Source organism: Coptis chinensis, chromosome 6 (genome assembly GCF_015680905.1).
Source record: "Coptis chinensis isolate HL-2020 chromosome 6, ASM1568090v1, whole genome shotgun sequence".
In the NCBI taxonomy this organism is placed as follows: Eukaryota; Viridiplantae; Streptophyta; class Magnoliopsida; order Ranunculales; family Ranunculaceae; genus Coptis; species Coptis chinensis.
Window position 1 is genome coordinate 72274214 of NC_141461.1, and position 72089 is coordinate 72346302.

At 35.5% G+C, this 72089-nt stretch overlaps 5 protein-coding genes and 2 pseudogenes across 14 annotated transcripts; 1 reads left to right on the top strand and 6 right to left on the bottom strand.

Moving 5' to 3' along the window:
* Nucleotides 1-4267: 4267 nt before the first annotated feature.
* Nucleotides 4268-9304, bottom strand: LOC147494324 (amine oxidase [copper-containing] gamma 2-like). The gene is made up of 5 exons (XM_086567645.1): nt 7946-9304; nt 5957-6070; nt 5382-5831; nt 5013-5110; nt 4268-4866 (listed from the first exon to the last, which is right to left on the bottom strand). Exons 1-5 carry the CDS (start codon nt 9254-9256, stop codon nt 4656-4658), a joined length of 2184 nt encoding a protein of 727 aa, XP_086423771.1. The 5' UTR covers nt 9257-9304; the 3' UTR covers nt 4268-4655.
* Nucleotides 9305-19634: 10330 nt separating this feature from the next.
* Nucleotides 19635-20393, bottom strand: LOC147494325 (uncharacterized). Its single transcript, XM_086568101.1, has one exon. It carries the CDS (start codon nt 20391-20393, stop codon nt 19635-19637), a length of 759 nt encoding a protein of 252 aa, XP_086424227.1.
* A 3958-nt stretch (nt 20394-24351) lies between these two features.
* Nucleotides 24352-25802, top strand: LOC147494326 (hevamine-A-like; annotated as a pseudogene).
* A 1066-nt stretch (nt 25803-26868) lies between these two features.
* On the bottom strand, nt 26869-28156 carry LOC147494327 (ribonuclease 3-like protein 2; annotated as a pseudogene). Its single transcript, XR_015199184.1, has 3 exons — nt 27582-28156; nt 27328-27489; nt 26869-27249 (listed from the first exon to the last, which is right to left on the bottom strand). The product of XR_015199184.1 is annotated as a ribonuclease 3-like protein 2 (transcript).
* Nucleotides 28157-29503: 1347 nt separating this feature from the next.
* LOC147494328 (uncharacterized) lies at nt 29504-39077 on the bottom strand. The gene is made up of 6 exons (XM_086569008.1): nt 38807-39077; nt 38550-38662; nt 37888-38395; nt 36824-37742; nt 30251-30401; nt 29504-29604 (listed from the first exon to the last, which is right to left on the bottom strand). Exons 1-4 carry the CDS (start codon nt 38817-38819, stop codon nt 37555-37557), a joined length of 822 nt encoding a protein of 273 aa, XP_086425134.1. The 5' UTR covers nt 38820-39077; the 3' UTR covers nt 29504-29604; nt 30251-30401; nt 36824-37554.
* A 3863-nt stretch (nt 39078-42940) lies between these two features.
* On the bottom strand, nt 42941-44229 carry LOC147494329 (uncharacterized). The gene is made up of 2 exons (XM_086568102.1): nt 43113-44229; nt 42941-43017 (listed from the first exon to the last, which is right to left on the bottom strand). The coding sequence occupies exons 1-2, from the start codon at nt 44227-44229 to the stop codon at nt 42941-42943; spliced, it is 1194 nt and encodes a 397-aa protein (XP_086424228.1).
* Nucleotides 44230-49634: 5405 nt separating this feature from the next.
* Nucleotides 49635-54743, bottom strand: LOC147494330 (uncharacterized). 9 transcript variants are annotated; one of them, XM_086567906.1, is made up of 8 exons: nt 54012-54730; nt 53657-53906; nt 53502-53566; nt 52648-52794; nt 51945-51988; nt 51618-51813; nt 51258-51455; nt 49635-50456 (listed from the first exon to the last, which is right to left on the bottom strand). In XM_086567906.1, the coding sequence occupies exons 6-8, from the start codon at nt 51726-51728 to the stop codon at nt 50349-50351; spliced, it is 417 nt and encodes a 138-aa protein (XP_086424032.1). In that variant the 5' UTR covers nt 51729-51813; nt 51945-51988; nt 52648-52794; nt 53502-53566; nt 53657-53906; nt 54012-54730; the 3' UTR covers nt 49635-50348. The 9 variants fall into 9 exon arrangements, with proteins under 9 accessions (XP_086424032.1, XP_086424035.1, XP_086424033.1 ...); XM_086567909.1 differs by adding an exon at nt 53039-53148 and having other exon boundaries at nt 53657-54730; XM_086567907.1 differs by having other exon boundaries at nt 51618-51988; nt 54012-54743.
* Between the last annotated feature and the right edge of the window lie 17346 nt (nt 54744-72089).

Sequence of the window (72089 nt, forward strand, 5' to 3'; positions counted from 1 at the left end):
AGCAACAGGTTTATGACGACTAACAAATCAGAGTGAAAAATGGAAAGACAAAAAAAATATATAAACAACAAAGAAAAAATACAAAAAGAACTGGAGATTGTTGTAATTTTATCAGCTCAAATGTCAAGAAGTTGGGTGGTGCGATATGGATGAGACAAGAATGTTACTGTTTGAGAATGATATTTTTCATAGATCATACAGTTGATACTTGATAGCCTCAACCAGAAGATGATTTTGCAGCAAGATGAACGAGTGCCTGCTTGTGATACGATCATATTTCGAAGCTTCTTGTGCTTTTGTAGAAACACATTCAGTCAATCTCCTTCTCAAGAAGCCGCTTTGGAAGAGTCTCCGGATTCCTCTTTGATTTTTCAAGAGAAATCATCGCAAATTAGGAATCTCAAGGAAGAATCTAAAAGCAATTGTACAAAAGAGCTATCTGAAGTGATCAACCAAGTGATAAGGGAGCAAAAAAAAAAAAAATATGTTGAAATAAACAAAAAGGATGTGTTAGATGTCATGTGATGGGTGTTGTACTTGATGTACATATTTGACTTGTTTATTTGGTATGTGAAAAAAACAACAGTACCAAAAAAGCTAATAGAAAACCCAATAGTATTTGTGCTCCTATTTATCTCGTTTTTATCAACCCATATATAAACCCAAACAGAAATCATCTTGTATCTATTTAAAAAAAAACAACTAAAAAAAAAAAACCCTAACATACTCTACTTCTCCTCTCCTCCACTCTCTATTACTCTATATTAAAATTTAAGTCTTCTACTCTTCTACCAAAACAACAACAATCGGATGGTGGATGAATGGTTGAATGATTGTTTAATAATATACATTGAAAAAGAAGTTTTTGATAGCATTGATACCGAGTTGATCTTGCAACGCTTCCAAAAGATGAAGAAAGATGACAAAAAAGAAGGCCGCCGAGAACAACTATGAATAAGTATTTGTTTAGATTAAATTATTTTTTTCTTTTCTAATTTTTTTTTTTATATTATACTTATTGCAATTGTTTTATATGATTTTTTTTATGTTCGAAATATACTTGTTTTGTGATCGGGTTTGAATTTTAGTTAAAAAAAAATTAGTGTATTGTTTTTTTTATACTTGGCTCACCCTCACTTACATTCCTAGCTCCGCCACTGGCCTTATATACTTGCATTTCACATGCTGATCTTAAACCTTAAATATGTTTCTCACAAGTGTCTAGAAACTCTTTGGTGTAAACGTCACTTTCAAACTTTCAGTAACTTACACCCCTTTCACTTTGAGAATATATTCATTGTATCACTGTTTGGAAAGAGTACCTAACTAATGCCACTTGTCACTTGGTTGGGATATGATTAACACGAAATTTAACCACTTTTACCAAACAATAACCCGACCAGCACATTTAGTCTTTTTGTGAAGACCACATGGCATAACCAACTGCACATATCAAGGTTATTACCAAACTGTTTGTGTAGGCCAGATGTTATACTTAGCTTATCTTCAACGAAAACTCGAACAAGATCCGCTTTGAGAATATTAATATCCAAATTAACAATAAGTATAACCAAGGTATAAAGGAAAAAAATATGTCTTAAGTTTGTAGGAAACTTATTCCAAAAATATATTTATTGTTAAGTAAACAAGAAATCAAATTGATATAACAAATATATCATGAACAAACCTTTAATTTCAATAACAACAAACCTTTTCGTTCAAAGAATGAACTTAATTTACCAATGATTAAATCTGAGCCAAGTGATGATCACTCTGTCCTTAAGACAGATTTTTCCCCTCACAGTGCTTAAAGGTTGATGGAAAACTATCTCCTAAAATAGAACGGATTTCCTTCTATAGAAAGCTAGCACTTCAATTCTATAGAATCAACGAACACAACATAGTATTTGACTAAGAACAGAGAGAGAAGAGAAAGATCATAACTTTGTGTGATCTGGTGTGTCTTTCTCTCTAAATTCGTTCACTATTTATAGGTGAGTGGTGCCTCTTCGAAACAACACAGTGACTCTTGGGAAAAAGTAAGCAACTCTTTGAAAAATCACATGTTTCGAAAGGACACACCATTTCGGCATAAAACATTGTTTCGAACAAGTGCCTATTTCGAAAGGTCGCACCTTTTCGGCATAATGTACTGTTTCGAACCAGTGCACATTTCGAAAGGTCACTCCTTTTCGGCATAATGCACTGTTTCGAACCAGTGCACCCTTTCGAAAAGGTTTTTCTCACTTTACTTACTGTTTCAAGATAAACCCATTTCATCTCAAGTGGGGTAACTTGGGAGACAAATTACTCATTCATATCTAAATGGATTTGTGCAAATCCATTTTTTTAACAAAGTTTTCATATGTATTCATTTACAGGAGTTTGTGGGGACATGTATCATTGTTTAAGTTATCCATATAATGCGAATATGCCTGCATCGATCACCAATTCCTACAATTAACATGATGGACAATTAATTATATGGACCGCAACAATACCAATATCCATATTTCCCATCACGAACCCCTCCTAACAAGCCATACAATGCTAATTAAGCCCCATCTAGGCAAAGCGAGCTATCCACTTCCATCATCACTGGTAATCCAACTTGGTCAGTTGAAGTGCTTAATGGAATTATTCAATTGTCAAAGGGTTAAGATCATGGTTGCAATCAGTAATGGGTTAAAGCCGCTGAAACACCAAAGTAGTCCTCTCTGAACTGGAATGGGTCGTATGGGCAAGGTGTTTTGAAATGTGGAGGCATCCCTGCTTCCGGTTACTAGGACCGTACCCCATATTCAATTTTATTTTATTGGGAAACATAAAATTGCCTCCTAAGTCGCGCATATGCCTCAGTTGGATGACCTAGCTTATATTGATGGGAAACATAAAAATATAGACCTGCAACAAGTAGCACCCCCTATTTTCTATCACATGCCTACATCATTTAGGCAAGAAAAAAAGGGTAATCTTCCCACAACTAAATCTTATGGTAAGCATTGCTCATCCATAATTTATTTTCTAACTTTAATATGAATTAACTAGCTATGGAACGGCTCATCAAACTGCTATATTGTTTGAGGTATTGAATAAAATTGGTATGGTATTGTCGTGTTGAGTGTTTCCAATCGATAGGATGTACGAACACTACAGAAGTAGTTATAGGACAAGTAGTGTTTTTCTGTCCAATGGTTATGATTCATGTAGGAAATTAGCAATGGCTGTCAGTGGTTGTCAGTTGATAGTAAGTACAAATTCTAAAGGCCGAGAAAATGGTTTCCTTGGGTATGACAATGAGAGCTTGGAAACCCAACTCCTTAAACTATGCCTTTTTTTTTCTGAAAAATCATGGAACATGCATATGCACTAAGTTGCTAGCGATAAGACCTAAAAAATGAACAACTTTGTAAGAATAATCATATTGAGTTTGCATGAACATTTGTGTTTTAGTGAAATGTACCCACTTTATGATAAATAGCAAAAGTTGTGTATACGTTTTTAAGTGAAATCCACTAAATTTGGGTTTTATATGTATCTGTGATGATCTTTTTTGTTACTTTGTTGTATTTGTGTGATCACGTGTATGACACAAGTTATGAATGTAACTGGAACGTTTAAAGATATCCATTGGTTTCAAGCCAGGTTAAATGACTGCATATGACATATTGGTCTATTTTGAGTTTTTGACATGTTCGGCAACTGTGGTGTATGCCTTCTGGATGATATGCCTTTCCCACCTATATACTATGAAGGCATCAATGTCACCCCGTTCTAAATGTTAGCAAGGTCTGATAACAATTGCATAAAGTAACTGGACATCTATATATTTTCACTGGCTTTCATGTCAGACAAAGAAGACATGGATAGTAGATTACTCTTTTCCATGTTTGCCTAGTGTGGTTAGACCAGATTTTATACTCGGATTTGGTTTGACCAGATTTTGTACTCACTTCTTGAGCATGATATGTAATGGAACTTCGTTAGGTTATGAAACTTTCAAGAAGAAAATAACACAGTAATATTTGGAACCTAAAACCTCGAAAGAACCTTATTATCTAACTCAGAGCTTAAACAATTGTGTTACAGAGACGATGGGTTACTAGATTGTGTCATGAGTTAAGAAAAGAAGGATTATTGGGTGGTTTGGTTGTGTCTATTTTAAATTTGTATGTAACAGTTTTTATTAATTGAACCTCGAGTTTGGTATGTGTGTACTATTTTGGTATCCCATCAGTTCCACATTGTATCAACATTCCAATTTCAAAGGCTTGAAGTATAAGCATGCTCATAATTTCACTGCAACCAGTTTTAAATGTATACACGTGTAGAGCATGCATGTGCATTTTGCTAGTTACATTAATTATTTCCAACCAACTGATTAAACATACAAGAGAGCTTAAAAATAAATTCTGAGAGCACCTACCTGCTCCATTTCTTTTCAGCATCAACATGAGTTCTTTGCAATCTCCCAAAATCAATGTCTTTTTCCAGCTTTAATCTTTCCATCAAAATACCAGCTAGCTTAAATGTTGTTTCCTAAAATGCATTTTTATTAACTTGAAGTTTTGTGTGAAATACAACTCTTATGTTGTACACAAAACTACATAATATTTTAAGGGGTGATATGCACATTAAGATAGTGAATATGTTAATCAAGCAGAAGCCATTGCCTTACAAATAGGTAAATCCCCTTTGATTGTGGGTGGTGCCCTAAGAATTGGATTACTTTCAAAGAAATTGACAGGCTTCAAATCGAAACTTGATGACACTGTAGGCATGATAGGGAAATCTTCTTGGCATGGTATGTGGTGGAATCCAAGAGTGTACCATAAAACAATATCTTTGTTCTCGATCGGCCGGTCCCTGTACATTATCAAATAATATTGTTACAACAATTTGACGTTATATGCATAGACAATATATTTATTTAAGACATATCAAGGGTCAGAATTTGCTAGATTTAGGCCTTCAGCACATTTAAGATGATGATGTATATTGTTGAGTCATACCTCTCAGACCATACAGCAAGTGTGTCCTCCCCTTTACCCTGGTACACTAGGAGCCCACCAGCCCATTCCTCACTTCTGTTGTATGGAGTCACCCAAATCTAACCAAAGAAAGTTCAAACTTATTGGGAACTTATTTTGGTGAAGCAAAAAAAAAAAAAAAAACAAAACAAAACAAAAAACAAAAAACAAAAACAACAAACAAAATAGATGACACTATAGTATATGCCCCTAAATATAATAATAATAATTTTTCTAACTCCTATTGTCATGATTTCAACCCATAAATATGCATAACAACCTAAATTTTAGGAGTGATATGCACAATTTCTATAGTTGTATTTTGCATGACTAAAATTCAAGATTAATTACCTGGTTGTTTGTGAAAGCTGCTCTTACTTGAGGAGGATCATGGACATCAAGTAAGCTAGCTGCAGTTCCTCTAGGTACAATTTTATACCCAATCGGGTTCCCCACCCTAGATTTCTTATTCGGATTTACGACGTGAAACTCTGATGGATCATAAAGTTTCAGCTTAATCTGTGCATCATTTTCGGATTTGGCTACATGTCTTTTAGCTTTCAGGTAACTCTTCCTGGGTGATTCACCTGGAGATGTTTCCACCTTCTCGAGATTCATTTTAACAAAGGAATTATCTGAGCCGTCAATGTCCATGTCTAGGTGGAATGTGATGAAGTGATCGTGTACAACACCAATTAGGTTCTCTGATACCAATGTACCAGACATATATGCATCACTGGGCACATGATCAACGTTCTGATAAGATGTTCCTTTCACCATCAACATCCCACTAAGGCCCACCTGTTATTTCACTATTGTTCAATTAGGCTTTTAGGAGGTTAGGGATGTTTTCTACAAATTTTTGACCCAAAGTTGGCCCAATAATAGGGTAACTGCAAGAAAAAAAAAATGGAACAAATGCTAACCTTGATGCGTATCAAACCATCCATTTGAAACTCCCAATCTATAATGTAATCATAATTTCCGACTGATGCTACCATTCTAGCCACGAGTGTCATCTTGGATCGTGCTTCTCTAATCTGTATCATAGGGCCCATTGTAGAAGAAAAACATTGAATGAGGTATGGAGCAAGTTAATACAAAATAATCAAGCAATCGTGTTTAATTAATATTTTACTGTTGGAATCTCTCATGGTTAAGAATTGAACTTTTCTCTAAAATAATATAAATCTCAATCTTAAATAATGACACGAAAAAACATATTGGTTGGACTTTTGCAAGTGGTTCAATAATTATTATTTTTAATTATTTACTATACTTTTGTGTTTTTTTTTTATTATTTCATCAAAACTAAGTAATTGTGATTTGTGACTAATTTGGTGTTCATGTGATCGACAAAGGATGGGTTAACATGTGGATTAAATCCGATTCAGCTGCAGCAATCACAACTTTTAGGAATGGCTCTATGCCCTGGAAATTCAAAAGGAAGATGGGATCAAGTATACTACATTTGGTGAGAGACCAATATTATATCAGACCTAGTAGCTAATTAAGAGAGCATCAAGTATGTTGTATGCCTATAGTTGGATATTTAGAGCTGAAACCTCCATGCATATATAAGTGGGTGTTACATACCATGTATACCACATGCTTACAACTTGATGTAGGAGTGCATTATTCTTACACTAACATACTAAGAGTGTCGATGGCCAGAACTAGAACCGTAGAAAAAATTATGGTTTCGTTTAAAAATGGATACTAAAAAAACCGGACCGTACCATAAAGAACCGGAATCGAATGGTTTTTTAAACAAAAAAGCTGGACCAGAATCGAAACCGGATGTTATCGTACTTTTAATATAAAAAATATCAAAATAAATAATATAAAAACTCAAAACGTTCATTTATATATTACTAAATTTGATTTATTAGTGTATAATATGTAATTTTCATAGTATTTAATGTTATAAATAATATAAAAATATAGTTTACAACCTTAAATATATGGTTTAATGTAACTTATTATTAAATGACACAATAACTTATATCAATATTTTTTTAAAAAAAAAGACTCGTTTGTGTGGTATTTTTGTGTTTTTTAGTACACATTTTTTAATAAGACTAATTAAAAATATGTGTAAATAGTGAATATCTTAATAACCGAAATGAATAACCGGATCCGGAAATACCCACTAAAAACCGATGGTTATGGGTATGGTTCTATAATTTTAAGAACCACAAAGAACCACAACTAGAACCGAAATCATAAAATTAAATGGGTCTTGGTTTTTACAACACTAATCACCGAACAAGAACCAGACCGTTGTCACCCCTAACCATATTTGTAATTTTTTCTATTTCTTTAATATAATTTTTGAACTTACCAAGCAAAAAAATAGTGAATATTTTGGTGTCATGCATGGACAGTACCTTTACGAAACGTACCAAAAAAAGTCGGAAACTTATTAGAAATATCATTCGAGTCTCTGTATTTAAACGTGGTGTTAACTACGCATCAAGTACAGTTGGGACCAGAATTTCGCTACGGGTCACTTGCGTGTGGCTCACTGGAGGTACCTGCTGCCTGTCGGTCAATTTACATGGCAAACATTCAAGTCAAAAACGTCACACAATAGAGTTCACTGAGAGGACGTGGAGTTAATTTGTCCACAAACTACTCATAAGTCACAACCAGTAACGAACGATAGACTGACCCACCTATTTGATCTACTGATATGTCAAAAATCATAATTATTGATTTATGTGTGTATTGCAATGCAAACCAACGTTATCAAAATAGTAAATCGCAATAATAGATCTAAAAAATAGGTCCGTATAGCACTGCTCAGTCACAACTACGACATTAGAGTTCACCACCAAAAATTATAATCAATTTTGGATCATTAAGTATACACATTTTTGTAAACTGGTACAATTAGGTCGATAAAAATTTACCTGCATGCCAGAATATGGGCTCTCCTCAGAATGTCTCCAGCCAATCTCACCAGCATAACGCTCGAATATGCAAACCATATTTGATCGAACATAAGGTTTCCCATCCGAGGCGCCAAATACTCCATCCATGTAATATGCATTTCGTGGACAATCGTTAAGTGGTACAAGTGACAATGCGGTTAATCCCATCCCATACTCACCAGCATCCATATATGTTTTAAAATACCAACCTTCACTAGGGTCCATATACGGAACAAATAGTTCTGAAGAAAATCCTTTGTACATAACTCTCCTGAGTTTACCAGACTCTGAATCCCTAACCATGGCTTGCGAGATTATGACACCCGCTCGTGGATCAGGCTTCAAATGGAATTCCCAGTTTGCCCATTTCACCAAGTGTCCGTCAACCTTAAAACTCGGTCCTCTGGGCTGCTCCATGGAAATTGGATTTACTGGATCCATGTTTAGTGGCTTGTTTTGTGCTGAGTATCGATAATCAGTGTTAGTTGATTTTGGAACAGGGATACCATGTCCGGTGTTTGTTATATGTACAATTTCTCTTTTGTCGATATCTACTTTGACCGTGAGTCCTTCAATAGGCCGCATGTAGAAATTCGACGTGCCTTCACTTGAAAAGCATTGAACGTTAATGACCCTCCTCCCTTCTTCATTAGGCCCATACCATCCTGTCGCCAGGGGCACACATTTCAAGTCACTAATTTTAACTCCACGGTCAATGATTGATTTGTTGAATTCAGCATTAGCAAGTGGTAAATTTATCGCGATAGCCATGTCTTCGGCAGTTAGGATTGGATATCCAGAATCAGGATTCACAACATGGCTCAACACCTGGCTAGACCCCAAGTCGACCACTAGCACATTGGACTTGGCCTCAAAATAAACAATCACAAATGCTTGTCTTGGAAGAAGAGGATCTCCTCTCTTCCAATTCAGTACTCGTGATTTTTCAGGTTCATAGAGTGAGATTGAATGAATAGGAGGGAAAGTTGAAATGAATGGTGGATAGGATGAGAGAATGGTTCGGACCTTAGTGATTTCTTGCAAAGTAAGTGGGTCTAATGGATGTTTTGGGCTCTCAGTTAAATGGTTTATATGTTTCTGACTTGGAGATTCTAAGGCTACATTTGATTTGGCTAGAATTCTGTTTTTAGAGGTGCACCATGATGAGTACTGGGAGCAGCTAAGAAGAAATTCAGATTTATTTAAGGGGTACCATGTACTAGTAAGGAGCATGAGATGGAGGCCAAGAAAGAGAAGGATTAATAAATGAAGAATTGAAGCAGCTTCCATTGCTACTTCAACTGAGGGAGAGGTAGTACAAAACCAAATAAACTTAGTTGACACACTCTGAAATAAATAGGCACATGGCTAAGGTAGATGTGGGCATGTGGTATACTAGTACATGAGAGCGATTTGTATTTTGTTGGTGTGTGATTGCAGTATTGCAATGGGTTGCGATATTAAAGATACAACCATTACTGATTACAAGCAAATATCAGTCCAAGCAAATATCAGTCCTATGCGTGAATGTGTCAAATACCCAGGAATATTTACAAATTTTATGACAACGAAAACTGAATATCTAAAATTCGTGGAAGTCTACGAGCAAAAAATGTTAGATGTCCATATCAGCCAAAAGCCAAAAATGGTGACCCGGATAACTCGGCATGCATATTTTGTCAGGCATGCAAAAATCGAGATATGGAGATTGAAAATATTTTGGCATGCATGTCACATCATCGACTGAAAATATTGTTAAATTTTTTGCTCCAAGCCAGAATCCCACCCTTACACGTTAACCCGAATCTCAAATACGGATCTCAAACATACGCTAAATCTTCACTTACAGATTTGCTCTTAAGTCTTAACTAGCTAGAGGAAAAAAGAAACCTATAATGGTGTTTTTCCTTCTGCCAACATGAAGTCTAACGAAGGTGGAGCCACAACCATGGAAAAAGCAAGTTTATGAGACTAATTTTCTCAAATTTAAACTTAATCTGCTTGGTTCCATAAGAATCCAAAAGTACTAGTTACTTGGCTCGAGCAGAAACATCATGAAATTTAAGTGAAAATCATTATTGAAACAATATTACAAAAAATCAAAGTCATTTTTGAAGAAATTCCTTGTGATCTAGTTTGCAAAGTTAATGCATATTAGTCGGTACCGGTATTAATCTTAATGAGTATTCTTGTGGATAGGTGAGATTGTGATTGGGGCAGATCAAGAAATTTCATGCCCTAGTTTATCACAGAGTTTTTTTTTTTCACTCTGAGTTTTCTTTCCTTTTATTTTCCTTCCTTCGGGGTAAAATGGTACATGAGGAATTAAACATTTTGTCAGTTCCTATTTTGTTGGGATTGGATTGAAACGTGTGTGGCTGAGAGATTTGGCTTGGAGCACTTGGAGGAAAACCGCTCCAAAAACACAATAGAAAAGAAAATAGAATGAGGTGAAGAATTTTATCTCTCAGTTACTATCGAAAAAAAAAAAGGAATCTTATCTCTCTGTGATTCCGCTGGAGAATCTGTGATTCTGTGGGTATATACATGTCCTGTTTTCGAGGAGACTCCCAATCATGCTGGATGCCCGACGGTAACCCTTAAGTGCCGACTAATAATTAGAGTTGATGTGGGTGAACTTTATAAATGATTATTTATGAGTATGAGTATGAGTATGAGTATGACCGATTTGATTTGACAGTGATAAATAATTCAACGCAATGACGTTTTTATCTCCAAGAATAGTGGATGTGTGCTGTCGTGTCATTTTTGTGTGAACATCCAATTTAATCACTAGTTTTTTGAATTTGTTCTATAAACGGGTGTTCTATAAACGGGTGCCATTATATTAAATTATTATGAAAATTATATTAACTATGTGGAGTTGTGGAGCCATGAGGTATAAATATTATATTGATTTTTACTTAATTTTTTTATGTGGGTGGTTCTTTGTCTTCTCCAGTTCGGTTGTGTAACTATTATCCATATGTTCTATGTAGAGCTATGAGATATGCATATTATATTTGCTTTTACTTAATTTTTGTTGTAGACGGTTCTTTATCTTCTCAAATTCGATTGTGTAACTTTTATCCACATGTTATATGTAGAGCTATGAGATATGAATATTATATTGGCTTTCACTAAATTTTTGATGTGATTACTATGAATATCATTAATTAGTATATCTCTCACGTTGAAGAAATAGATGTTGAAGTAACATTAAGTGTTGAAATAGCTGTCACGTAATATTGCTTCAATCTAGTTATTAGAGAATGATATTGGGCTACACTATGAATAAATTATGATTGAGCATTTAGTAATGGTTTCTTGCTGTTTACAAAAAAGTGTTAATCTTTTCAAGTTTACATCCATTATCAGCTATATTTTGTAGGTTATGTAAATCAATTGGGAAATAAGTGATTATGGACAAGGTAGAGGTGTAAATTGAAAGTGGCCGAAAACTGTAGGATTTGAGGAGAAAGGTTATTCTGGGTTGTATTATCCTACAACTCTTTCGTTGTACATAGAACTTGTTGTTGATTGGACATGATGTTATTTTTCAGTTTTTTAATGTAAATGGTGTAGATTTATAAAATATCTTCTGCTTTGTCACCAAAAGCTACGAAAGCAGTCATTTCAGTTTCATCCTCAACCCATAGTTTTAAAAGGTATCTATAAATTAAAACATTTAGAATATTTGTACTCAATATCCTTTTTATTAGACATTTGTTGGAAGACTTACCTCTTTTTTGGTTTTAAATATTTAGCTCCACAATCTGTGCATGTATGTTATGAACCACTATCAATGTGTTTGACAGTACATTTAACACAAGTTTAGTAGTACCAGTTGGTCCCTAACAACTTAACAAATTTTCCTCTGCATGTGAAAACCTTTCCTTGTAAAAGGTCATAGATTACAAAACTGACTATATAAATCATATGATATTGAAAATATATGAAAAATAATGTAATACTAAATGGCTAACCTGATTGGTTGGTTCCATCCCATATCTTATGAGTTATTCTATTGTTATCCTGTCCTTGCTCATTTTTTCCTCTAATGAAATTGGCTCTTCGTTGTCTGTTTCTTCTATTCCAACTTTTTTATCGGGGTCTTCAAATCTTCAAAATTGAAAAAGACAATCATTATAAAAAATATGAATAATTGAAAATTTTGTAAATAAAACTGATCATAAATTACCTTTTTCTCATTTCATGAACATATTTTAAATCCAAATTTATGTAAAGCTTTGTTGCTGATGAGACACACACTTGAAATTGCACTATTAAATAGGAAACAGTTTAGTATGATAGCAATTATTTTGGAAACTAATACAAAGATGATGTTAAAGCTTAAACTTACTTCCAATCTTTTTCAGAAACAGGGATGTCAGAATGACAAGAACATTTTCTTCCTTATTGCTTATATTAGCAATTGTATCGGACATTTGTCCCCATAAAGCCACGTTCTTCTCATAACCCCTGTAGATTATCCCAAATTGTCAAATATAATTTAATAATAGAAGAAAAAATTGTGTATTTCTGAATTAATGTTTACCTTTCGTCTACCAAAGTAATTTCTCTGTAACCTTGTGGTTTTTTTTTACCAATTTTTTTCAAAATTGTTATTATATCTGTATTACAAATATTGTTAGATCATTCGAATATGCGTCATTAAAATATACAAAAAATAATAAGTTTATAAAATACCTTTCAAGTCACATGCTGAGACATTTTCTGTTGCAAGGAATTTTTCGAATCTTACAAAAGTGAACTTGTAATTTTCAATACTCTTGACATCTTCGTTGGTAGGAGTTACTATAGTTGCTTTTGTAAACAAAATTTTGCAGTTAAATCGTACAGGATGGTAACTCTTGTCTTCTTTGTCCACTTCAAATTTCTCAAAAGTATAAATTTTTCCCTCTTCTAGTTTTTCTCTAAATTTGTCTTTTAGGCTATCCTGTACCTTGGCATGGATTTGATCTCCCTATGATTTCAAAATTAAATTATTAAGTAAAAAAAACGATTATTAATTAAATTTATATTTCTGGCCTTTTCATCAATGAGAAGCATGTCTATTTCAAAAGTTTGTTTTATGTTCAACGGATTAAAAGGGAACCACAATCTTCTGACACGTGCTTTCACTATACACTTGTCTGTTTTTTGGTTGACCTCAGCAAGTTCTGTGTATTTATTTTCCATTGTGTAATGCCTGCGAAACAGTATTATAACATTGTGAATTAGTTCCTTAACAAAAAACTATCAATATATATTGATTAAGCTATTATTAAGTAAATTACCTACCCTTGAAGTTTCATTTCCAACAGTGTGTAATAGGAGTAAGTGTATTATCATGTAATTGAACTAATTGAGAAATTATTGCGTAATAAATCACAAATAGACACTCGGGCACCGCCATCTAGAAATTTGATGACTGGTATAAGATTCACGACAAGTTCAGAAAGGTATTATTATCGTTTAGCGCTTGTGCTAAGGAGTTAAACAGCTTGACCATAGGGAAAGGAGTGAAATTGGATCGAGATGCAGGGGCGCATCACCAGAAGAGATTGAGCTAATTATAGTTGAATCATCATCGATTGGCGAGGTATGAGGAAGGCGGGGAGTAGGAGTTTACCCAGTGGAATTTGGACCGAACGACCGCGGCCTTGCTTGCCGATCTTATGAAAAAAACTCACCGTTTCCGGCTGGAACTGGGGCTGATGTGACTCCTTTTACGCCTGATGTGCATCCGACCGACTGCATCTGATGTGCCACCCGCATATCTGATCGGTTCTAACACGGGAGTATTAAGGGAGGGAAAGATACTCTGCCATATCAGAAATGCCTGTCGACTCTTTGAGTACTGCTCCTCTAGATGCTAATCCTTCTGCTCCCCCTATCATATAATAGGGGTAAGTGTTTGGAGAAATACTGTAAGGGAACACCAAGTTCATGCACGCTTTGCTCCCTTTGAGACCTTGACTTTGAACTACATATCATTTCTTGCAGCTGTTCATTCCTTTCATGAACCCACTATCTGAAAAGGGTGATCGTGAGGCATCCTATATACCTCACTGGCAGCAAGCAATGGCAGAAGAGTGATCAGCATTAGAGCGAACACAAACCTGGGATCTGGTCCCTTTTCCTGAGGGTAAGAAAGCTATAGTGCTTAAGTTGGTCTATAAAGTGAAGACTCACTCTGATGGCACACTTAAGCGGTACAGGAGGTAAGTGGGTACAGGAGGGACTGACCCGCTGGTTTTAACGTTTTGAATGTGGGTACTTGGAACATTATCTTGTGTTCTGCTCTCATTTCTAAACCAAAATTTCTAGTACAGAAAAGAGCCTTTAACAATCACATCTATATCAGCTCAAATTGCCGTGGTACCACTTGGACATTTAATGGCTTCAACAATCACTAAATACGCATTCTTTAAGGGAACTCGATGGGAATTCACTATGAATCCAGGACCATTCAATGTCAAAGAGCATTTTCTGATGACCATATTTGCTAACTTTGGTGTTGGAACTGTTTATGCTACACATATTGTTACTGCTATCTATGTGTTTTATAAAAAGGAGATCACCTTATTTGTTTCTGCCCATATACCCATAGTGTTTGTCTTAGTGGATGCCATCCAAAAGGGATTAGAATTCAAGCTCAAGCGTTTCAAAGTGGAATACCCGCTGCGCACTAATGTGGCATGCTACTAAAGTGCAGTCAGTTAGAGCAAGATGTTCTTCTGCATATGTAAGTGACTACATGGGTATTCTGTCAGTTAAAGTTAGCGTATAGTTATTGTAGTTATACCTAAGACATCCGTTTTCTTCTAAGACCATTATAGTTATTTGTTGTCTTTCTATATTAGGCCATGGAATTGAATGGTCAGGAGTTATATGACCGGGACCTGAGGCTTGATTATTCCAGACCAAGGGGTTCATTTAATATCCCGCAATCTGGGTACTGTTGATATTACATGTGTTTTTAATTTTTTTATTTGGTCTTCTCACTGCTAATTTTCATTATGCCAATGCAGAAAGACAAACTCGTATCAGAAGGAGGCCAAAGTCTTACGGTTTTTGTTTGAGGTTTTGACACATCAGGGAAGCCTTAGGAGGTAGAGTTTTGTTGAACATTGTTACTATCTACTAAATCATATAATTGGATACTATTCTCACCTATCCTTTGGTGGCAGGTTGGGAGCACATTGTAGGAGCACTTTGCGTCCTGTGCGGAGGTCGCAAGGGTGTCTCTCCCAAAGGATTACGAATCCGGTGCTTTCAAGGGGTATGTAAAAATTTTCCTTGTGATTTTCTTGTTATGAGATATTATTTTTACTACAATCTACACTTGCAATGGTGGCTGTCGCGTGTAATTAAATCTAGGAATGATACAAAGCGTTCATATTGTCGTTGGCCTTACCCCTAGGTTCTCTGTTGAGTGGATGTTACTCTCTTGCTTAGCATTATTCTGTTCTAGATAACTTCTTAATCTTCACTTGAGGCATAATAATAATATATTAAAAAATATTCAGATCTATTAGAAATTTAAAATAAGTTACATATCCTATCCCAAATAAAAAAGTTACATAGAAGTTACATAAACAAAAGTTGAAGAAACAAAAGAGGAATATATATTTATTTAACTTGTTTTTATTTTAATCTTGTATGTGATTTATCTTGAATGTAAAATAGTGAAATTAGGACATATCTTGAGTTGATATCTTCATATTGAATTGAAAACTTCTTTATACACGATGTTCTTTGTGCATCCTTCAGGTTCATTTTCGTCTTTTTTTATTAGGAATTTCAATCCCTTTCTTGAGGTGGTTCGCGAGACAGCAACATATAACTGACCATGTGTGAAAATTGGTCTTGGTAAATAAACACCAACCTTATCAAAAGTCTGACCTTGACTTTTGTTTATAGTCATAGCGAAACAAACTTTGACAGGAAACTGTTTCCTCCTGAAAACGAAAGGCCATTTTGTGTCACTTGGAGACATAATCATTCGGGGAATAAAAACTGGTTCTCCTATCTTTGTTCCAGTAATAATTGTTGCTTCTATGACTTTTGGAGCAATATTTGTCACTGTGAGTCTAGTACCATTACACAGTCCTTCACTTTGATTCATGTGTCGCATCAGCATAATAGGGACTCCACGCTTAAGCTTCAGATTGTGGTTGGGTACTCCGAAAAATTCCAAGCTGTTTAAAAATTCTGTTGGATACAGAACATCTTGTTCTGTACACTTTCCTGGGATTGGACATAGAGAGTTTGCACTTAAGTAACTTTTTAAATCACTAGGAATTTTTGAAACAATTGCAGAATTTATTTCGTCTACTGTGTCATTCTTCGGTGCTAGAATACTCCTCTCTTTCAAGTACTTAACTTCTGTATACTTATTCACCAAATCTGGATAAATGGTGCTGATGATATCTTCAACTGAGTTGTCACTTTCTGGAACGAGTAAGTCATAAGGTATTTTGATCCAAGTTGGCTCTATTTCTTCGTTCAACGCCTTTGCAGGAAGGTTCCCATCTCCTTGATCTAGAACCCATTTGCTAAATTCATCTACAGAACTAACATTGTCATAGTCCATCACGTCACTCTTGAGTCTCATGTTTTCACTCAAGTGAAAAACTTGGCAGCTTTTCCAAAGTTTTGATTTGTTAATGGAAGCTTTAATAACATTAATTCTTTTACCTCTTGGTATGACTGGCAAAATCTGTTTGAAATCTCCACCCATGAGAAATGTCTTTCCACCAAAATCTCTAGTATCTGGTTTCAATAAGTCTTTCAGAGTACGGTCAACGGCCTCAAAGTCGTGCCTATGAGTCATTGGAGCTTCGTCCCACACAATAAGGTCAACTTTTGAAATAAGCTTGTGTAGTTTTGAACCATGAGAAATGTTACAACTTGTGGTCTCATCTGTAGGTATCATAATTTTAAACCTTGAATGCGCTGTTCATCCACCTGGTAAAGGAAGTGATGCTATTCCCGAAAAAGCAACTGCAAGAACAATTTTACTTTCAGAACGGAGTTTTGAAATGATAGTCTTGTAGAGGTATGTTTTCCCAGTTCTCCCATTTCCGTAGACAAAAAAAACACCTCCAGATTACGTCTCAACTGCATCAGTTACACAGTTGTAAACATTTTTCTGTTCATTGTTGAGACCGTTAGAGAGTTTGATATGTTCATTGTGCAGCTCTAAGCAGTTGTAATCCAATTCTTCAGCAATCAATTTGTTACCATATGATGCTTGTGAAGAAATATTGAATTTAGAAAAACCTTCAATATCTGTAAGTGTTTTCCCCCTACGAACCATGATATTCTCAATCTCGCAAAGAGTATCATTCTTTATCTGGTCATCACTTAGCTGGAGACTTTGGTTGTGGTTGGTTTTTCTGTAACAAAACAAAATATCTTCACCAAGGCTTTTCTGATGATTTTCAAAAAGTATTTCTGGAGATGTAACCTCACACAACAAGATTAAAGTGACAAAAAGTTCTCTTAAAGAAGCTGGATTTGCCCACTCGCTTGCTTGCTTCATAGCATCATTCCATTCAATGTTGTCTTATAGCAAACCGTATGCCTGTAATCCAAAAATGAAGGATTACATAATATAAACTGAAAAACTTGATAATCACATTTTAATTATCGTCAACATTACATTATCCTTATGTTTAGTGATACAATGTCAATGATCAGATCTTGGCCACTAAAGCAAATAAATTAAGGCCATGCTTCTATTTAGTGTATATTATCCAGTTAATCTTTTAAGGATAAATGTAATAGGACCAAGTTCAAGTTGAGATATCAAAATATTTCTAGCCAGGCCATTAACAGGGCTTAAAGTATACTCTTCAGGAATGGCATATCTCAGGCAGCAGAAAGCAAGTAATATTTCGCATGAAAACTGGGTGCTTTCCCAAAATGTATTTGGGGGTACCTTTGGTGCATGATAGAGTTAAGAGTGCTCATCTCACTGACATGGTTGACAAAATAAGGAAAAGCGCTATAGGGTGAGAATGTAATGTACTTTTTTTTTTCAAGGGAGAGTTGTGCTTGCTAAATCTGTTCTTTTATTTAGAAAGTATGATGAATGAATTTATTATATTCACTGCATATGACTCGAGCAACTTTAGAAACAAAAAGAAACACACATGCACGTGGACATACTATTACAAAGTGAAGATCAAATTCTCTTATTGGAAGATCCACCATATGCATATTACAATTTGATGCAGTGTTTTCTTTTGCTAACTTTAGGAGGAGCCTCCCAAACTTCTGAGATCAGCTAACCATTTCAAGTCTCCGCAGGCCAAACTTATCCACTTGGAGCCTCAGAGACAAAGCGGGATTAACTTCTCTCTCTTTTCTCAAAATGCATCTACGGTTATACTATGCTTACTGACTTCTGAGAGGTGACTCACACTTTTTCCTATATATTTTCTATTTGTTCTAATTCTATAGTTCTTTATAATTTATGTTTTGACTATTGTATTCATTTGAGAGGTCTTGAAATGGCATTAATATGACAGGCCCTGACTTGAGATCTAACCTGCCAAAATTTATTTAAGGATATGGACACATCTTTTGAAGTCAAGTTCAAAGAGTTTATGATACTTTGAGCTGAATGATTTAAATAATAATACACCAATAAACATGACTGAATCAGAAAGATTCAAGTTATGTGTGGCATTATTATAATTAGAAATGAGATTTGTTTAAAATTGATAAAGTATAGCAAGCAGGCTTCAGGATCACCTTTTGTTGATCAAATCTTCATAGTTATTTGTTATTTGTAAAAGCTTTTCTTAAGTTAGTTAACCAATGCTTGATTAGGAGAGTGGAATCCAACCCCAGATCCTTGCTTAATGGTTACACTCTCTTAGATAAAACAGACACTAAGTTGAGGTTACACTAACACCTAATGTCCATCACGCTTTTTGAATGGCCCAACTCCAAATCTATGGTAAATAGATGATGACCTCCTTAATGTTGGTCAATGTGATAAAAACATTAAGGAAATCACTAAAGTTCCAAATCATGTAGGGCTCTTGCTCTCTGTTTAGCTCAACTCTTTTCAGTATGTAAGCTTTAAGTTCTTATGGGGCCTACTGCCTACATTAGTTCAACATGATCATATTAGGTGAGGTTGATGCCTGATGGCAATAATATAAGATGGTATCTACGTGGACATCTTATTCGGCTGCTTGTATTTGATAAAGAAATGTGAAATGATTCTAAGGTATTTGGTCTGCGCTGTTGACAAATAAAGTAGCAGTGAATTGGATCCATGTTCCAAAACTAAGGGGCGGGTATTTTCTGTCCAAAGATGATGCTTGCTCAAGATTTTTGAGGACTAAGTGTTTTATGAGAACAGGAGATATCATTAAGTACGACATAATATATATTTTGTTGTCAAATGACATATAACTTTAATAATAATGTTAGACTTTTATTGGAATATAATAATAGTCGAGAGGGATACTGCTTAATATGTTACTTACTATATCACAAAAAAGCTGTTAGTAGTAGATGGACAATTGAAGTAGTTGAAAGATTACCTGACAAGCTGCTTTAAAAGTTGGATGTGGGGTTCCATTAACTGTACGAATATCTTCATAACTCCTAGGTCCTTTAACAACATTAAGCAACATTCTTAAGTAGAACCTTTCCCCTGATGTAGGATGTGCGTAGTAAACTCGTTCAACTGATTTTCCTCGTTTTCGTAAAGTCCACTTCTTATATTTTTTTTCCAAACAAATTTAGTTGGGAAATCAACATACGTAAGTGTCCTGGCTAATTCATACTCTTCATTTGCCTTGAACCATTCTGTAAACTTTGTTCTGGATGCTTTTTTACGACGCACTACTACTTTTGGATCATCTTTCTCGTTGTAGTATACAATATTCTGACCTTCAAGATGGAATGGCAAACGCTCGACACTTGGATTTCTGTACTGTATATCAAAATTTAGAAGCCTCCAAACTCCTTCAGAAGAAGAAAGAAATCGACAGTCTAAGAAGTTTGATACTTCATCGACATCCCTGACAATTTGTTCCTTACTGTTATTGTCTGTCACTACATTCTCAACAATCATTGCAGATGCTCTATCATTTCCCTTGTTAATATACTTGAATAGGTACTTGATTGACCTTGCTTTTTTGCAGTGTTCAACATTTATGTGGGCTTGGAACTTCACAATCAAGTCCACATTGTGTGGAATGACCCATTTGTTATCAAGAGTTATTCCGTCTTTTTTTGCAGTTCGACCATTGTCTCTCCTCATATAGACTGTGAAGTCATTTTCATCAATCGTTGTCTCGCTACAGAATGGTTTCGGATAGTGCCTAGAACATTTTTGATTCCCATCATCAGTTTTTATCATGCAAGGAGAATCTGGTTTCCACAACTGCATTATACGCAACTTTGTCAGCAGGGTTAGGCAATTCGGCAGATATAACTCTATTGACTTGCAAAGGGGTGGAAGGCTTTGCAAAGTTCTCCAAAAATAGCAAGATATGAGCATGGGGTACACCTCTCTTTTGGAACTCTATTGTGTAGAGAGCTGCAATTAATTGGAAGTTAGTATCAGATTTTCATACTTTAATAATATAATATTTACTAAAACTTAACAGTAAATATAAAAGTTTTCCAACAAATTGTTTACAAATGCTATGTAAAGAAGTTGCAAACTAACAGAAGCAATGGAAATAAACTAAGAAGTGGACCATTTCACCACTCTTTGATTGACTGTTCAAACTGAGTTTAGAAAGGGATAAAATGGAAGGAAACTATTACGGATGAGAATTAGGCTCTTTTTTTATGATAAAAGTAGTAGATACATAATCATATAATTCCGTATATGTTGGCATATGTTTTTTCAGGTGAGTGAAATGAATGGGAAGGTGATTGGATTTAAACCTCTGTATGTGGCTGTGACTGAACGCAAAGAAGAGAGGAAGGCAAGGCTACAGGTGGTGTATTTTACAAAGACTATATGTATTTTGAATTTTAAACAAAATTTCTAAGCTAGCCTGATCATGGGTTCCCATTAGGTAGCTCTGAGAAACTGGCTTTGGTTTTAGACTGTCAGTCTAGTGTAGGTACCGCATGTTCGATTAATGCCTAATGGAGTCCCACTTGGAAGCAATGGCCCCAAATTGGATCTTTTCCAGGCTTTAGCTCATCCATGGACATTAACTGTACATCCATGGACATGTTAATGTTTATGCTCCTAGTACTTAAGTTCATGTATGATGTGTCCTGACACTCCTGTCACAATGTTCACCCGAGAATAGGGTTTATGTTACTACCTTGTCCCCATAAACTTCAACCACCATTAAGGCAAAATCAATTTAAGAAGTTGGTCGCTCAGTTCACATTTCATAACAGTTCTTAGTAAGTTACAGAGACATAGAATAAACTAGTTTATTATGGCAAATTACAGGGAAGAAGGATGCAGGAAAGGGGGTGGCAGCCAAAATGGTTTAGGAAGGACAATGTGGATGATTGCTATCGTTATGTAGGTGGATACTGGGAAGCAAGAGAAACAAAGAAATGGCATGATATTCCGGATATATTTGGGCAGAGTAACGATGTTTCTCCATGTGTAGATGAAAAGTAAGAAACCATTTAGCTTGGCACTCTGAAACTTGATGTGTCTTACTTGCTTCCCCTGAATTTTTGATCTGCATGGTCTGGAGAGTGTTGGTCACTTAGTTGTACATGAGCTCTCCACATGTAAGTTATCTTGAAGAGATTCTATCAGTAGTAATAATTATACTTGATGGTCCATTTCTAGATATTATCTCCTACCACGTGATATTTTGTTACTTTTATGTATTTATTTATTTTACACACACAGTCACAATAAAAATAGTTTTCCTCTCCCCCCTAATCAGTGTTTGATGGATATAGAATTTTGTGTTTTCCTGTCTTTATTTTATGTTATTTTAGTCTTTCGCTAATCGTTGTAGGAGTTGGTTTTTGTTTTGATCCGCAGGAATTTATTCTTCATATTGTGCTAAACAGATGCGATTTTCCTTTTCAAAGTTAGATTCGTCTGTAGTCAATTTTTTGTTGGTTCCCTTTCCAGGAACAATTTGCTCATATTCGAGCACCTTTTAATGTGGCACAAGTATTATATGCCTGATTTTCACCCTGGTAGACCAAGGCTACCCCCTCCACAGCTGTATTTTTGCCCTGTGTGGTCTCGCCTTTTGCCTCCAAATGGCTTATGGCTTCCAAAGAACAACTGCACCTGGATTGCCCCTAACTATATAGCTCCATACCATCATCGAGACCAAAGACGATCAGACAGAGGATAGGTGCAAGGAGAAGTAGAACCTCCGACGGATGCAAAGTCGCGTTAGCTTTTTGTTTTGATTATTTTTTCTTTTTTAGTCTTTGTCGGTTGTCACAAACTTGTGTGGGGGTTATAGTGTTGTACTGTGACATTGATAGTATTATATGAATTACATTAAAAATTACGAAAGAATAAGTTATAAAAACAACTAAATTAGTAAATTACTTACCCGCCCAAGCTTTTCCGAACCTTTTACGTTTTTGCAAATCCGTCATAAGTTCATGCAGCTTGATTTCAAAAACTCTAGCGACAATTTCAGGGAAATCAACGTGTGTATATCCAGGAGCAATCTTGTCAATACATTTTTGAACTTCAGGCCATTTAGGATTGCAAGTAAAATTTATGAATAGATTAGGAGATCCAGCCCATCAACAAATCGCAATAGCGTCTTGATAGTTTTGCAGCATATAACGTGGACCTCCGGTGAAAGAAGATGGTAGAACTATTCACCTTCCAACAAAACCTGGTTTTGAATCTCCAGAAAGTACTGCATCAACTAATCCTTGATAAAGCTCAGCATGAATAGTCTGCTGGTTATTTCTAACCCAATCAACTCTAATCGTTTCTACAAAGACCGCGGTAGAATCAACAATAAGTTGTTGTTTCAAGCGTCCACCAAGAACAATTGTTTTTCTTTCTTTTAGTCTCATTTGCAATCTAAAAGCGTAGAACTCCCTCATGCTTATGTTTGTCCTTTTCCTAACTTTGACATTATTCCGATAAGGGATATCAATCATGTACCCGTCTTCAGCATGAGGAAACAAAAGAGGATATTGCATGGCCATGAAACTTGCGTGCAATTCATTTATTCTTTTCAGGCCATATCCTTTTTTGTCCACCACAATATCACGGTAATTGCTAAATTCACTCTCTTCCTCAACAATAAGTGCAGCAACTTCAGATGATGTCGGCATGTTATAAAGTCTCCCATCCTTTTGTCTTGTACTAATAAGTTTTATACTGAAATCACCTACTTCAGACTCTTTAAACCTGTCCCTTGCCATTCTATAAGTCTCAGTAAGTTTGTTTGTATTGTTCAACATATCTATCAGTCCCTTCACAATATCTGGATCCAACTCTTCTTCATATTTGTTTTTCAAAATTTTCTTACTAAGAGAGTTCATTCTGTTCACAACTTCATTATCAGTATCATATATGTAAAGTTGGGAAAACTTAGGGCGTAAACCTTCAGGTGGAAGCAAGGTGCCAAATTTGTGGTGGTTTTGGCCTTTTATCTTGTAGACGTATGGACCATGACCATTGTTTATTTATTCTTGAACATCACAGCCTGTTGATGTGAAAGCAAACATGATGTTATATACTCTGATATTTCTCATAAACTTTTTGGAGATGAAGCCAGAATTGCAATCCATAAGCTCATTTAAAAAATCAAGTGTATCTTTCAAAAAAGGTAGCTGAACTTTCCCTCCACCACAACATATAGAAAACTTTGGATTTTTAGGATTTTTCATTCAGTCATTCCTTTCTTCATACCAAACAATGGCATCACAGTAAGGACACACCGATGTTGGCTCTCCAAAATCCAATGGTTGGAAACAACGCCCTGAATTAAAATGAATATTAAAAACTATAACTAATAATATAAATAATAAAATAATATTAAAAACTATAACTAATATAATAGTAACTTTCATGCAAAACTTCACTTGCTTTCTCATGGGAAACTTCAACTTCCATATGGTCATTGGTATCGTTTTCATCTTCTACTTCTTAATCATTCCCACTGATTTGAGAATCGTAGTCATCGTCACTTTCTCCAACACCGTCTGGTTGATATAGGTGATTTTTTCAGGCATAATGGTTGTCATTACTTGTTTCACCATCACAATTAACATAACCATGAATTTCAACTAGTTGGATTTCTCTATTACTCAATATACGTCTTCTTTTATATCGGTTATTTTTGGCTTTTTCATTATTTGACTGCGGTCCATCCACTGTATAAGAATAAAACATGTTAAGTACAAATCAAAGCTAACAATGAACAATGAAAAATGTCTTACCAAGTTCATTAGGAAAAGGCTGTAAAGGAAAAAAAAACCATCAAGTTGATGTTTAGTGGATGTAGAATTTGTTGACAAAATTAAACAACATTATAATTATAATGGAAGAAAAAAGGATTTTTTGGTTACTTGTCCATTAATAATTAAACAAATATTTTTTAAAAGAAAAGACTTATACTTATGGGATATTCAATAGTAGATCGTTCTATGTCTTGAATAGAGGTATTGTCATTATGATTTGAACCGTGTTGAGCTTTTCTGAATTTGATTCAACGGTTCTTGAACCAATTCTTTATGTTATCTTTCGAAATTTGACCATGTACTGACAGGTGAGTTGTCAAAAGTTTGATTTCTTCCTTAGTATAATATAAACTCTTTTGATTAAATGCACTTTCAAGTATGTGAAGGTGCATCGTTGTTGGTGACCATCGCTTTCTTGCAAACATAGTTACCTAGTAGGAACTTAGAATCATGTTGGTGTGAAAGAAATAATGTCGTTCATTGTTAATGTGAAGTTGCTAAGAGAACTCGAGATGGTGCTTTCTATATAATGGAGAGATATTGAAAGAAAACTTGTATAAATAACACTTAGAAGTTCAAGAATTAGTCGCAGCTTTTTCTCCTGATTTGAAGATTAATATATAAAGAAATCTCCTGATTTGAGGAGTCTCTCGCTGAAAGAAGACTTGTATAAAGAACTAATTAGGACTCTTCAAATTGTGTATAGATTAGGAAACTAAATTAGAACTCTTCCCTATTAAAAAAAAATCGGACAGGTGCTGACATTAAAACTTGTCAAAGCAATGGTATTAAAGTGATTCTTTCTATAGGAGGTGCTTCTGGGAGCTACTCTCTTGCGTCCTCTGATGATGCTAGGCAAGTTGCCACATACCTATGGAACAACTTCTTGGGTGGGCAATCCTCATCCCGCCCAATTGGAGATGTTGTTTTGGATGGAATAGATTTTAACGTTGAAGGATGTTCAAACCTATATTGGGATGACCTTGCTAGGTACCTCTCCGGATATAGCAAGAAAGGTAAGTAGGTACCTCTCCCAAACCTATATTTGACTGCTGCACCACAATGTCCATTTCTTGATGCTTGGGTTGGGGGTGCCTTGACAACAAGCCTTTTAGATTATGTTTGGGTGCAATTTTTCAACAATCCCCCTTGTCAGTATGCCACAGGAAGTATTACCAATCTTGAAGATGCATGGAAGCAATGGACCACATCCATCCCTAGTGCTCAAATATTCTTAGGACTACCTGCTGCTACTCAGTCAGCTGGCAGTGGATTCATTCCTATCAACGATCTCACTTCTGAAGTGCTTCCGGCTATCAAAGGGTCAAGCAAGTATGGAGGTGTCATGTTGTGGTCCAAGTACTATAACGGCAGACCATGGCACAACCTTAATGGCAAGAATACTTCCAGATGATCAGCCATGTCAAATTTTGAGTGGACATAAATATCTTAAATATTCGGAACGCTCAATTTACACGTTAACCATGCATTATGGACTCTACTATTAACGGCTTTATTATGCTATCTATATTTGTTGATTCCAGTTCTGCTCATTTAATCCTTCCTTCAATATTAGTGTTCTTGACTAAGATTTGATACAGCCTGATCTGCATGATAAATATGCGCTCTAGGTTTCGAAAAAAATACTAAGAGGTTCCGGTAACAGCTACCTAAAAGTAACGGAACCTATAAAGAATAATAATGATTTAGGAGAATAGGTGAGCATAGCATGCGCTATCTCCACAAACCCTGGATGCATTAACAATACATTCTTCATTCTTATTCTATGAACGGTGTCATATATCAATGTTTGCCATGCGTGTTTCAAATGAGACTTAAGTGTGAGTATCTTTGTTTCCAAAATCTGAGTTTCTTTCTCTCATGTGGGCGTCTTTTCCCAGTACTAAATTTTTTGGAAAGTTTGGTGTAACTATTGTGAGCCCCAAATCGTAGCAGATGGGGTAGCCATTTTAGATAGCTTCCTGTTAGCTTAGTAGCTGCGAGATCTGTCAAGTTCCACTCTTCCCACTTGATCCTGCAAGCCCCAGAAGAGAGCTTTCAGGAACTCTGAAAACTTGACTGCAATGTGTGAAGTATGTCGTACTGCAGAGTAAAATAAATAAAATGCAAATACTTGTGAGTGGAATAGGAGGATGAAGGCCATTATCTTTTTAATTAATGAAATAGATCGTGGAAAATGTTTGTATGTATTATCTATGATGGTCCAATATCGTTAATTTTCAAAATCGAATTTACATAATAAGTAGAATGACTCAGAATCTTAAGACCTTGAATCTGTCTAGATAATAAACAAACTTGATAGGAAACATTACAATATGATCACCATTATATAGACAATTCATACAATCCTGAAGACTTGCAACAATAGTTTTCTAAAGTAATATTACATTTTCAACCAAAAAAAAACTGCTACTGACATATTTCTAATATAGCTTAATATAGCTTAAGCAAACTTAATATAGCTTTGCACGTCGAATGAGGTTAAACTTCCTATGATATTTGAGCATGCTCTAGTCCTCCTTGTATAAGATCCCATAAGATTCCACTCCATTTAGCAATTCACAACTGTCGTCAGCCAAAATTAGCATAGACTTGGAAATTAACATTTTTTCCAAAGCTACTTTTGCTGCACTAAGCTTCGATGTCTCTTTTTGCTCTGAACACACTGAAGCCAAAAGCTTCCCATCCACCAAAATATTGGTAATATTATTTTCCCCATTCCTCCAATGTTTAATATCAACATTTTTGCCCTATTTCTGACAAAGCTCATAAAGCATTGTGAGTGGTTGTTGTTGTAGATTTTCAAGCACAATGATAGGCTCCAACAGTGGACTAAAGACCTACCATAAACATTACATAACTTTATAACTAACAAAAAACAAAAACAGCATCTTCAAAAACTCAGAGTAACTTTTTACCTCCCACATAAACTTCAAATCAAATTTGGCGTTCACGTGTACAGCCGCAGCAACGGGTTCGACGATATCTGCTAGGACTTTTGGTGCTTTTACCTTTCCTCCGTACGCTGAGATCTCGCAAGCTTGTTCTTCTTTTTTAATTGCTAAAGAAAATTCATTAACCTACCAAAACAATATACAAACCCGAATATCAGAGCATGATCAAACCAAATATTTGAAGTTTAAAACCAACAGAATATTCTTAGCTTGTGTACCTTTGCATCAAGAGAAGGGGGATTGTGCCTAACAAAATGAAAAAGGCCATGTCGGACTGCAACGCGAGCAAGCTTTTCAGTGTTAATATTGGAAGCACAAAGAAGCCAGAGTTGGCCCTGATCAAGATCAGGGTATGTGATATATACGAAATTTGCAAAAGCAAGCCCCAAAGCAGCATCACCAACAAACGTTGGTAAGAATGTAAGATGGTGATGAGTCAGCAAAAGAAGAGTGAGTTAATGCTTTTGCCAATAGTGACTTGTCAGAGAACCTATAATTCAGAATCTGCTCAACTACTTCAATTGACAACATCATGTTTTCAATTTGATGTTGTCATAAATGAGGCGTTGCTGGCAATCATGTTTGTGGAGGAGGTAACATAAATCTTTTTTTTCCTACAACCAAGGTATTAGGAATACAATTAAGTATTGTTGATTGAAGTAGAGCAATACAAATATGAAATGACTTTCAATATAACCTTGAAAGACGAATTTCGAACTCTAAAATCTGCAAAAGGCTTCAAATATAAACAATAGCAGATTCGATTGAAAAACATGGATGATAAACCAAAACCTTCATGGATGATTTCATCCTTGCGAAATTCATGAAAAAGACCCTCGCTTGAATCAAAACCCTAACTTCTTAAACCTAAACCTCGTTTTTCAATTGGGAACTTGCAAAAAACCAAAACTTCTAAATATTTGTGTGATATTCGTGGGAAACATGTACCAAATTTACAAACAAACTATCGACAGAGAAGATGAGTGTTGAGACGATAGAGTAAATTAGGTAGTGTTGAAGTTGCGGGTTTTTTGTTTCCAAATTAAATAAAATACGTTAGAGTTGGGTTTTTGACCGTATGAAAACTTCTAATTTTGTGCTCCCGCTTTTTAGTAATACCCCTATGACATGGATAGCCTCAGAGAGCTCCAAAAGGGACTGCTAGTATATATATAAGATTTTGTAACAAATAGACTATCCAGTTTCTAACATGATGTACTATATAATCACACCAAACGTAACTATATTGGAAGATGTACTTCTACTGTTATTGATAATCTTATTATCACTTTTCGTTGACTTACTATAAGAAAATACACTAATCATGAGAATTTTACAATAACAATTTGAATATTTATGTTACTTGTAGAGTGTACAACTGTAGAGTGTCATGATCTGGTTTTATATGGTTGTGTGGTTGTGTTCATGTAAAACACCCAGCCACCTACCCATCTATAAGTTTTATTTATATATTTTTTTAAATATTTTTGTGACTTTAGCATCAACAGGTTTGATGTTAGAATGCAAGAGAGGATGGGTTTGGGGATAGTAATTATTCGCAGAGGATCAGGAAAATAAGCATGTTAGGCAATACTATGGAGAACTGGCTATACACATTCTTGCCTACATATTTTTTTCGTGCAAATACATATCACGTCCTTCAATAACCTTTTGCTATTTTGTTAATCGTTTACCCTAACCCTCAATATAGAATAGTCAGTAATATAAAATTTTGAACTCAACTATAGCATAATATAACAAAGCCATATATAGAAATGTGGCTATTTCACCAATATCCACTCTCTAAAGTTTAACCAAGAAACTAACAATATCAAAGCCTAAACATGTATCACCAATTGAAGAAAAAACATGCAATATCAAAGACTTATTACCAAAGCATTCTGAAGAAACCTTACAGTTCGTTGTCAGAATCCTCATGTAGAAAGCTAGGGTACTGAAAACTGGTCCAACTATTTCTTTAGCAGAGAGACTACTTGCCTCATAATTGATCACCTTCTTTATTCTTCTGCATATTAATTCTTAAGCAATTAAAAGAAAAGAATGTAACAAATTGCACAAACACATACAAACACCGAGAACAAAAAATTATGTATTTAAAAACTCAATGGTAAGAACTTATAGAAGTACATAGAACCTTTTGTCTAAGAAAGATATAACTCGGCAACAATCAAAATATAGTGACACATTGCTTCTTCCATATCCATATCACCTAATTAATCTCTGCCATACATCAGTTAATCAATATTCAGTGACAAAAAAAAACCCACGCTAACCAATAAAAAGATGATTTGCAAACATCATTGCATTACCATAATTGTCATTAAAAAAAAGAAACTTATGAAAAAGAACTTACTTCTATCTCATTTGGTCTCACTTCTAAGTTACATGCTTTGTAGGTTACACTTCAAATAATGAGTGCACGTCAGGCTCTTCTTTCATTCCATTTTAAAGGGTTTTAACTTGGAAGGAAAGATGAGTAAGTTAAATTATATGTTATGCATCACTTCTTCAATGTATTTCTCTAATATGGACAACTACGAACTATAAAAATCTGAAAAGGGGTAACCCTGTTTCATTTCTCTAGGTTACCCCAAAGCTACCAAACACAAAGGCATCACAATGATCTCACTATAGCATTATATCATGCAGCTAAATTTATAGATAATGTACTAAATGTACCTCATCACGACACATATCCAAGCACTCCAAAACTTGGATAGCCTCTCCTTTCTCCCATACCCAAAAGATTCATTGACCTTATAGACATTTTAAAGAACTATAATGAAAGAAGACACAACACAATGGATGTCCAATATAAACAACAATTAAAGCAAGTAAATGCAGTTTAAACTTAAAGAGGTTATACCTTAGCGCTTCCAATGCTATGATTGATAAACAACTTTCGATCTTTTAGGCCATTCCTAGCTCGGATCCCTTTCCTGTGAAATACCATCCCCAAAACCAAATGCACATGTGTCTTTAGCACTCGCCTAATGGTGCAAGCGAGATTAATGTACCTAAAAATGTAGATTTAAAAGAAAAGGAGAATCATATCCTTTGATTCAAACACTTTTCTTTTGTTTTAGTTGATCATGACAGGTGAGATATCAAGACAACAGTCTGATTGAATACAATTCTAAAAATATTATTGAGCTAAATCATCTAATAAGATGAATGTAACGCCCGTATTTAAAATACGTATTTTTTCTATTTATTAATTAATTAAATTATTTATTTAAAAATCGGCTGGATTGGATTTGGGATATGTGGGCCTGGTTTCTGGGCCCGAGTCTGTGTTGGGCTTGGGTTTCAAACCCAAGTATATAATCACATTGTTCTAGAGAATAGGGTTTTTAGAGAATAAAATATAATAAAAATGGAGGCAGAGATAGAAACTGGATTGCTGGAGGGTGGAGCGCGACGATTCGGACGATGAGGGATTCGTCGGGTTTTAATACAGGTGAGTAGTTATGTTGTTATTTTTTTCATCGAACATATACTTTAGTTTTACGGGTATACAGACATTTTTGTCTGTCAAATATTTCCGTCCATTGTTACTGTTCATTCTCTGGTTATTTTCGGCGTCGTGTCGTATTATTAGATTAAACTCTATTGAGACTCGGAAACTCAACATTTAACTGTCGAAGCTGATGGGCCGTTAATGGCGTCACCTGTCCGGACCTTTTTTATTTGAACCCTTGTCTTTAGTTTTTTTACTTTGTGGATTTGAGGTTGGTTATTGATATTGAGGGTGGCTGTGAAGCTTGCACGGTCCATCAATGGCGTCTTCGCGATTTGGTGGAGGGTGAGTGATCGATGGTTAAACTGTCGAGATTGAAATCGATGGTGAAACTGTCGGGGTGGATGGGTGAAGTGTGTTGTTTAAACTGTGATTGGGTTGTGTACTGAAGGATGGGGGTTGCTGAACCTTGGAAGTTGTTAATGGCGGCTCGCCCAAACACTCCAGTAAAATGTGTTGAACTATTTTTCGGTGGTTGTGTGGTGAATTGATGATTGGTTGAAGTGGGGGAGTGTAGTAGAGTGAGGGGCCAACTGTTAAAGCTTGAGGAACCATTAATGGAGATCTAAATATTGTAGATCTAGTTTTGATGAAATATAGGGAGTGAATGATTTGGGGTTTTTGTTTTTATTAATGTTGTTTGGTTTTTTATGGGGATTAAAATCGGTGGGTTTGTGTAGGATGGTGTGTGGAGGTTGTGGTGGTCGGTTTTTGTGGCTGGAGGAAGAGAAGCCTGGAGAAGATGAACAGTAGCCGATTTGGGCTTTGGGCCTTGGGCCAAAGCCTTTAGGTTTGTTAGTTGGGCCGGAGTTAAGTTAGTTGGGGATTGGGCCTAAACATTTGTTGGTTGGGCCGGTTTCAATTCAAATTTTTTGGGCTAGTTCTATTTTTCTTTCTTTGGGCCGAACTACTTAACTGTTTTGGGCCAGTTCTATTTGTTTTGTTTGGGCCGGTTTAGTTTAAGTTGTTTGGGCCAAAACTAATTAGTTTTTGGGCCGGTTTCTAATTTTATGTGGGTTGGTCCTTATGTCCCCAATTGGGTCAGGTGGAATAAATAAGTTGGTTTTAGATTTTCGGGTTCTAAGGTTTGGGCTTGGCCAGTTGGGTCTGAACCATTACCTTGGTCATGAGCCCATGAGCCCATGCACCTTTGACCTTAGCCATGAACCATGGCTATGACCATGAACCTGTTGGACATGGAAACGACAGTTTGACTTTGACAATGACAGTTTGACTTCGACCATGATATGTTGACTTTGACCATGACGTGTTGACTTTGACCTTTGACCGTTGACCGTAGAATGTTGACTTTTTCCAGTTTTTCACATATTTAAGAATATGGACAAATATAGTAATAAAATATTGTCGAACCTTGTATAACCTTGTTTGTCATTATCTAATTAAGTTTTGACGTGAGTAGTGCAATATAATATTAGCACGTAACTAGAGGGGAATTCTGATAATAAGAATTTGATATATATGTTTTTATGAGTATTAAATTATATACGGACTTAGATTTATGGACTTTAGTATTGGGATTTGATTGTGGACTGTGGACTGTTTAATTGTGCTACGTTTTATGTTGTAAATTGTATTGACAAATCAAATGCTAAAATGCTGTGGAAGCTTGTATAAATTTGGTTGTCGTTATCTAAAAAAAAATAATTTGACATTGATATTGTGTATATTTTGGCACGTGACGAGATAGAAACTTTAGGAGATATAATATTCCTAAAATGCTACAAAAATGTTATGCGATATGTTTGAAGCAATTGTGACATTATATAATATGTTGGGATATATATATTAAATACAATAGTTTTGGAGAAATAAATGTATAAACACTCCATTATTATATATGTGAGATGCTACTATGAGGTAGTATAGTATTGGTGAATATTTGCCCACGGGATTGTGGCGTAGTGCAATAATATATGGGCACGTGAAAGAATGAAAGTGGTTATGAGATATAATTAAGATATTTCTAAATATTGTGGCTTAGTGCAATAAGGTATTTGACCTGCACGTGATATAGTGGAATTTTTATAAGTCATAAATGTATGACATTTGAATAAATTACGTAACGAAAATCCTAGAACCTAGCTACCACAACTCATGTGATTTGCCCTGTGTAGGCGTGTGTAATTTGATTGGCCCTTCTGGCGTTTCAGTGAATCTGAATGGCCTTCGGGCGTGAGTAATGTGATTGGCGCTCCTGGCGTTTCAGTAAAGCTGAATGGCCCTTCTGGCGTAGCCGAATAGTGGTTTGATTATTCCGTTCGCAAAATAGAACGAGACGCGCGATATTTTATCTGAATAGTGGCAGTACTTACATAATGGCTTCCGTGTGAGGGTTACGGTGTCGCGGCATCCCGCCGGGTAGTTACGCCGAGTGGTTCATTATGTAAGGGGAGGCATGTGGATGTACATGTTCGGCGTTGGGAAGCGATTGTGGTAGCCAGGGAAACTAGGTAAGACATAGATACGACATGATTTTAGGGACACGCAAAGAAAGCCTTAATTAATATAATTATGGTAATGTGTTAGTTAATGATATAACTGTAGATAGATGATTATATAAGGTTTTGCAGAAGGGTGGGTCAAACTAATTACTCGTGCAGAGACGACCCACTCTGTAATTGAGCATGAAATGTGGTACGTATATAATATGCTTGGTTGGTTATTTGTTTAGTTCGAACCCTAGGCGCCTCGATAGAGGAACTACATGCCTTATTTAGTATGAGTATAGTTTGTTATGTGGTTAGTGGGAAGTTAAGGCGCCTCAGTGGAGGAACTACCTGCCTTAATTATTATACTTAAGGATGTTATATTAGTCGTTGAAAGCTAAGGCGCCTCGGTGGAGGAAATAACTGCCTTATGGATTGTGTATATATTTGTATAAGAATATATTGTATTTTAGAGCTACTCACACTAGCATTTTTATAATGCTGACCCGATTTGCATGTTTGCTTATCGGGTGTGTTCATTAAATGAACATAGTTGATAAGTCTTGACAGGTTTAGTGTTGAAGAAGATTGGTTGCTGCTCGTGGTTTGCGTTAGAGTCGCATTTCAAGATAGACTTTGTTTTCCTTTGAGGTGATATAGATTTTCAGTTGAGATAAGGTTATTTGCATTTTCATTTGTTAATATTTGTAATGAAGAGGACTTTTGTTTAAGTTAAAATTTTTATTAGTTTTTAATTATCCGCATATTTAAACTATTTATGGGTTTTTGGAAGTAGAGAGTGCGTCACACCTCGGAGATCGAAGAGTCGGGAACAAATGATGTTTTTCCCGAATTCTGTCGAAATTCGGGGTGTGACAATGAACTACCAACTTACGCAAGCACCACCAAATTCATGGTAAATACAATCACAATGGTAACTCACTGATTTTGTCTTGCTTAGATGGCAACAATGGGTACTTATTTTGGACTTGGGCAACAAAAGCACAGGTAAATATAGAAGTCCTCAAGCACTGTGCAACTGTGTTCCTTGCAACAGTGCATAGAGCAACTTAATTTTGGTCTTACCTAAGTTGTGATTTAATTTATACAATCAACAATAAAATTTTCCCAACAATTGATAGGATCTTAAATAGAGTGTTAAATAAACACCAATAACAATGGATGCCTCAAGATAATTTTAGACTAAGCTACACTAACAATTGCAAACACATTAACAATGAGGGAATATGGAACATGTAAATTGCCAATATTCATATGTTGATGTTAATAAAAGTAAACATGAAGTCAGAATTGCACTTCCATATAAAGAAAACCCAAACAAAATACATTGATAGAAATAAAATAAAATGAATGGCATAGAAGCATACCTTCAAACACTTGCAGAAGTTAAATATATTTCTAAGATGCCAAACCCACTGCTAGCTTTGATGAGCTAACTAATTTTTTGATCCTTCAGTCTCCAAAAACTCAGGACCACTAACACTTGATATATCTCTCATTTATCGAGTATCCACAATTGTTTCCTTGGAAAACGATATAATTGGTGATTGAGGTTAAATGTAGACTTATATCTAGTAGAGTTTTTATATAATTCAACATCTTTAATCATTTCTAAACAATCTAATGACTGTTGAAGATGTGCATATAAAAATCCACATGGATAAGAGCTTGAAGGAGCGGCATGGTTCAACCTTTAAATTTTAATTGATGGAAGAGAATATATTTACATTGGGTCATTCGGTCAAGAAAACTGAATCAATTGGTTTTATGCCCAGCGATGCCTCTAACTCGAAATTTTGATTCATAGAACATGTCAGAGTTTCTTACATATATTCATGAGAAACATTGAGAACAAATATATGTCCTACTCAGATTGATTTCTAACTGAATTGAACGGCTTTAAAACAATGCCTTGAGCCTATGTTCAAGCTGGGAATACCAGGGATATGAATTCTGCTTTTCAGGTTCCGTGTGGCCCCCAACTCCCGAAACTCTCGGTTCATCAAACCCGTCGAAAGGTCGATTCATTATTTATCAAAGACGGGTAGGAATCTTTACTGAGTAGTGAGATAAGTGTCCTGCCATTGCAATCATTCTAACAATTCTATAACAACGCTCTGTGCACACACCGGAAGGAGAATAAAAAACTTACTTTCAATAGTGATTTCTGATTTCTCGTGCTCCAGTTTGACATAATCAGCAAGTTTGTTGATGAGAATTGAGGGGAAAAAAAGTGATTCAACAATCTTACCCTTTGATCTTCGTTCTACTCTTGAAAAACTGACGAAGTGGAGAAGAAGGTGGTTTTGGTTGGAGAAGCATTTTGGGGGTTTTGATGTTGGTTAAAAAAAGTACGTGTATGGTGTATCAGTTTGGTAAAGTTGTTTCACTATTTCTCCTTCCTTTCCCGAAATTGCTTTTTCCTAAATTATCGCCAAATTAATGTGTTTTTTTCTACGTGAAGAAGAAAGTCGGATTTTGTGGGAGTCAAGTTCCACTTTTTTTGTAATCCCCCTATAACGTGGACACCCTTAGAGCGCTAGAAAAGGGACTACTATTATATATATATAGATTGATAGCTATTGGGTTACTTGTAAGTGCACAACAGCATACGACCTTATAGTGTGGTGTTAAGCCATTGAGAGCAAGTCCCATGCCTAACATAGAAAAACTGTAATTGAATCCTGGTGGAATTGGGGAGTGAATACCATTGATTGAGGGTGGGGTTACAAACATAGTGCTTCCTTAAAGAAAGACAAAGAAACTAAGTAAACTATTGGAGGAGCCAGAGAACCCCTAATACGGGGGCAGAGAGAAATCTAGCGGATCGCGTTCAATATAATCAATTTCTCGTCGTCATTTCATTTCGAGGAAAACTGCTTGGTTAACAATGGTATTCAAATCAGGGGAAAAAAACTGCTGATAAAAAAGATAAACTAAATAGGAAGTAATAGTCCCAATTAATTACGATCAAGAAACCCATTTAAAACCCAATGATCCAAATAAAATACTCCTTTTTGCTAAGGTTCATATATAACGCACATCCCAAACGTATGAAGTTTGGTATAGAAAGGAGACTGACCAAACAAATTCTCTCTGAAGAAATGGGTAGAAAGGCAATTGATAAGATAAAACAAAGTGTAAATATATCAACCCAAAGGTTTAGGCAAGCATGAATCACATCAGTGATATGGCGGTGCTTGCATAGTTCAATAAGTTAATTGGTAAAACCAACTCGTATCCAATAAACGCAGCAACTATAGAAAGCATGTTGAACTTTTACAATCAAAAGACAGCGCACGGATCAAATATTTGAATTTGTTAATCACAATTAGGCTTCTAAAACGCAGATTTATACTGAATTTGGCATTCACATGATATTAACAAAACCTCAAATCAAACAATCGATTTACAGTAAAATAATAATGAAATTGGAAAAGAAAACTTGTACCTTAAGACTAAAGTAGAAGAAAATTGAGGATTTGCTAAAGCATAAGAAGTGTTACAGTTGGGGTGGGGATCATTTGTACTCAATAGCATCCAACTCAGGGTTGCATCTGGAAAGAACCATCCTTTCGTCATCCAAGACCTTCCCACCAAGCACCTTCAAATGGTAATCAAGGAGTTCTGAAGACCCCTATCTACATGCGGCACCCTTGAGAACACGCCATGGCACCCAGCAAGACCCGCCAGCTACTTGGAGCACTTTGATCATAGATTGTTGTACACGTAGAATGTCTTCTCTTGTCCACGCACACATCACCAATGAACATGTCTCATAGTTCTTGCTTTTACTTGTGATCTGCAACTGCTTAGTTTTGTGGATTAGCCCCATCAAGAAGCAGAAGAGATCCTTTATAGTCTAGAGCCGACACTCTAAAAGGGCCTGGTAGAAGGTAATTACATCCTGGAGGTGAGTTCGGGGAGTTCGTGCTTGATAGAAAAGGGACAAAGGTATTTCTGACAGGCAGTCGACTGCTTTCCTATAGTCGTGATGAGAGAGAGAGAGAGAGGGAAGTTGGGAGGCCGGAGCGTACGAAGGATTTTTCTTTTGTACTTTCGACTTTTGACATTAGAAAACATAATTAGCTGGACTCTTAGTTCGGCAGTTTTTTTCTCCACCTTTCTCATAATCCCCCTGGTGATGTGGATAGCCTCAGAGAACTTGAAAAGGGGCTGCTATTATATATATATATATATATATATATATATATATATATATATATATATATATATATAATAATACTTGATGAATAACGTATCAAAACTGAAGTAGAATTCAATCTGGTCTTTAATGGCATCGTAGAGTTTGTATTCTAAATCTTGCAAATTAGTTGGGTGGGGAGTCTGTGGACCGAATGCTACTCCTCCTGTAGTATTCATGAAGCAGTGCATTTTAGTATGTAACACTTGAACTACACACCTCCGAACGTGGTGAGCATTAACATTAGAGGAAATTATAAAAATTTATTATAAATCTAGGAGTGAAGACCAATACAAAAGAATTTGCATTACCTTGGAAGTAAGGATTGCCGTTATACCCAACCAGCATACCATAACCTGGATAATAGATCCAATGAAGAGCAGAAAAAGGAATAGGCGGAAAAGGCACATTGGCATCCAGAGGATGATTGTTCATCATGAATGCAAAATGAGGGTGTAGATATGGAGAATGTGGTGGCAGAGGCAACAGTCCATGAAATCCAAAATGATCATAGACATATCCAGGCATACGGCTCTGCCAATTCACAGGAGCTGGTGGGGCATTATTGTGTCCCCTATTAAAATTCCTGTCATTATATATCCGTTGTTGGTGACCCTTATTTGAGCATCTTTGCTTCTGATGATAACCAGAATTGTACGATGAATTGTGGGTTGGTCTTGGTCTATGTCCAGGTGGATTACTTAAAGAATGCTTCTGTGCAACAAAATCTCGACCAAAACTATTTTGTTTCTCTGTGTTAGGCTGAGGGTCATCACGATTCTTATCGCTTGTAGCTCCCTCAGTTTCCTGCAATGTATCCTAAACACCCAAAGAAAAATCATTGGGAAAAAACAAAAACTATTAAAATTAAACCTTAAAATTTTTATAAGAAACAGTTCAAAACAACCCTATTAAACGAAGTAAATCACAATGCAGTTAATATAATAGAAACACATCAATCTAGTAAACAAACCTGAGATGAAGACAAAGCAGTGAAATTCTCTTTAAAAACCGTCAGTGCATCATCCACAATAGCACTATTTTCACTATTCATTTCAACACTGCGGGAATAGTCCATTAAAGCTTCTACCATTGCATCCAATCACACCCAAAACCAAATAGGAAAAAACCTAATGTTATTTTTATTCAAACAAAAAAACCCTACTTTACATAAATATTTGGTTTCTTAATTTTATTTTTGAACTTTAAATCTTGGGTTTTGAGACAAACCTGAATAGAACATGGTTCCTTGGAAGCATCAGAAAGAGATGTCAAAAAAGGACATCCCACAACAGCTGTTGGTTATGGGCTGTTGGAAGATTCATTAAGTTTCTTCCATGGAGAACTTCCGGAAAAAGTTTTGGGGTTTTTGAGGATTGGGATTTTTTTTTTTAGGGTCGACGGAAGAGAAAAGAAGAAAGGTTTTGGTTTTTTAAATCGCGGGGGTTTTTTTCTTGGGTTTAGATTTCTATTTGAGTGGGAGACTTGAGGGCCAGTTTATCGAGCAGTTTTTTTCTCCACCTTTCTCGTAATCCCCCTGTCGACGTGGACACCTTTACATGGCTTGAAAAGGGATTGCTATTATATACTAGCCATTAAGCCCGACCTATGGTCGGGCCTGCTACCTTGATAGATGAATATATGGTTGAATAAATTTTTTAAATATGTATGTATTTTATGAAATTCATTAAGAACTTTTAGTTCAAAACGTTAAGTTGTGATAGAAGAAGAATCAATAAATTAGAACGATTTATTTATTATTAATTGAACTATTATTTATCTACTATTATTTATCAATATGGTTGAATAAATTTTCTAAATATGTATGTATTTTATGAAAGGCCTTAAGAACTTTTAGTTCAAAACGTTAAGTTGTGATGGAAGAAGAATCAACGAATTAAAACGATTTTTTATTATTATTAATTGAACTATTATTTATCTACTATTTACGTGTATCAAATTGAAGTTGTAAAGCATGAAGAAAAAATGTGATTTCATCTTTGCAAGTGTTTGGTAAGAGTATTATTTATTAATAAGTTTTTGTTCATATATAAACTTGCACTGGAGTTTCTAGTAATAATTGGTAGTTGTCCCGGTGCAATTTGCCACCACTCCAATAATTGCGCAATTTCTTTGCTCAACGGAATTTCACTCCCGCAATTTAATTGTGAGTACGCCATTACTACTTCATCTTCTTCGACTTTCGTTTCAAATTCATACACTTCGTCCATTTCAAATCTCTCGAGTGCTAATATTTTCCGTAGTTCTTAAAGTGATCAGCGCCGCGGCGTCGTGTGTTTGTTGTATCTGTCACATTCTTTCCACCTCACCAAGTCTACGATCGTCATCGAATTTTTTTCTTCTCGATTATCTTTCGCCCGTATAATAGGGTTAATAAAGTGTGTATAAATTTGCATAGTAGTTTATAGTAAAAACGAATAGTGTATATAGTCCATTAATTTGTTGAACTTTTTAAATTGTTTGGACCTCATTGTTTATTTTTCAAAAAACCCATAAAAAGCCCATTAGATAACCCATTAGTCGTCTGAAGCAAATATTGTTGGGATTCTTTCTTCCGGTTTCCTCTATCTTCTATTCTTCTCTTCAGTTATCCTTGACCAAAGAACTCAATCTCTTTCAGGTACTGTTCTTGAATGGAGCTATGGTTTTCTTTTAGCATTACTTTCAACAGCGCTAATGACAGCATCAAAAACAGTTTTTTGTTCGACATTCAATCCACCATGAAGCTGTAAGTACTGTGAGGAAAGTAAATTACAATTATAATTTAGTTCCTCTTGTATCATTCTGTTCTCAGCTTCATCTGCTTCTGGGATATCAAACTTATAATCTTTTAGACTCCACCCATTCTCGTTCATTAGAATTTCAACTTCAAGAAGTGTTTTCCTTTCCAGTTCCGATTCAGATAAATTTGGATTAGCCCTTAAGATATCATCGATAGTAACTCCCAATGGCGTTCCACATATCAATAGCATTGGATAACTCACAAAACACTAAGAGTGTTACAAATAACTCAAGTAATGTCGGACCGAAGACCATTCAAATTTTGCTTTTTAATGGCAAGATGCCATTCATTGTCATCTTGTAAAGACCAAAGCGCCGCGGCAAGTGACTTGTAATCATCATAGAGAGTACCATTAACAATTCGATTTCTTCAAAATTTCTAGCTCCCTTTACAATGTTTAGAAGCATACGATATAATATCTTTCCCCTTTGTGTTGGCTAAGCATAGAATATTCTTCCAATCTTCAATCCTTGGCTTCTTCTTTTCCATTCCCGGAAAAATTAAAAATATGTATGTTATGAATAAATATAAATTTTATATGTAATTTCAAATATAAATTTTTCTTTGGAAATTGTAATGTATTGAAACCTTTGCATTTCTGTCCCACACAAATTGTAAAGGGAAGTCAACATATGTAAGATGTCTTCCACTCGGGTCTTTTTCATTAATACGCATCCACTCAGTGAACATAGTTTTTGTCTTTTTTTCACTTGCAACAATTTCAAATTTGGATCCCCATTTGCACGAAAAACAATATTCTCGTTGATTTTCAAGATGGAAACTCATTCTTTCAACGTAGGATCTCTCTTGGATGTCAAATTCATAAATCCTCCAACTTGCTTCTAATGCAGATACATATCTAAAGTCTAGATAGTGCTTAATCTCATCAACTTGACGCACGACCATTACGGTTATCTTGGTCATAGACATTATTTTCTTCAACAATACCGTAGCTCGATCTTGCCCTTTTGAAATGTACTTGAATAAGTACTTAATCATCCGTGAGCGGTTACAATGTTCAACATTGATGTGACACTGAAATTCTTTGGTAAGTTCAGGGTTGTAAGGAACAACCCATTGATTGTCAATTTCAACCGGATTTTGACGGCCCACCACTACAGTTCTTTTATTATCTCGCCTTCAATAAACTGCAAAACCTTTCTCATCAAATGTCGTTTCACTGCAAAAATCCTTTGGAAATTTCCTTGTACATTTCTTCTTCTTAGTGTCCATACATGGAGAACCCTTTTTCTTCTCACCACACGGACCGTGAATCATTGTTTGGACTACAATATCATACAGTAGAGGTTCACTGGCTTTGTCTGGCAATTAAGCTGATGTCATCTTGTCTATATCCGAAGCACTTTTAGCTTTATCTTCCAGATGTAAAAACAATAAAATGTGAGCATGTGGCAGTCCTCGTTTTTGAAATTCAATAACATACAATACTGCACACAAAAAAGAAAAATTTATTTATCTTCCGGATGTAAAAACAATAAAATGTGAGCATGTGGCAGTCCTCGGTTTTGAAATTCAATAACATACAATACTATACACAACAAAGAAAAATTTATTTAGTAGCAGTCTTTAAATAATTATAAAGGTATATGATCTTATCAATAAGTAAGAAATATATCTTCCTATTAAGAAGTGAAATAGATGGATCACTCAGAAAATGAGACAAACCGTAAGCATCAATCTTAACAAATTGAATTTAAAAGGGTACTAAAGTACATTAACTAAGTAAATGACACTGGACACAACAAAAAAAATGGGTAGTTTTCGTTAGATGGATGCTAGTTCTCCGCTTTTGTGGCTGAGTTCTATGAGGACAATTTTCATTTCATTGGGGAGTTATTCTTGAGTATCTCTGAAGGTCTAACTGTCGATCAGAGCATTTACCAACTATGCCCGTGAGTGGGTGCTCGGACTTCAAAATAATAACAGCTTAGTGTGTTTTTTCACCGGGTGAAGGTAGCTTCCTTCTTTTTTCCTCCCATCTCCTCTTCATTCACGTATCTGTTTCTAACAACTTTGACTATATATTATCTTAGCCACAATGCACTGTTTTCCATAAAAAACACATAGCTCAATTGGTGCTCGGACTTCAAAATAATAACAGTTAGTATGTGTGTTCTCCATCCCCTGTCTAAATATAGGATGTTAAAACACATAAATTTACATTTTACAGTTAATAGCAAACATGAATTCCACATTTATGAATAAATTATTAACTATTGTTTCACATTTTGTAGGTTTTTCCTCTACGTCAATTTATAGTCTTACTGGACATTATCTATTCTATAAAAAAAAATGTATGTGATTATAACCTGCAATGACTCTGCCGAAATGATTTCCATAATGCAATCTTTTCATAATGCACTCCAACTTTATTTTGAATACTCGACACACAACGTCAGGAACATCATTAGGCAATAGTCTAGGGTCTTTTTGTAGATAACTAAGAATTTCATTCCAATTTGGATTGCAAGTCACAGTAATAAAAAGATAAGGTGGTCCTGCCCATCTACATATGGCAATAACATCTTGGTAGGTCTGTATCATGTATCTAGGGCCTCCCTCAGAAATGTTGATGGAAGGATCAAACGTTTACCAATTGATGCTGCTGTAGTATCACCTGTGTTTATTTTTAAAATGGGTTATTGATATATTAAAACAAATTATAAGCTAATGGAAATAAAATTTAAAAATTAAATAATATTACTTATATACCTGCGACCACTGCATCCATCACATTGCTGTATAAATCAGCCCTAATTTCTTCTTGGTGTGTCCGATACCAACACATTCTTTGATCTTCTATACATGTATAACCATCAACAATGATTGTTTGACGTAAACGTCCACCTATCCAGAGTAGGCAACTTTCTAGTGTCCTTCTTTGCAGTCTAAAAGCCCAATATTGTCTCATACTAACCGTATCTCTTTTATGATCATCTATATTAAAAACTCTTTCATTTTCCTCACTATTAGGAAATCTTCTATAAGGAATCCCAGGTCTATAGCCATCTTCACCACGGGAAAACATTAAAGGATATTGCAAAGCCATGAATTTAGGATGCAATTCATTTATTCTCTCCAAACCTTCTCTAGTTTCAACAATTATGTCCCTAAAATCATTAACATTAAACACATCCCCTTCAATTAAAGCTGCAACGTCATTACCAGTTGGCATATTGTATTGTCTTCCATCACTCTGCCGAGAATTAATAAGTCTTAGGCGGACATCAATCATTTCATCTTCTTTAAATCTGTCTCTAGCCATCCTAAAAGACTGTACAACTTTATTGTGTTGATCAAACATTTTGATCAATCCATCAACAATTGCAGGATCAGGAAAATCATTATATTCATTGAATATTTGCATCCTATTCTTCAATTCATTTTGAGTATCGTATACATATAACTGGGCAAATTGAGGAGGCTTACTTTCGAATGGAAGAAGAGACCCAATTTTATGATGATTTTGTCCACTTATTCTGAAAACGAAAGGACCTCCTCCATCATTGATAGTCTTATCTATCTTCCCTCCTGCAGAAGTAAATTGAAACATGGAGTTGTATGTCCGTATATATCTTCTAAATTTAGTAGATCTTATTCCTCCTTGCAAGTCTAAGAGTTTATTAAGAAACTCAGGAGCAGTCTCAAATAGTGGAAGTTGAACTTTTCCTTCTCCACAACATATAGAGAATGTTGGAACAGATGATTTTCCTTTGTTATTTCTTTCTTCTTCCCAAAGAATTGCTCCACAGTACATACACTCTTCAGTTGGTAGTCCAAAGTCATGAACTCCTAAAATATAAAAAGTAGTTGTGAATTTGGCAAACATTTTGAATAAAATATCAAAATTGAAGAAGAAAACGCATACCATCATTGTTAGTATACTTGCTTAGATCACGATGAATTTTTTTTTGCTTTTGCAAATGTTTATTCCTTTCACTGATATTTGTGATTTGAGATATTGAAGTCATTATACGGCGCACAACATCTGTAAGATTCAAAGTACCTATTTGGCCTGTGTAATAAAAAATATGAAATTTCAAAAACTCTAATTAATCCTCAACGGAATATAAAATACAATTTTGCCTTTATTTGAACGCAAGTTGTTTTCCTTGGATGCCAACAAACGATTACGTTTCTTTAAAGCCAACAAATGACTTCGATTAAGGCGAGCTATTTTAGCAGTCTGTTCCTTCGTAGATTCAACATTGACTGTTTGAGAATTTTACTAAAAAAGGGTCAACTTTAGCCATTTCTTGTGGAAAGGAGATTAAAATTGTTGGGTCATTATAAAATCAGTAAGTTCATACCAGTACTATTGCTTAAGTAATTGCTCTGTTGTTCATTTAATTCCTGTCTGTGTATCAATTTCTCTGTAATAAAGGCATAAAGAAAAATATAGATATCGGTTACTTACATCTATACAATATCTTAAAATCAAATGAGAGTATAAAACGGTATTTTTTATTTCTCAAGTTACATACCAGTGTGACTTTGATATTCCATTAGTCAGGGATGTTTTCTTCTATGCTCTTTTAACACTTTTTCTCTATGGTTGCTCTTTGCATTTGCAAACATCATAATTCTTCTATGACGCATAAGGTTAGAACCTTCAATATATTCGCATAAGGTTAGACCCTTCAATATATTATTTTGTTAGAATATTTATCAAGTGTGTAAAATAAAAATTAACACTTCGTACCATTATTTTTTTCGATTAATAAGAATACATCGTCTATTGTACCGAGCAATTCTGGAGGTATATATTTTTTCGTCATCCATAAGGTAAACCTGAACAACTCTTCCTCTCTTTGGCTAAAGCTTTAACTCTTCTTATAGCTGCTGCTCTTATTCACTGCAACTAATAATGATTTAGAAATTGTCTTCTTGGACAACACTCCTTTGGGCCGTACAGGAAGTGCATTTGCATCGGAGTTGGGAACAATGTAGGTTTTGGAGCAGACTGATACATTGAGAGTTCTTGGTACTGACCCAGTAGATTACTTTGTTATGCCGAGAGTGATTGCTTGTTGTGTTGCTTTGCCGATTTTGACGCTGATTTGTTTTAAGTTTGGGTTGGCTTCCAGTGCCCTTCTTGCTGATTTTATGGTGTTAGTATAAATATTATATTGGAAGCCTTAGGATATAATCAGTGCTATGATTAAGTTGCAGGTGTTTGGGGGAATTATTTATATTGACAGCTGTGCTTGGGGTGTTAAAACTCTTGGAGGTGCTAAGGGCGTTGGGGAGTTTACTACTTCGGCAGGCAATTTGTTTACCGTAAGATATGTGACACTGAAGAGGATCTTGAGCAGCAGAAAAAATAGTTTGCTTACAGCTTTTGTTAGTGTTGTGTTACCTTTAAACTTTTAATTGTATAGGATTTGTAATTGTGTAAGAACTGAGTTAGCTTTAGAGTTTTAATTGTATAAGACTTCTTAAATTTATCCTTGGACATTTGAGTTGTAGTAATTTATTAGGTTATTTACTTATTTGAATAAGGAGTGTGAAACAAAATCAAATTCCTAGTTTCATCAAGATAAAACAGGATCCTATTCCTAGATCCTATATAATAGCTCTGTTCATGTTTGTGCTAGCTCGTGTTAAGATTTCACTGCAAGTGTGAAACAAAATCAAATTCCTAGTTTCATCAAGATAAAACAGGATCCTATTCCTAGATCCTATATAATAGCTCTGTTCATGTTTGTGCTAGCTCGTGTTAAGATTTCACTGCAAAATGAAATCTTAACACGATATAGGTGCAATTTTGTACGTCACCGAAGATTGAACATCAAAACCTAATTGTGTTCAATCCACACCACCTTTTTTTTTGTATGTTCACTGTATGAGTGTCTAATACTCCAACAGAAGGAATCTGAGGAGTTGTAGAAATATAAAACACTCAGAGCTACACTTGAAAAAAAAAAAATCAATAGTGAAGTCAAGGAAGGGCACAATTTTGCTGAAGGTTGTTTACAGCTGAGGTAAAGGAGTAAATCGAAATTGATATGCACGAAATAGGGTTAGATTCTCGAAGAAAAAAGTGTGATCTTAAAACTTTGTGGTTGTGCTCACTCGCCCACTCCCATAGACTGCAGATACGTAGTGTGCGGTTGAGACCTTACTACCATAATCTAAAATACGAATATACATGCCAGAGCCATGCTGAAGTGACATACTCATGTGCATATGGTGCAGGGTGTGCTGGGGGGAAAATGTTTCTATGGGTAAAGACTGAGAGCAATGTAGGGTGGGATCCGGAAAAAAAAACAATTGACCTCTTGTATATGAGTTCACCTTTTTGTGTGCTATATGATGTGTATGAGACTTCATTTCTGATTTTTAATGTCTAAATGAAAATTTTAAGTAGTTCGCTGCTGCAGAAAACCTCTGAGTTTACTTTAATAGGTAACTGTTGAAAGCAGACTTCAGTATTGATAGACAGTTTTAGGTTTGTTTGTTGCTAGTAAATATTATCTAGCTGCCGTGTATCTGGACATTCACTGTCTGTAAGCTGAAGGTCATATGTGTCTCATTTTGCTTCTCCAGGTCTTGTCCCCAGAAATGAGCTTAGCCACAGTTCGAGCTTATATATGGAAGAAGCCCGATGATTTGGTTCTTAGTTACAGAGTGGTACAGAGCAGATAATACTTTGGAGGACTGTGGAGGTATGCACCACTTCGTTGATCCTATTAAGAAGCCTCCGCCTCCTGTCATAAAATTATATATATCATTTCTGAGGACTTTGATTTCCTTTAAAGTGAATCATTTGTTTGCCGAAACAGAGTCCTAAGGAATTGTATTTCAGTCTCTAAATTAACACATGTTTAAGGGATAAAATCATAAAATATGCTGAGGTAATATCTTTTTGCTCTCGTGTAGATGCTCGAGGCTGGTTTGGGATGGAGAGATGTCAACCTACGATTCTTGTAAAATTCTGTATTTAATTCTTCAATCGTGCTGGCTCATACCATATCTATTTATTGCTTCCTCATAAATCTGGAACATTGTTCTCAGACAGCGCTCCTTCAACGTTTGAAGGAAGTACCGATGAGGTAGAAGAGGTGCTACTTGCAGTTTTTTACTCTGCAATGGCAGGCATGGAAGATGGGTGTTATTATGGAGAATGGTGCTGCTATAGGTCCAAGTTTGTCAGCTGAAGCGAAGAGATCAACTTGTAAATTTTGGACCGATGATGTCCACAATGCTATAGTTGATGTGTGTGTGTGTGGGGGTGGTTGCCTAACATACATACTCTTAGGTGGTAATTATCTTTCCTATTTAAATAATATAGTTTTGTTTTGTTAAAACTTTAGCCACATTCAGTAAATTTTCGTTTTGAATGTAGAATTCTACTCTTTTTTGCACGATGATACATTTCTAATATCTCAGCGAGTTTGAAGGATTGAAATATCTGAAGAGGGTAGGAACATTGATATCAGCATCATTTTAGGGTGTCAATATTCTCATCCCTACAACTGATAATGTCCCTGCCTCAAAATTAAAATACACAATATACCCCTATGTTTAAAGTTTAAACTATCCTTTCTTCTCCTTTAACCACAACATCATCTCCAATATATAATTATCTCCTATCATTTCACTCATTCAAAATTGTGTTGTTATTGCAACCTACTGAAACTACAAAATAAAAATATTGTCTTGAGCTGCATCAACTAATCATTGTGGACATCAACCAATCAATGTCAAAATGAAGTAAAATATAGGTGCTGCAAGACAACGTTTAGATAGTTTTGGGGCGTTAAGTATTGAGTTCGGCAAATCAGTTGTGAATATCTTTTGCTCCAACCTGTTTCCTCCATGTGGTTTTGTCAGTTTGGGAAGCTGGGATATGTTATTTCTATTGTATGATAGAAGTATTTATTGTTAGGATTGCATAAGAACTGGACAGGAGGATGCCATCCATAATTTATATTTGTCATGTGTGTTAATTGAAAGCTTGCCAAGTTAAAGTTCACTCAGCAGGTGATGTTTTGTTATCAGCAAAAACTTGTTTCATCTGCTTAACTAAAATCTTGTAGACCCATGTCTTCAATTAACAATCCACTTATAGCCACTAATCATCTTTGATTTTGATGATGAATTAAATTTTACTTTGAGTTGAACCTCCAGTGTGTTTTGAGACGACCAACTTTCTTCTTCATTAGTCATGCATCACCTGTTCTATCAATATTTCTGTTTACTTCCAGGCATTCCTAACCGAAACAGGGGACTGGGAAGTTATAAACAGATTCTTGTTGCATCAACTGGCTTTTTTTTGTTACTTTCCCTGATTAATTAGTTAGTCCTTTAGGTGAACCCTCACCACGTTATAACAATTTGCCCTTTACTAATATAGAAGGGTAGTCTCCACCCAACATTGAACACAGTAGCTTGATTTTCAAGCAACGTTTTAGCATGAACATTTTACATAATCTTTTCGACTTTTCGGGCTTATTCAAATCATTTTGACAGAGATCACTATAAAGAAACCATGGCGCGGCCTAGAGTTGATGTCCCAAGCAACTGCGAAAACCTTGATTTGGTGAAAATACGCGCGCCCCGACATTTTAAGGTGTTTTTTGGACATCAAATTCCCATGCAGAAATCTCTTTCTTGTGTACAAAGACTTTCTGTCTTGCTCATGCTTGATTGGATTGCAATCAAAGCTATGTCGCAGAATTTGGATGTGCCTTAGTAGGTGGTAGATAGTGTGGTACTACCAGATTTATTGTCACAGTGAAATTCAGTTGGAACTTAATTTGCAATCGATCGACGGCAATGTCTTGATTTAGGAATGGTATTTATTCCCAGATATCACCACAGCCTACACATGCAATTTCTCCACAAACTAACGCTATTGCAATAGCACTAACGATGAAGAGTACAGGGTCAGCACCAGATTAGTTGCAAGATCCATCAAATTCACATATCCTACGGGCACAAATGCCACTGTGTCCCTTGATTTTGTTTGCAGTTCAGGACTTAGAAATGAACTTGTAATTGCAATTTTTCCCAATTCAATAAAATTCCTGTCAGGCGATCCTTTTCGATTCTCAACATCACTGTCTACAACTTCCATTTCATTGTTTACTTCGACTGACTAATTTGTGGATGCATGAATCCTGTCGTTAGTAGGACCTGATAGATCTTCCCAGGAGGAGTCTGTATCCATATTTGGGCAATCAAGTTCATCACCTGGACTAACCAAATCAAAACTTGGTACATACATAATTTTAATAAATAAAAATGAACCCATTCTATTATCACTTAAGTAACGAAACGTTTTCCGTTTCTCGTGTTCTGAACAATCATTTTGAGAACCTTTCTGGTATAAACGTGTAGGTCAAGCACGACATATTACATTCTACACTTTTTGGTTGCACAAAGAAATAGACATTCAGGTTTATCTGATTTTTTTTTCAATAACTTAAGGGTTTACTACGCGACATTTCTTCCTTATTTCCCCTGCATTTCCAGTGAGTACTTCTATTGCTCCCATCTTCAACATGGATTTGGCAAACTGTACCATGAATGCATTGCCATTCTGTAGTTGTCTAGCTAGCCTGGCCAAACCAATGCTGGTAAGAAGTGCTGCGTCAGACTGAAAGAGGGCCTGTTTTTGTGTAAGAGCTTGATAATAGTGGTTGTCGAAGGAGAGAGAGCTTCTAGGATCCATTTCCACTGTAGTTGCTGGGTCCGAAGGATTTGGACATTTTGTTCTCAAGAAATTGGCTCATAGGCACGGTTATAACAGCAAACACATTAATAATTGTCCTAGTACCCTTCATTATGTTGAAGCATTTAATGTTGCAGTCCTCATCACACTGTCGGATTATAAAGGGTGCTGGAGGGTGTAACCTTAGCGATTCTTTTACAACTGCTTGCAAGTAAGGGAGAGCAGTTACATCAGATTCTTGAAGAAGCCTACTTTTCCCGACGACTACATCAATTTCCTCTCAAAGTTTCTTGAATTTGTTTGGATGATTTATAAGTTCTGCCAATGCCCATTGGATTGAAGTAGAAGTCGAGTCTGTACCTGCTACTTAAAAGCTCCTGAAAAAGGATATAGTAATCGACTAATAGCCAATTAGATTCCGAATGTAAGGATGTTCAAGTCGTAATAGTGAAAAACAGAACAAAATAGGGTGGCAATTCAACAAAAAACTGCTAAGTTATGAATGATGCTAATCCTAGTGTTTGTCTTTCATGTCTCATCCATTTGATTCTATTTTCGTGAAGGTGCCAATAAACTTCAAGGTTTAACAGGCTATCTCGGGTCAGATTTATTTTCTAGTAATGGTCTGCAGAATATAGAAAAACTCACTATAGCCATGTAATGGTCTCATCTTAAAAAAAAAATTAAGCAGATTTGCTTCTAGCCATTGGTCAGGGACTCGGGCGTATGTATACGACAGCACTACATACAGCAGCACTGCAGCAGTAGTGTCTTTTCTGCAAAAACCCACTACTTGGTGAAATGGAAACACAAAAGATCACTCGCAAGGATGAAAGACTTGATGTCGTTTCTAGTCAATTTGACCTCAGAATTCTCATCTCTGTAAATTTCTAGTAAAACATCCATCAGATCCCCTCCTCTTTTATCATGACATCTCTTCTCTTCATGTTCCCTCATGATCCCTTCCAGCAGCTTATCAAACAATCCCATCACCACCTTTAGCTTCTTCCCTAAATCTTGATTCATAATATAATTAAACAAAACAGCTTATGCATGTCCCTAATCTGATGAAGCATAAAACTCTGCCCCAAAACCTCACACTTAACAAAATAATCCTTAGAAATTCATATATACATCAGAAATTTATAGCAAATAAGAAATTGACAAATATTGCTTACTTCTATCTTTCCTCTTCCCATGGTAGCAACGGCAGCAGAAGCAGCAGCGGCATCTTTAACTGCTGATAGAGCAGCTGCAGCAATCCTCTTGGCCTCATCACTGGTTCCATTGGGTCCATCATACGGTCTCCTTTGTGGCGGTTCACGTCGCTCTAACTCTGTCTTCTTAGGTGTCAGACCAAGAGCAGTCATCCAATTCTATGGAGTAAAGCAAAGATCAAAAGCAATCTACGCAGAATATTCCCATTGTTGAACTATGCCATCCACAGTACAAATAAGCTATAAATGAAAATATGTGGTGGGGGGCACCCAATTCCCAATTTCAACAATAGATACTCCCATTAAATGATTGTCATGTACCTCTGCTTTGAAGTCCTTTGGTAACTGGTCCTTAGCATCCCACAGTGCATCAATCTCCTCACGAATATTTGATCGTCTAAAAAAAGTGTTAAACATAACTCTGAACATCATTTCCTCAAGTATGAGATCTTCAAACGGAAAATTGTCAAACTCAATAGACCTTTGCCAATCAATTCCCCACCCGACTTCTATAAATCTGATACAAAGCAATGATCACAACTAATATTTTGATATTATTAAAGGAACATACTGAAGTGAATTGATAGAGCAATGATCACAATAACATTCAGGATCATTGCTCTTCGGTATGTTATCGATCTTACTAACATATTTTTACCAATTCACTTTGTTGGAGCTTGCTTCCTTTGATCCTACAAAGAAGAAGAAGAAGAAGAAGAAGGTTGTGATCAGGATCCGGCAGATGAAAGTGGATAAATTGACTGAGAAAACAGAAAGCCTGTCAGGTATAATTGTTTTGATGCTGAAGCATTTTTTATGTTCCACAATGTCCACATATATACATGCTCTTCTGTACTGTATGTGAACTTATTTTGTAATGCTACAACAGTATATATTTGTAAGGACAACCAATGTAAGCACATATGTATTACAGAGTATACGACCCAACATTGAAAGGATTGATTCCATAATCTACTTGATTTAATAATATTGCAATTTTATATCGTGGTCAAAAGCTATAGAGAAATTATATTGTTTTCTTAAGCTGTAACCTGAAGTAGGTGAATACTGCCTCAGTTCCAATAGGTTATTACTATCAATCATAGTGTTTGCATTCACATTAAAGCATATATAGAAGTATATATATTCAAATTAGATAAGGATTGAAGTTTATTGATGGATGATCTTACATCCATTTCAGAAACTGCAAACACTACATATATATCAAGCTGAAATATTTTATTAATAACTATAGCAGTTTTAAACGGGCACGTGGTTTCACTATATGGATCAAATCCATCCTTCTTTCGAATAAAAAAAAGTAACTGTTCGCCAGAGATGGAAATCATACCTTTGATCATGTCAACTTTATCAGAATTGCTTCCTCAGTGTTAAATTACCTTGGACTCAGATTCATGGTCTATACATGAAATTGAGTTTCTTTCGTGTAGCTAAGTTCGTATACTTGAACCTTTAGGTACATTCAGATCAATAATACCTGTTAACAGTATCCACAAATATCAGTTAGTAAATCAATCTTTATAATCAAGTAAAGCAAAAGTAGTGCTGAAATGAGTAGATATATAAATCTCTTTCTAGCATGATGAAGGAGAAGTCAAAATCTATGTTATCAAAGGGCAAAAATATTTATGTGATGAGATTGTATTCATCGCCAAAATCTAATACATTGTTTACATCCATTGAATTCAAATGTGAATGAAAATGTGTTGATGGATATTTACATTGTTTACATCCATTGTTTGTGGAATCAAGCTCATCTTATTCATCCCTCCAGTCACTCTGCCTCACACAGCCATCATGTGCATTTGGCAGGTACCAATCAGTAATATTCCTTGAAATGAAGTTTATATCAATTTTTAATATTTCAGTGAATCTAATCTAACCAATTAGAAGCTACACCAGGTTTATATGCAGTAAAAGTATCAGCCCAACAAAAAAATGACAGGGTCAAATACTAATACGTTACACAAAAAGAATGCAAATATTAAAATTTGGAATATAATCCAATATAGCTTAGCTTGCTCTATTTGGATATACCGATATACTAAAAATCATCTGTGAGGAGAAACCTGTGAGAATTCAACATGGGGGAAAATGCAACTAACCAACCAAATATCTAATGCAAAACTTCAAAATTCTGGAAAAACAACAGCAAACCTAAAGAAGAACTCTAGGCTCAACTACCTTGGCTACAATATTAAAGATCCCAATTCCAGGCAAGAACATACGCACCGGATGATAAGCCCAGGCTGCAATGAGCTAAATCGAGTTATTTATGCTCAATGCTATATTAATTTCAATATGCTAGCCTAGAACTGAAACAAAACGAATGTTTTAACCTTTTAAGGAGCTCATCCCTCGGGTCCCTATCCGAACGGCACCCTCACATGTGCGTGTTTGAGACAGAGAGATGGATCATGGAAATAAATAAATATAAACATAATAGCATTAGAAAGCAAAATTAACTCATCAAGTGAAAGTGGAATTTCTATGGGTATAAAGATAAAGACAAACCAAAATCTGTGGACACCATGCCACTTTTAATATCTTTCCACAGTATTCTCCTTTACATCCTCCCACGATCCATCTCTAACCAATGAATAATGTTAGGTACCATCTTTCTAGTATATACCAAGTATAAACTTCTTCAGATAACTTAAATTGACAGAATTATAGCAAAATTGTACTAAATACCAAATATAGCTCAAATCCGAAGAAGCTGAAAGAAGGTAAATCAAGGCAACACTTCGAGCCTTGGTTCAAAGCAAAAGCCGGTGAAGAGCTGAAGGGGAAACTTCTTGCTAACAGGGCACTTCTGTGACCATTTCCACTGCACCCACCATTACCAGCTTATCCTTGAGGTTCATTAGACGACCGCAGGTAAGAGAGAAAGGCACAGGAATATAAGTGCGCATGGTTCTTCTTTACCATGAGCTGCTTTACCGACATATTCACCTGTAGATGATTCTGCTTTAAAGACTTTATATTGATGAAGATCAACGACACTCCAAGACTGATTTCTTCGTCGAGTAACTACTTGAAAGTCGCATTCTTCTTCATTACTTGATCTTTGTATTTGTGGTAGCTTCTCAGAAGAAATTATTGTCTGTTCTTGAGCTTGCATTAGCTCTGAACCTTTGAGAACATATTCTTGTCCATGAACTGGGTAGATGTAATCGTTTTCTGATAAATCATGCCACACGAATCCATTCTTATAACTCCTATAATGAAACGAAACAGAGAGAATTTTTATTAAACAAAAATTTGAAGGAAATTGATGCTGAAAGAGTTTTGCTTTAGAAGAAACAGTGCTAGCATTGAATATTTCATGGTATTTGCGTCATCTTGAGAGAGTTTGAAGAGATGTTTTTTTTTTTTTTGGAGAGTTCAATTATTTTGGAATAAGAATAAGAGAGAGAGTTTGAAAGTATAGAGATAGGTTTTTAACTATTTTGGGCTACCAACCATTGAAATAGGGTCTAGAATTCATTTTTTTTATATAAAATCTGATGTGTCAGTATGAGAGAAAAAAAAGGGGCTGACATGGGTCACTGGGAGCATTCTCAACTACTCAGTATTAATGGTCTTTGATATATAAAGATTAATCATAGATTCCTAGTTGGGAACGGGTCTGTTTACTTACCTATCAATATTCATATTCTTACTCTCTTTCTCTACCGTCCATTTGTGAAATCCAACGCTCAGAAATCTGCTTACGTGGTAAACTTAAAAACCTTAAAGTTATAGGAATCTTGCTTTGCTTAAGTCGACCAATACTGCATTGTCCTTCTTTAGCTTTGAAAATTGCAATTAGTGGCCTCAACAGAGTTTCCACTCAAAGTGTGACAACTGTCCTCTTCATGTTTCCTCCTCCTCTCTTCTCTAAAAGTACAAACTCTCAAGTCTCGGCACAACTTAGAAACTAAAAAAGTCTAAGAGATTTTCGGTTTCGTCAAGAAGATGCTCTCTAAACAATTTTTAGAATATATAATTAAATGAAGATCTCTTAATGGGGCATCATGTTAGAATATTTAAGTGTTGGTATGGGAGAGGGGCTACTAGCCATAGTTGCCACTATTATTTGGTTTTTGACTTTTGTAGGGGTTATAATTCATGATAGTGACAACTATATATACATATCCTTAATAATCCCACCCTTATATGATACGTTGAATACTCAATTGAAGTACACATATCAAGAAACCCAATATATTGAAAGCTAGTACACATTTAACTAAAGTAATATAAAAGTAATGCTTGAGAAAACATTGACTTTGTAGGAAAGAAGGAAAGTATAGAGTAAAAGACTGGGTGCATTATACCTTAGTTTTAAAGCAATGGTTTATGAACTCAAACCCAGAAATGTCAATTTGAATTTTAAGTATTTTAATAATAACTAAACCCAATAAGCAGGAACCTAAGTGTACTATATAACCATTTTTTTTTATATTGGGAACCATGAGATTAACGGGTTCCTTTTTATTCCTTATTTAATAGAAGTTGGTCTAAAAAACATTTACAGACTTCCTGCTCAGAGGAGAGATTTCTAGTCCATACCCATTTGGCTAGTTTGTGAGTTGACTCATTACATATTCTAGGAGTAAATCTAAATAACACAGAGTTTAAACTCCTGATATTACTAGATATATTTAAACACATTGTTTGCTAAGACCATTAAGAAACTACATCAAGATTCTCACATGCTTGTATAACCCTCTTTGCATCTCCTTCAAAGATGACCTCCTTCCAATGTTGTTGAGCTGCAAACTCTGCTGCCAAGGCTTCAACTTCCCAGGTGTGGAGGCTCTAGCCTTGTTGACTTTTCCTTTGAGATATTCACCATCACTATTCCTGCCAATCACAGCTATATGAGCATAAGAATTTCCTTTCTGAAAACTTGCATCAAAGTTAATCTTACACCATCCAGGAGGTGGCATAATCCAATGTTGTTCATCAGGTGGAAGGAGGGTATTTTCCACTACATCTTGTCCTTCATGCTCTAAGACAACAGGTTAAAAAACTTTATACCAATCACTACAACTTCTATATGCATATATCAACACAATTTATTGACTAGGCCTGACATTATTAAACCTCGTGTTGTTCCTAGCTAGCTTGCCAAATGGCATCCATAAGTGCACAGAAAAGAGTAGATTGGCAAAATGACTCAACTTCAGGTGATTTTCCATTCTGAAACATAATTGTAACCATTCTAAAGCTTCAAAATCCTCTGCATCAGTTCTTATACAAAAGTTGGAGAGAAACCATACACCTCCTGTCTAGGGACAGAGGAAAAAAAGATGGTAAAGATCCTCTAAAGCACTGTTATAGAAACAACAAATGGGGTCAATGTTCAAATGATGTCTAATTAAGACATCACATGTTGGAAGGATATTTTGTGAAGCTTTCCAGATAAAAGTTTAGACTCTTACAGAGATATTGAGCTTCCAAATAAGGGGGAAGAGAGAGAGTGATTAGGGGAGCTAGAAGATGCATTGTTTGATTTTCTTGATAGAGACACTGTTGTATGGTATGTAGACTTTACAGAAAACTCCCCTTTCCTTGTGGGATGCCATATCAGTTTGTTTAGAATGTTTGGTCGGGCTTTAATGGAGGTTACAACATAGGAAAGGGGCATGGGTAAAAAAACTTAAGAGGTTTTCATCCCATCTACCTTCAGATAAAAGGGCATCTTGATCTGTTACTATGCTGAGGTTTGGATTGTCCACCAAACACTTTAATGGTTTGTATTATCCCATAAAAGGTACCCATGGATCTTTCCCGAAATTAATCTTACTGCCATCTCCTACTTGCCATAACATACCTCTTGCCACTATATTTTTAGCCTTTGAATTGCTTCTGAACATAAAGGAGGCTTCTGAAGGGTTTCCTGCATCATCTAACATAGGGTTAAGAAAACTTCCATATTTGGCCCTCATTATAGTTTTCCATAAACTATCACCTCCTGTGATAATCTTCCAATACAACTTTGCCAGCATGGCTAAATTAAATTCTCTAAACTTTCTCAAACCCAAACCACCTTCTTCCTTCTTCAGACATATCTTATCCCATGTCCATGTATATACTGCCTTAGATGTAGGCGTACCTTTCCACCAAAAGTCTCTATATAATTTATCTAGTCTTTCAAATATGGATATCGGAATGGCAAAAGAGGCCATTGTATATTATGGGATGGCTTGGGCAACAATTTTGATCAGGGTGGTTCTCCCAGCTTGAGAGAGGAGACTAGCTTGCCAGCCCTCAATGGCTTTTGTCACTTTATCAATTAAGTAAGAGAAATCTTGGACTTTGGAGGCAAAGAAAGATAGAGGGGATCCCAAATAGAAATCTTTTAGGCCGACAGAATTGATGCATAGGATGGATTTGATTATATTTTGCTGGTGGCTATATAACCATATGAACTATTCCAAGTACATGAAAAAAAAATGTGTTAGTTAGACATACCCCCCCCCCCCTCCAAATTTGTAAGATCCAACGGTCATTATTCTTCATCTGAAAAAAAAATCATCTCATAGTTGTGGAATCTTGCAACTGGATCATTTGTTTGATATCCCCTTAGCTGGGTCATTCCCAGAGTAGTAGGCACCAATCTCATTCCCGCATGTACCTTCAATTTAAAAGAACAGTTATATATTTAAAGGAGGTATGACGTAAATTATAACCTCTATATCGATTCAGATGAAAGGAGGTATGACGTAAATTATAGCCTCTATATCGATTCAGATGCCCAAAAAGAAGAAATACACTTGCTACGATGATTATAACAACGATTAAAATTTAAAAGGATCGAAAGGCCTGAGTCAACCGGTATACGACAATAGGAAAAGATTATAATTGCACAATAATTCGTTCACAAATGACGTTTATATGGACAACTACGGATGCATCTGTGCCTATCCCATTCTTTTCCATAACACCAGTCCTCTTAACAAAAGCTCACCACTATTGCCTGGAGGCATACAATAACCAAAGTTTAGATTCGAAAGTTCAGCCTGCATGTTTAGTGTCAGAAGTCCCACTGACGTATTCTTCCTGAATTTACCTTTATTCAAGCCACTTGTTCCTACTACAATGGACTTAGACATGCCATAGCCCTGAACAAATTATAATGATTTGATATTAAGATTGTATGCAACGATCACTCGCTTCTTGTAAATTTTCAATGGAATCACATCTTAGGCCTAAAAAACATTCACAGATAAATAAAACTTTGGGTGCGAAGTAGAAACCTAATTCACGTAGAAACATTTACATTTAACAAGAACTACTGTGAGCTTTTAATTCAAAAAGAACTACTAAAAGTTTTTGAATTGTTTATAATGAAAAATCATGTCAACTATGCTGGCGCATAAAGATGGAACCTGTGAACCAAAGTTCTTTCTAACAGCAAATAATGCACTATGCTGCAATTTGTTGTTAGGCTATCTGGTTTATTGTAAAAAATAGAAAAGTCAATCTTGTAAGTTGATGTTAGCCCTTTTGATAGTTTAATGTATTAGATACACGATTCCTCAAAAGGTACTACTAATCAATTTCACCTTACTCACGTTTGCTCGCGTGTATAATTACAGTAAGGGGGTTCGTCCAAACCTTAGGAATAGGCCAAATATCACCTGAAATTTAACTTTTAGAGGGAACTAGTGAGAAGGTTTTTTGAATGATCTATTTCTACTTCCTAAAGACGACTTATTGAACAAGTTATTAGAAATTACAAGTTTGTTTCTTTAACAAAAGAGAGGGAAAGATAGGGAGGGATTAATCTTACTCATGTAAAGATTAGTTTTATAACTTTTTAGAAAACAAAATAACTAGGTCTCTAATCCCTAGCACAATATACCTATCTCTAAACATATCATGATAGCATGTGAAATTGAAGTGATATTTCATCTTTGAAATATCATTCCAACTCCTAGTTCTATTTTACAACAGTTGATCAATTATCAAAACCTGATTTTTCCAAGAGTCGCATGCACACGACCTTATCTAGAGCTCTAGAGTCCAGAATTGGTCAATCTCTATCATTTTGGGACTGGATGAGAAATAGAACCTAAGTCTCTAAGTAGTGATTCTGGAATCCAAAATCGTAGCCTAATCCTCACATGAGCATCGTTAACCCTCCCCTTGGGAGGGTTTTAGCTCATGATCCTTGGAGTGAATTGATTTGCAATTTTTTGAATATGCTAAGTTAACATAGATAAAAAGAAAAGGAATGAAAAGAACTGAATTAAACTTAGGAGAAAAAGAAGTTTTTATTTAGAATTCAAAATCAAGTAGCCATTAACACTATTACAAAAACTTAAGCTTAGCAAAAAATAAAAACATGCATGCATAAGAGTGAATGTTCCCATTCTCCATTCAATACATATTAGAGCCTTCCCTCATTTTTCCCACGTGAAACCACCTTCCACATTCAATTCCATCTTATCTCTAAAACAAACCAATTGACACCTTGCACAAATTGACACTATTAGCACCTAAAGTTTAGTCAACTTAATTAATGTCATGGTTTCAATTTGTGCCAATAATTTGCACATTTTGTCTTGACTTGTTCCATGATTGATGACTTATCCAATCTTGTGAGCCCGCAGAATGGGTCCACATGCAGCGTCCAGTGGTGGGATGGGATTTTGACATTTTTACAACCTCCCACCTTTACATAGAGTTTATCGCATTGATCGTCTGAGTAGCTCACTTGCCGAAATCGGAGTCCCAGTTCAAGAGATATGAGCTTCGGAAGTTTGATACTTCTGTGTACGTAATCCCGTTCTGATTTGATTCTGTCATGTTTGAGTCTCCGAGCTTTAGTCCGGCTTTGTTGGGCTTCACATGGGTTTGGTAAGAAGACTTCAGATATATACATTATTCCCGTGCTTTAATACATGTTTTATCATCATTTTTATATTAACTGTGAAAACCTGCAAAAGTACAAAAATATAATTATTTCATGATTATTAAACACATAATAATCAACCAAATTGCTATGTCTCTATGGGGTTTAATATTACAGTTTTGGGTGCTTATCATAAGTTCTAACAAATAATAACGATATCAAGTCCAAAGTCTAAACATATACTAAATATAGTGAACACGTAACATAGTCTTAGTATCTTTATTATTTGTTTAGTAACACGTAGCACGTATTATTTGTTAAGTAACACGTAACATAGGCTAATAATAAGAATTCCATCAAAGGCTTGCAAGTTGTTTAATAGTTTAATCTGTGTCACAGAGGTAATAAATAATATAGTTTTGATAGAACACTTGAAAAACTAAGGATGAGTCCAACACAGATTTTAAAGCCTTAAATTGGGAGATTTCCTGTAAAATAGAAGACACTACAACACATGATTTGTGAAGGACTTTATTGAGGAGAGTACCTTTTGAGTTGAGAAGCTTTATTATCGGCTTCTCGTAAAACAAATTTAGCACAATGTACTAAGAAATAACTTATGACACAATTCTTCCAAAAACCATAATCACTTCAAGTATTTTACTCACCTCTACAACTCTAAGTCAAAAACATTAATTGCAAAATTTTGACCAATTTAAGCTTCTCCAAATTATGGTGTATTCCAATGTGTTGCAAATTGTTATTTGTTATAACCCTAACCCTTCTTATGCTACCTAATTAACATATCATAGAAGTAAAAGAAGATCCGCACTACCTTACAACAAAAAAATTCAAATTACAAATCCTAGAAAGATAGTTCAATTAAGCCTCGAACCTAACTCACCTTGGTCTTAAATGTAGGAAAAGGGGGATTAAATATACCTGAGTCTTCTTGAGTTCTAGCTTTCAAAATACCCGATGAGACAATAACAACAACATGATCAGCAACCATGGTTGAACCGTCCTCAAAATGTAGCTTCACAAGACTGGGTTCACTGTCCACATTTCTACATATATGTTGACAGAACATTGTTATGCCACTTGATTTTGGTAACCTTTTTGCCCAACTGGATCAAGCCAATTGGGAACATCAACGCTATAGATTCAATAATAATTGAGTATCCATAAGCAATGGTAATCTCTTTGCCCGTGAACTGATGATACTCGCGCTCTGCATTGAAATCAAGAGTTAAAAGATCACCAACAGAAGTATAACTCCTTTGAATGTTCTCATTCATCACAAATACGGCTTCCTCAATTGGTTTTGTGACTCCAATTCCCATTCCCATTAGCAACCTCACTCTTTTTAGCACATTCCTAATAAGCTTCAAGTCCTTTTCGAAGAAAATGACTTCAAAGCCTTGGGCAAACTTCCTTCAATTAACTTCCCTTGTAAAAAGAAGAAATAGGGGCGACATTCGATGGATCAACGTCAACCCCTCCTTTCGCGACAGTTAATGGTTCTTCAGGTAAGCCATTCATTCTTTCTGATGGCTTCTCAGACTCTAGTGCACCAATACTTTTAACAATTCCATAAACTAGTTTGTATCCTATCAGTTTTATAGGATATTAGGATCTATTCATTGGTAACGACCGTCTGAACGATGCCAACAAATATCATCCCTTGCCAAAGACTTAGGAGGCAACCTGGACTTGAACTTAGCATTTACAACACAGTACCACTATTATCATGAGGCTTAGTAACTTTTCCCCAAATGCACCTATAATGAGACCCATTCTTCATCACCTTGGCCCTCCCAAACCTCTTTCCACAATGCCATGCCACTTCTTCCCGTTGTATTCACCCCTATCTGAATCAATGATGTGTAAACTAATCAAACACAAAAAACAATCAAATTAAAATAGTTAGTATGGAGTGTGTTAAAGCTTAATTGTTTGAAGTCCCGGCGCAACATTGGTGCTCTTTCTACCACTATGTTAGTATGGAGATGGTTTCAAAAGAAATAGTTGTGTTTTATCCGATATAGAACACTCATATCGATAAAATTATTTGAACCATTTACTGGAAAAATAGGAATCCCATCCCTTTTTTATCCAATGTAGAATTGATGACCTATGTTTGACCTATGTATAAAGTAAACGTAATTTTTTGGATTTGAAGAAAAAAAAGAAACAACTTTGCCGATAATTACAGATTTTTTGTCTTGTCGGAAGAGTCCTCCGAATATTCTAGTCTTGGATCAACGATCAATTTCGATATTTTGCAGCTATAAAATTCTACAATGTAAATGTTTCTATCTTTGTAGTAGAATATCCAATCGTGGATCTGAGTTTTGCATTAAGATGGTTATTTACATGAGAGTTGCTTGATTCATTGAACACACCATGTTAAAGTTTACACTACTTAACACTAATTTCCAAGGCATCGATCGTTTGTAGACCTTTTTTTTTTTTTTGATTGGCCGCTGACCTTTTTTTAAAGAAGTCAAGTTGTGAGTCAAGAAGCTTGCCAGAGATATTGGGAGTTGCCAAAACTAATAATAACCTAGTAAAAAACCAACTTTGGATATCAAGAATCAGTAAAAACCCCCAGTTATATACTAAAATAAAGGAGAAAAAATAGCTTACCTCCTAAAAAAATCAAATGGCAACAAAGAGATTTTTTTTCATTAATCAAATCGGCAGAGAGATTAGGAAACACTACAAAAAAAAAGGCTTTATATCACTGTTAAAAACAGTCACAAAAAGTCTTTTGTCACTGTTTTTTTTTTTCCCAAAACCGTGACGGAGTGAGAGTCATTTATTTTTTTTCCAAAACCGTCACAAATATTTGTTCTAGACTAGCCTCTCTCTACCATAAAAAACGGTAACAACTGCTCAAAAACCGTCACAACAAATCATATAATTTGTGACGGTTTTAAATAAACGGTTACGCATTCATCTTTTCTAACGGTCATAAAAAGCACAATTAGTCATGACGGTTTGGATAAAACAGTGATATGTATATATTGTTTTCTTTTATTAAAAAAAGAAAAAAAAATACGTGAATATATATAAAAACCTCCAAAATTGGGGCCCTGCAAACACTCATAAACTACATATCTGAATATAATCCATTATATTTCAAGTAACACTCATATATATTGCTAATTACAGAACAAGTATATTATTCCCAGCAAAAGGTGCCACAGTGCTTCCCCTCCAATTTCTTTTGTGTGGAGGCTTTAATGGTAATTCCAGAGCCTCATCCCGTTGTATTTGTGCAAATTCTGAACTCAAAAAGTATACATCAGTATAGGAAGAAATTTATACTTCTAGAGAAACTATAACTAAATCTCATTTTCAAGACTGCAGTAGTAGATGCAGAGGAGATGCAAGTCTTAACCATGCATGTCAACATGTTTTCTACGTACAAACAGAACACATGAGAAGCCAAACATGATAAAAGCTCACCAGCTCCATCAAGAAAGAGGCCAAGCGCACAAAGAGAAAGGTACAACAGTTCAAAAGATGAGCAAATCAAAGTCTAGCCTTTTCATAAGATCCCGGAGTATGGTGTTCTACAAAAACAAGAAAAGGAAAAACAGCTATGAGCAATTCTTCTATCGTTGTGGATAAACAAATGTACACAAAAACAAAGTACAAGATCATGGTACTATGATGCCTAAACACAAACTTAACGCAACACTACACTTGGGTATGTCATTTAAAATTGCAAAAAGTGGGGAAAGTTGTTATCCAATTTCCTATTAAGATAATCGGGTACAATCACATAACATACAATACCTTCTTTAGCCTTTATAGCTTGCCCCATGGACTGAACGACATCTTGAAGCAATGGTAATCCCATGTGGTAGTTTATTGATTTCCCATAACCCTTCAATATAAATACTTCCAAGTCATCCGTCCACTCCAATAGAGAAATATGTATATTCATCGGAATTCTCATCAGCAATATACTAAAAGCAAGAAAAAATATTCAAAACAATTAAACTAAGCATCGCCCATACAAAACTAAACAAAAAAAGGAGCAATAAATGAGACATGAGAAGCAAAAGAAAGAATAGTGATATTCAATAGTTGAACCAAAATGCATGAACAACAGCACATAAATGCTCATGTCAGGGTCTTGCCTCTATCAAATGAATACTAAATAACCAACGTTACGATGACGACCAGAACCCCATTCACGAAATACGTATTGAATGAATAAATATATTTTTGACGATACGGACTGAATGAGCTTACTATCATGCCATTTTTATGCACAAACATTTTCATGAAAAGAAAAACAATATTAAGACAAAAAATTATTTGATAATAGAAAGAGAGGGAGGGCCTACGCATCTGCCCTTTCAAAGAGGGTGAGAGCCTCTCAACATGGCAACAAAAGGAACATAACAAAATAGTCAAAGAATCAAAGAAGAATCCACCGGAATGAAGCCTCTATTTTCAATGACACAATCTAGCACAATTGCAAAACTATAGTATATAATTGAAGTAGACAACTGAAAATGTAGCTGGTTTATAGGTACAGACCAAATCTCAAAACAGCCAAAAAAAATAGGACTAAGGTAATACACCAAGTTGCATGAGCTAGGTAGATTCTGGAAAAATTGAAAAGACCACGAATTCACCATGTAGCGAACCTAGAGACTTAAAAAGGGCTCGCCAAATGACAGTCTCAATGCAATATTAGGTGATACGCACCAAGCTTTGAAAACAATATACTCGATTCAGATGCTCATTCGAGCAAAGTGTATGACAACAAAGAAAAAGAAACATAAAGTAACAAACAAATAAACAAACAAACAAAAAGATAAAAAAACAAGTGGTACACAAAATGGAAATAAATATCCTTGTCAAATACAGATACCTCATAAGGGGAAAACAGTCCACAAGCTCGATCAGTTGTGTTCAACAAAGATGCTTCCCCACAAAGGAGAAACGAAGGGTTAGTATGGCACATTACAACGAAGCCTAGAAATATGATAGTTCATTTACCTAGATTCAGAAGAAGAAAAATAAGACATCCGTTTTGCACAATTTTTGCTAATGAAAGTCGTAAATATCTAGACCTATACGTATATGTTAACTCACTTGCTTGCACAGAAACCACAGTGAAGAAGTCTCATGTCTTGTAATATTAAGTGGGTACCGCTTCGCTAAAGCTGAGGTAACTTCATCTAGAATAGGTTCCTTCAGTTTTCAACCTGCAGGGTTCCCAGTTTTTCCCAGTAATCCTGCAATTATGTGATTAGGTTAAACAAATGAATTTAGAGCCAATTTGCTTATATTAAATTAGAATGTAATCACTCTCACCAAAAAAGAAATTACTCTAAACTGTGTACCTTGTAGCTTGCACAAGTATCAAAAAACCTAAGCAATGTATCACTTGCTCGACTCTCACTAATTACAGGAAAAGCTCAATGTCAATTCGGTCCTAAACTTCCTTTCCTTGAAAACAAATCCATCCCAAATGACACAGCACTAGCTGATGCTCGAGGAACCTGTCCAGTTGAACAAAAAGGTAGTACTAACTTTTTAAAACTAACATAATACAAAGAGAAGCTACTCAAAAACAATTGTACGTACTTAATAGTGGGGGTCAAATAATGTGAGCACAATGAAAAGATACTCAAAAAGGCATGCAAAAAGAAGAGACTTTACAAAGAAATAGATCAATATTTTCATTCCCAAAAGAATTGTTACGAAAATGTAAATACAGGCCCTTAATGTCTTCATAAATTAACAGTTCCTCTATTAGACTTTCTTATGAATGTAATGTGTATCAAATTATCGAAGTCCATTCAATCTGTTGCATCCTTAACACCAATTAATCTATGCGAAGATATGAATAACAACAAATAATTAAAAGAAATAAAAAATAAAATGTACACTCGTAGAGGTAAACATAACAACTGCGGTGGGTTTCGAACTACGATTTGGCTACATTGCTACTTATATCGTTGTTGCACCCAACATAAGTCCTTGTTAATATATTTACTAAATTAGGTAAATGAAATATGAACAAATGACGACCTAGAAAGTGAGACTCAGTAATCCAAAGTCATGAGCCAATAAACGGGAAGGAAGCCGAAAACATCTCTTCTTTAAACCGACAATGGATCGAACAACAAAATATACAGAGCGGGGTAACAAATTATACATCTCTTTTTATCGGTAATGCGTGATTCAAACCTCCCATCCTTTCCAAGGTTTTCCTGCTAACACTTCATTTTACTTCAACAAATTCAACTTCTTGTGTTTGTCTTAGGAACACCAATAGACGAACTAGGGTGCCAAATGGCATGATCCTAAGAAAAGCCGCATGCACAGATAAAAGGTTGTGGTAGCAACGAATTAGTCATTGCACCAAACTCTCTCCATCACTTTCCTCCTTGATTGCCCAATTCAGGCACATTCATGAACCAGGTCAAACTTAATTAATGGGTCACCAATGAGAGATCTCTTAAAGTAATCAGGGAAATGAAACTTGAATCAAAGATGGTGCTTATTTCTCATTGCAACTTTAGGCATGATAAAGATATAGACGAGGGAGACAAAGGTAGCAATAATCAGGTTCATTTGGAAAAAATAGTGTCAAGAATGCAAGTGCCAGCAACATGATAAAGGCATGAAGGATATGAACAAGACAAAAAGCCCAAAAGATCTGCCCGAAAAGCTAGTTCAGATTCCCTATATCGGACCATATGCCTACAATGTAACTATTACAGTCCACAGATCATATTCTCCTTGGTAGAATTTGAATTTATTATAGTACCCTCTAATTTGGTCTGCGCAGTACATAAACAAAGATATACACCCTTTGAACCAATAAAAGAGTTTAGCTCTAGTTATGAGTAAAAAAGCTAGACCCTTAGAAAGTCAGAATAAATTATAAACCATGTTGCAAGAAAATCTAACAAGCTAGTAACTTGGAATAGTGATGATAAAGACTTATTTTTTCATATTTTACCTCTTTCATTTTTGTATTATTTTTGTTTCCCTATTCTCAAATGGTAGGTTAATCTATTTCGTAATACACCCATAGCAAGTGACTAGCTAAATTGTTTCCTAATGCCTTAGTTTAATTTACGGCAGCTTAGGATTCCGCATTTATGGTCTGGGCAAATTCAACAACCTCATAGTCAGAGGTATAGTGAAATGGAAGCTCCTTCGAGTCCTGGGTATTATTAAGCTAGGCATCATGGTGGGCCATGATCTTGGGCAGTGCCCTGAAGTTTCAACTTTCTCCGCCTTCCGGTCGATATCGTATGGGATTTGGGGAGTTTATTGATAGGGCTTCAGCGAGGAGTATGGGGAGGCAGTCATTTAGTCATCAACCACAGCCCAAATTTGATAATCGGTCACCTTTTGTCGATAATGTGGTCCGGGTTCCAAATGAAACAATACCTAGTGAGAGTGGTGGTTTTCCAATTAATCTTGGTCACCCTCGGAGAATGGTTTCAAAGGGAATGGTAGTAGGTGTGAGCGATTGTAGGATGGCTTTGCAAAGGAATCAAACTCCAATTGATAATCGGTCGTTACCCTCGATCCTAGATGGATCGCGCCCAACAACCTCATTTGGAACCACAAAACCGTATGAACGAATTCCATCGGTTTGGTAGTCCTCCTTGGCCGAAAGCAACCATAGAAGGAAGGCTTACCATTTTAATCCGGAAGCAAATTTGAGTCCGGAATATACCCCAAGGAACTAAATGATCCTCGTAACTTCTATAGTGAAGCTCATAATCACGAAAGTGAGGATGGATCAAAGATCACCACTTGAACCCCCAAGAATTAGTTATGGTTACATTCAATATATTTTGGGTATAGTTAAATATTTCCTTTTGTTCTAGCTTGAATCGCACAAAAAGGACTCTTAATTACTAATAGAATGAAGGCAGTACCAAGTAAATTCAAAATAAAAAATTGCACCTTTGAAGCAAGAAAATTAAAATCGAATTGGCATCAACCCTAGTTTAGCAATGGAATCCCTAGGATACGGAAAACATAATTCGAAAGTGAAAGTTGAAGATTCGAATAGGTACTTACTAAATCGGCAGTGAGAGAGAAGATTGAACAACGTCCGCAAAAGAGACCATTGAGAAGGAAACCTAAGTTTAGAAGAAGAAGTGTGAGAAAGAGATCTGGTCCGAAGAAAATAATTAATAGAGCGCGATTTTGTGTTCTCCCGAAATTTCGAAGTTGTTATGGGTTTTTGGATTTGCAACCCTTTCCACACGGTTTGGTGCAATTAATAAGTGTTACAAATTAATTTTAGAAAATCAACCGAATTAAAGTAACACTCAACTAGCGTAGACGCTTACCAACCACAAAAGAGTGTTACAAAACAAAAAAGATGTGTGTTACAAATATCATGTTATGGTGTAGTGTCACCTGAAGATGATGATAGTTCTTCTTTGGTTGGGGAGTAAAAATGAGGGATCAATTAAAGATGTGATGATACAGTTTTTGGATTGAGAGCAGTTTCTGTTCGGTTTTGAGAGTGGTGAGTGAACATTTTTGAGAATGTAGATCGTGGACTAGAGAATGCTTCACTGATGGAGGGTGAGTGAAAAGAGAGTCGTGAGAGATTGAGGTTATTTTTTTTTTTGGGTGTTCATAAGAGGCACGAAGAGTGAGTGAGAGTGAACGTGGGCGTGTTTTCGAAGTAGTTTTTTTTAATGGGCTGGAGTTGTGGGCAGGACCAAAAAATGGATGGGCTGTCACATAAAGGCAGGGGAATATGTAACTGTTTTAGTAGAATGGTCACAAATATTACTCCACACATATGCCCTTACTTAGAAAAAAAAAACATTTGTGACAGTTTCTGATTCGACCGTCACCAAAAACTTTTTAAAACAGTCACAAAAACACTTTTCTGCCATTTGTGACCGTTTCGAACAGAACAGTCACAAATAACATTTTAAAACAGTCACAAAAACCCTTTTTTCTACTAGTGAAATGAGAAGACTTTGGGTTTACATGAAGAGGCTAGAAGAAAATAATACTTGGGTATTATTTTAATTTCTTTTTTAACGTAAGTATCATTAATTGCTAAATAAATCTCATTAATTATTGCTAATTAAAACGTGCGTACAATTAAAATGATGGCGTGTATTTGGTTTTTGATTTGAATTTATACAAAAGTCCTGTGTGAATGTGTGTCAACCTAAAGGTATAAATGGTAGTAAAAACTGAAATGATGAATTAATCAATTTTAAAAGGCATTGAATAATTTGTTTGAATATTTGATGATGGGTATTTAGTGATAGAAAAAAAGGTTGGTCTACTTTAAAAGGTCAAGTTAATTATGGTGTACTTTAGTAATAGAGATGAGATTGCATTGGACTACAGTAACAAAAGATTAAAACTGAAACCAGATTATACACTCAGGAACAAATTCATGGAGGAAGATGAATGTATCCCTGTGTAATGCTCTAAAACTCAAACAATTACAAACCTATGACACACAACTTTTATAGTAAAAATTTCAACAGAGTCTCTTCTGTATTTTCAACATTCCATAAACATAAATTTTGTTATAACCTAAAAATATATAATATAAGTAAAGCACCAACTCATTATATCTCTGACAGTCCTCTTAGAATATAATATGTCATGACGCTAGAGTTACTTGACCGTCTCGACAAGTGCCAGAATAGTCACGTAACCCGGTTTATAAAATGAGATAATTAAAATACACATATACAATTAATGGATACAATAATAAGAGAAAGATACTAAAGTGTCTTGACAAATGCCATATCACTTCAATACCGTACCAAACTAATATCGACTAAACAAACTAAACAAATAAAGATATCTAATATGGCAACCGGATGGACACAAACACAACTAGAAATAATTACACTCATAGCAATAAATATTTTAGTTATAGTAAAACTTACTCTCAGTGTCATTCCTACATCTGTCTATTTGTAACCAAATGACATATGTAAAACATTAAACCTTAATCACTTAATTTTAGTTCTTCAATTCCAAGCAAAAATACATAAGCATCCAATATTAATCAGATCACACTAAGCACGCTCTAATATATATAGTTACGGAAAAAAAACAATGATCAAACATCATAAACAAAGAACTCTACGGAGTGGGTATCTACCTATGGAAGCGGTTGTGTCGTACCCTTTCAGGGATCAAGCCATACATAGTTCTTCCTAATGAGATAAAACTATATAAGAACAGGTGGTGAACATGCAATAAATGGATACACTGAGTGACAACCTTTCTCTCATTAGCTCTAGTTATCCTTCTCTGAAAATCCAGGGCAAATATCCTATAAAGCCTTTAAATATACAACAACCAACATATCATACCACATAAATAAATAAATAAAATCAATAAAAGTAAAACGGTGAAATGAGTATATATAAAAATTTCAATTTAAGTAGTCCATCATGCACAAAGCCACAAAACCTTTGCTTGTGCAACAACAAAATAAACTCCCTCTACTAACTTTTATCTCTAGGAAATCCAAGCCTAATTTCTAACTCTAACTATGTTGGAAAGGGGATCTCGAAGTCTGTCCAAAACAGCTCTCTGGGCATACTGTAGCAAGTATTCTTAATATATAGTATAGATTACAACAATAAACGATGACTTTTAATTCAATAAAGTAATTACTTACCTATACCTTGAGAAACCATCCGAATTCCATCCCTCCACAATCCCATATCAAGCAAACACCACCAAAATTTTACCCCAACACTCCCAATTCAACAATCAACAACTTAATTTTACTAACACTAACATTGGTGGTACTGAAGGTATATTTTGTTGTAAAAGGGGTTAGATGATCGAATATAATAGAAGGACATAGGAAGAACAGACTGTCAAGGTGTGTGAATACACTGTCCTTAAGAAGAGATTTCTCCCCTTGTAAAGACTTCACAGATGTCTCTACTCACAGGATTCAATGATTGAAGTAGACTAAGATACACTTCAATAGGCTACTCTCTACAACAACAACTTAACTCTCTCTGGCGGCTGGAGGAAGAAGAGAAAGAAAATGTTTTTTTTTGGGTTTCTTTATTGAGTCTTTAGATCTGAACATGAGTCCTATTTATAATAGAGATCAAATGTTTGTTTTTGTTTTTAATACAGTATTAGAAACCTATTGTAATAAGGAATCAAGACGAAAAACTACTTTTGGAAATTGGCTAAGCCCACTAACATATCTCACATGTAGAGGTGTGGATTTGTATCTACGACTTGATATTAAGGTTAATAGGAAATGGCTACACTCTTTCTTAGGATAAGAGTTGCCTACGCATAAAGTTTCTTGGGTCAACTTGAATCAAGCCTTACGTAGTTTATCTCTCTCTATTTATAGATGTTTGAGCTGACCTTCCTTATTTGCTCCAGACCATTGTCTAGTGTAGATCCATATTTTATGCTATCTTGATGATTCGTCATTAATTCTGTTGTTACAAAGTAAATGTCTCCTTCATTAGTATGTTGACTGAGCTTCAGGATCATGGTAGATCATTTGCTCCCATATATGGCTGTGTTTGATATTTGAGACGACTTGAGTTTGGGACGCCCTAAGTCCTGGTGGCGTGGTACGACCTGGTCATGTATGAGCTGTGAAGATACGACCTGGTGTGTGGACACGTGTGCTGTAGTGATATGTTTGAGAATAGAGGGTACTTACAAAACCCCCTTTATTCTTTACAGGCTGTTTGACTCGTTAAGATGAGACAGTTTGAAAAGAATAAAGTTGAAATAGTGAACACGTATCGCATAGCTGGTAGCCTTTTGAAAATTGAGAATTTTGGAAATTATGCGGGAAAAAAGGATTTCTGATTCTTGGGCCCAAGTTTCGGTGGATTTGTGGGCGAGGTAAGTTGGTTATGATTGTGTTTTGT

Coding starts and splice junctions, on each gene's coding strand:
- LOC147494324 (XM_086567645.1), bottom strand. CDS start 9,256: ATGGAAGCTGCTTCAATTCTTCATTTATTAATCCTTCTCTTTCTTGGC. Junction 5,111..5,381: donor CAGCTTTCACAAACAACCAG/GTAATTAATCTT, acceptor TTCTTTGGTTAG/ATTTGGGTGACTCCATACAA. Junction 4,867..5,012: donor CTTGCTGTATGGTCTGAGAG/GTATGACTCAAC, acceptor GATAATGTACAG/GGACCGGCCGATCGAGAACA.
- LOC147494325 (XM_086568101.1), bottom strand. CDS start 20,393: ATGCAGTTGTGGAAACCAGATTCTCCTTGCATGATAAAAACTGATGAT.
- LOC147494328 (XM_086569008.1), bottom strand. Junction 38,396..38,549: donor CTGCTTTGTCTTCATCTCAG/GTTTGTTTACTA, acceptor TTGGGTGTTTAG/GATACATTGCAGGAAACTGA. Junction 37,743..37,887: donor CGGCAATCCTTACTTCCAAG/GTAATGCAAATT, acceptor TGAATACTACAG/GAGGAGTAGCATTCGGTCCA.
- LOC147494329 (XM_086568102.1), bottom strand. CDS start 44,229: ATGTTTGCCAAATTCACAACTACTTTTTATATTTTAGGAGTTCATGAC. Junction 43,018..43,112: donor GATGGATGCAGTGGTCGCAG/GTATATAAGTAA, acceptor AAATAAACACAG/GTGATACTACAGCAGCATCA.
- LOC147494330 (XM_086567907.1), bottom strand. CDS start 51,728: ATGATGTTCAGAGTTATGTTTAACACTTTTTTTAGACGATCAAATATT. Junction 51,456..51,617: donor CAAAGGACTTCAAAGCAGAG/GTACATGACAAT, acceptor TTTACTCCATAG/AATTGGATGACTGCTCTTGG. Junction 50,457..51,257: donor TGGGAAGAGGAAAGATAGAA/GTAAGCAATATT, acceptor ATCCTTTTTCAG/GAGCTTTTAAGTAGCAGGTA.